The sequence below is a fragment of the Meles meles genome, chromosome X, assembly GCF_922984935.1.
Source record: "Meles meles chromosome X, mMelMel3.1 paternal haplotype, whole genome shotgun sequence".
In the NCBI taxonomy this organism is placed as follows: domain Eukaryota; kingdom Metazoa; phylum Chordata; class Mammalia; order Carnivora; family Mustelidae; genus Meles; species Meles meles.
The window spans coordinates 66,975,776-67,047,864 of record NC_060087.1 but is presented as its reverse complement, the minus strand read 5'-3'; the positions used below and the strand labels follow the sequence as shown (position 1 = coordinate 67,047,864).

Sequence of the window (72,089 nt, the reverse complement as noted above, 5' to 3'; positions counted from 1 at the left end):
TATCCAATCTGGCAAAGAAGAACTCAAACTCTCTCTCTTCACAGACGACATGATACTTTATATGGAAACCCAAAAGACTCCACCCCCAAACTACTAGAACTCATACAGCAATTCAGTAATGTGGCAGGATACAAAGTCAATGTACAGGAATCAGTTGCTTTCTTATACACTAACAATGAAAACACAGAAAGGGAAATTATGAATAGATTCCATTTACCCTGCGATTGCACTACTGGGTATTTACCCCAAAAACACAGATGTAGTGAAAAGAAGGGCCATCTGTACTCCAATGTTCATAGTAGCAATGGCCACGGTCGCCAAACTATGGAAAGAACCAAGATGCCCTTCAACGGATGAATGGATAAGGAAGATGTAGTCCATATACACGATGGAGTATTATGCCGCCATCAGAAAGGATGAATACCCAACATTTGTGTCAACATGGATGGAGCTGGAAGAGATTTTGCTGAGTGAAATAAGTCAAGCAGAGTGAGTTAATTATCATATGGTTTCACTTACTTGTGGAGCATAGCAAATAACAGGGAGGACATGGGGAGATGGAGAGGAGAAGGGAGTTTAGGGAAATTGGAGGGGGAGATTAACCATGAGAGACTATGGACTCTGAAAAACAATCTGAGGGTTCTGAAGGAGCAGGGGGTGGGATGGTGGGGGAGCCTGGTGGTGGGTATTATGGAGGGCATGTATTGCATGGAGCACTGGGTGTGGTGCATAAAAAATGAATTCTGTTACACTGAAAAGAAATAATTTTTTTTAAAAATCTCTCAACAAACAAAAGTCCAGGACCAGATGGTCTCCCGCAAGAATTTTACCAGACATTAATTTTTTTTAACTTTAATTAATTAATTAATTAATTGTCAGAGAGAGAGAATGAGCACAAACAGGGTAACAGAAGGGTGAAGCAGAAGCAGGCTCCCTGATGAGCAGGGAGTCCAATGTGTAGCTTGATCCTGGAATGCTGGGATCATGATCTGAGATGAAGACAAACTGAGCCAGCCAGGCGTCCCTCTACCAGACATTTAGAGAAAAGGTAATACCTATCCTCAAACTATTAAAAAAAAAAGAAAGAAATGGAAGGAAAACATATTAACATTCCACTAGGCCACCATTACCTTGATTCCAAAATCAGACAAAGATGCCACTAAAAAGGAAAATACAGGCCAATATTACTGATGAACATGGATGCAAAAATTCTCAAGAAGATACTAACAAATTGAACCCAACTGTTTATTAAGAGAATTATGCCCCACTATCAATTGTGATTTATTCCTGGGCTGCAAGCTTGCTTCAGTGTTTGCAAATCATTCAACATGATGCACCACATTAATAAAAGAAAGGGTAAGAGCCATATGTTCTTCAATTGATGCAGAAAAAGCATTTGGAAAAGTACAGCATCCATTCTTGATAAAAACCTTCAACACAGTAGATATAGATGGAACATACCTCAACATCATAAAGGCCATATATATGAAAGACCCACAGCTAATGTCTTCAATGGGGGAAAAACTGAGAAATTTTCCACTATGGTTAGGAACAAAACAGGGATGTCCACTCTCACCACTCCCATTTAACATAGTACTGGAATACCTAGCCTCAGCAATCAGGCAATGAAAACAAATGAAAGGGATCCTGGGGTGCCTCGGTGGCTCAGTGGGTTAAGCCTCTGCCTTTGGCTCAGGTCATGATCTCAATGTCCTGGGATCGAGCCCCGCATCAGGCTCTCTGCTCGGTGGGGAGCCTGCTTTCTCCTCTCTCTCTCTGCCTGCCTCTCTGCCTACTTGTGATCTCTGTCTGTCAAATAAATAAAATCTTAAAAAAAAAAAGGAAATGAAAGGGATCCAAATCAGGAAGGAAGAAGTCAAAACTCCACTATTTTCAGACAACAGGATGCTCCATGTAGACAACTCAAAAACCTCCATAAAACAAAAACAAAAAAAAGAGAGAAAAAAAAGAAAAAGAAAAAGAAAAAAGAAAGAAAAAAAGAAAGTCACTAGAACTAATGCATGAGTTCAGCAGAGTTGCATGATACAAAATCAAGATATGTAAATCTGCGGCATTTCTCCCTCAAAAATAATGAAAGAGCAGAAAATAAATCAAGGAATTGATCCCATTTGCAATTGCACAAAACCCACAAGAGAACTAGGAATGATCCTAACAAAAGAGGTAAAATATCTGTATTCTGAAACTATGAAACATTTGTGAAATAAACTGAAGAAGACACAAAGAAACAGAAATAAAAATACAACAACAACATTCCATGCTCATGAATTGGAAGAACAAACATTGCTAAAATGTCTATACTACCTGAAGCATTCTACACATTTAATACAACTCCTATGAAATAGCACCAGCATTTTTCACAGAGCTAGAACAAGCAATCTTAAAATTTTTATGGAACCACAAAAGACTCTGAATAACCAAAGTGATCTTTTTTTTCCTTTTCTATTGTGTTATGTTAGTCACCATAAAATACATTAGTTTTCGATGCAGTGTTACAAGATTCATTGTTTAAGTACAACACTCAGTACTCTGTGCAATATGTGCCCCCCTTAATACCTATCACCAAAGTGATCTTGAAAAAGAAAAGCAAAACAGGTGACATTACGATTCTAAACTTCAAGCTATATGACAAAGCTGTAGTCATCAGGACAGTATGGTACTGGAACAAAAACACACATAAATCAATGGAACAGAATAGAAAACCCAGAAATGGACCCACAACTGTATGGTCAATTATCTTTGACAAAAAGAATGGACACCCAGTGAAAAAAAGACAGTATGTTCACCAAATGGTGTTGGGAAAACTGGACAACAATGTGCAGAAGAATGAAACTAGACCACTTTCTAATACCACACACAAAAAGAAATTCAAAATGGATGAAAGACCTAATTATGAGACAAGAATCCATCAAAATCCTAAGAGAAGAACACAGGCAACAACCTCTTTGACTTAAGCTGTAGCAACTTCTTACTAGACATATCACCAGAAACAAGAGAAACAAAAGCAAAAATGAACTATTAGGACCTCATCAGGATAATCTTCCATCAAATTATCCTTCATCAGGATAAAATCTTCTGCATAGTGAAGGTAACAATCAAGAAAACTGAAAGGCAGCTTACAGAATGGGAAAAGATATTTGAAAATCACATATCTGATAAAGCATTAGTATGCAAAATCTATAATAAACTTACCAAATTCAACACACAAAACCCAAAAAATCCAGTTAAGAAATGATCAGAAGACATGAATAGGCATTTTTCCAAAGAAGGTAGTCAGATGGCTAACAGACACATGAAAAGATGCTCAACATCACTCATCATCAGGGAAATACAAATCAAAACCATGATGAAACCTCACACCTTTGAGAATGTCTAAAATAAACAACAGAGGAAACAACAGGTGTTGGATAGGATGCAGAGAAATGGCAGCCCTCTTACACTGTTGGTAGAAATGCAAATAGCTGCAGCCACTCTGGAAAGCAGCATAAAGTTTCCTCAAAAAGTTAAAAATAGAAATACCCTTCAACCCAGCAATTACACTACTATGTATTTACCTAGAGGATACAAAAATATTCCTTCAAAGGATTACTTGTACCCTGATGTTCATAGCTGCGTTAACAGCAATAGCTAAACTATGGGAAGAGCCCAAAGATCCACCGATTAATGAATGGATGAAGAAGAGGTGGTATATATAAATATATAATGAACTATTACTCTTCTTGTAAAAGAATCACATCTTGCGGGGCGCCTGGGTGGCTCAGTGGATTAAAGCCTCTGCCTTCAGTTCAGGTCATGATCTCAGGGTAGGGTCCTGGGATCGAGCCCCGCATCTGGCTCTCTGCTCAACAGGGAGCCTGCTTCCCTTCCTCTCTCTCTGCCTGCCTCTCTGTCTACTTGTGATCTCTGTCTGTCAAATAAATTAATTAAAAAAAAAAGAATCACATCTTGCCATTACAATGATGTGGGTGGACCTAGAGTGTATTATTCAATGCAAAAAAAGTGAGTCAGAGAAAGACAAATAATCATATGACTTCACTCATATGTGGAAATTAAGAAACAAAACAGATGAACATGAGGGAAAAAAAGAGAGACAAACCATAAACCAGATTCTTATCTATAGAGAACACAGAGTTGCTGGAGGGGAGGTGGGGGGTTACTGGGTTGAGTGATTATGGGTATTAAGTATGGAACATCTTGTGATGGGCACTGGGTGCTGTATGTAAGTGATGAATCACTAAATCCTACACTTGAAATTAATATTACACTGCATATTTATTAACTGGAATTTAAAGAACAACTTGAAGGAAGAAACAAAAAACAACATAAAAACAAAGACAAACAAAAACTACTATATGACAATACATTTCTGTATAGTATGCCTCTCATAATTGGAGAAACCGCATATCAACCCTTTATTACAGGTGTTTTTTTCAATGTAACAATATTTCCAATTGTGTATTAAGGATATGTTTGTAATTCTATATGCTATAAAAATGTTATAATGATTAATTCACTGGTGTCTAGGCTAGGCTATCATGTAGTGATCATATCAAGTAAGCTATCATAAAGCAATCATAATCTTTAATTGTATAAGTCATTATAAAGATGAAAAATATGAATTTCTTTTTCACACCATCTTACATTTTTATGTCTATTATTGGTATTACATAAAACATTTACATTTTCTCTATAAGTTGATATCAATGTAGGTATTGACAGATGATATATCTTGTAGACAATATACATTTCTAATATTTATAAATACTATCCAGTACTGTAAATTTATTTTCTTCCCATTATGATTTTCCAAATAACATTTTCTTATTTCTTCCTTATTTTATTATAAGATAAAGTTTATATTATATATAACATACAAAATACATGTTATTTCTAAGACTTCTGCTCACCAGTAGGTTATTTGCACTTATGGTTTGGGGAACTTAAAAGTTACAGAAGGATTTTGGGGTTCACCAAATGTTAGCATCCCTAACCCCCACATTTTTCAAGGGTCAAACGTATCTGATAGTATTGTACTGGTGACTTTATTTTAATAAACACTCTAGAGCCTAAACAATATAGTAAATTCCCCTACTGGAGGTATACTCTTTCATCCATTAAGCTTATTTTCTTCCATTCTGAAGCAGCTGGCTTGAAAGAACAGTGAAAAACTTTTTAGATTCAGATATAGCACCAGTTAGGTGGCAATACCTTGCAGGGCTGGGATGGGGTTCACTAGAAAACTATATATGCTCTGAATTAGTGTCTAATATATGGAGATGTTTCTCCCATAGCCAGGATTCATGAATCCAGAAATCAAGGAGTGGAAATAGAAGTGGCATTACTGATTATTACCTCCAGTAGCCCATTAGCAAAACTACTCCTCCTGTTTCTGTAACTTATGCTCTACTGTCCTACTACTGGTCTTAGTTTCAGAGGGGAGAATTCTTCTATAAGCAAGCAAAACAATGATTTTACTGAATTGCAGGTTAAGACTTTCACCTGATCATTTTGTGGTCCTCATGCCTCTGATGTAACAAGGAGAAAAAAAAGAAGAGGAGTTACTATGCTGACTTGGATCCTAAATGTCTAGGGGAAATTGGACTACTGGACTACTGTACCACCACAGAGGTAAAGAAGAGTAAGTCTGAAATGTGGAAGTTTTCTTAAGGCAGCACCTCTTAGTATTATCATACTCTGTGATAAAAGTTAATGAAAAGCTATAAACATCTTGGTCCTCTCCTTCTCTTTCTCTTTCTCTTTCTCTCCATGTATGTATACATGTAGATGTATATACTTATAAGCATGATTGCTAGATCAAAGTATACTTTTATTTTAATTTTTTTGAGCAACCTTCATACTGCTCGCCATAGCAGCTTCACCAGTTTGCATTCCCACCAACAGTTCAAGAGGCTCCTCTTCATCTATATCCTCACCAAAACTTGTTCTTTCTTGTGTTTTTGATTTTAGCAATTCTGACGGGTGTGAAATGATATGTCATTGTAGTTTTGATCTGCATTTCCTTGATGGTTGGTGATGAACATCTTTTCATGTGTCTATTTGCCATCAGTATGCCTTCTTTGGAGACATGTCTGTTCATGTTTTTGCCAATTTTTAATTGGATTATTTGTTTTGGGGGGTTGAATCATATATGTTCTTGATATATTTTGGATACTCTTTATCACATATGTCATTTGTAAGTATCTTCTCCCATTCTGTAGGTTGCCTGTTAGTTTTGCTTATCATTCTTTTCACTGCGCAAAAGCTTTTTATTTTGATGTAGATCCAATAGTTATTTATGCTTTCCCCCTACCCTTGCCTCAGGAGACATATCTAGGAGGGGTAAAAAAGTGCTACAGCCAATGTCAAGAAAGTTGTCCCTCATGTTTCTTTTCTAAGATTTTTAGGGTTTCAGGCCTAATATTTAGGTCTTTAATCCATTTTGAATTTATTTTTATGTATGGTGTAAGTAAGTGGTCCAGTTTTAATCTTTTGCATGTTGCTGTCCAGTTTTCCCAACACCATTTATTGAAGACACATTATTTTTTTTATTGGTATTCTTATATTCTTTCCTGCTTTGTTGAACATTAACTGACCATATAATTGTGGGCTCATTTCTGGATTTTCTAGTCTATTCCATTGATCTATGTGTCTGTTTTCCTGACAGTACTGCACTGGCTTGATGACTACATCTTAGTACTATAACTTCAAATCTGGGTTTGGGATACCTCCACTTTTGCTTCTCTTTTTCAAAATTGCTTTGGCTATTAGGGATCTTTCGTGGTTTAATACAAACTTTATGATTGTTTGTTGTAGTTCTGAAAAATGTTGGTATTCTGATAGGGATTGCATTAAATGTGCAGATTACTTTAATGGTATAGACATTTTAAAAATATTTGTTCTTCCTATCCATGAGCATGGAATATGTCTTTCCAGTTTTTGGTGTTCTATTCAATTTATTTTTTTCAGTTTTTAAAATAGTTTTCAGAGCACAGCTCTTTCACTCTTTGGTTAAGTTTATTCCTGTGAAACTTTTTTTTTCAAGGAACTGTGATTGTGATTGTTTCCTTAATTTCTCCTTCAGCTGCTTTATTATTGATGTATAGAGATGGAACAGTTTTATGTACATGGATTTTGCATCCTGTAGCTTAACTGTATTTGTTTATCAATTCCAGCACTTTTTTGTAGAGTCTTTCAGGTTTTCTATGTAGTACCATGGCATCTACAAAGAGTGAAAGTTTTATTTCTTCCTTACTAATTTGGATGGCTTTTGGTTTTTTGTTTGCTTTCTGTGACTAGGATGCCCTGTACTATGTAATAACATAACTGGGTATCTACAGTCAAAGTAATACAATTTAACCCTTAACTTGCATAATACTAAAAAACAATCTCATATTGGATTACAAAAATAATTCAACCCAGAGTGAATTAAACATTCAAATATAAGACCTGACACCATAAAACTCCTAGAAAAAAATATTGCAAAAAATGTCCTTGACAGTGACCTTAGCACAGCTTTTTGGATATGATATGAAAAATCATGCAAGCAAAAATAAATAATAGAAACATAAAATTAAACAAATAAATAAACAACTCTATAATAAAAGAAATAATATAAAATAAAAGGCAACCTATAGTAAAGAGATCATATTTTATGGTCAACTAATCATTGACAAAGCAGGAAAGAATATCAAATGGAAAAAAAAAGTCTCCTCAAATGGTTTTGGAAAAATTGGATAAAATAAAAAATGAACCATTGGGAATTCATCAGGGTAAAAAAGTTTTGCACGGCACAGGGAACAGTCAACAAAACTAAAAGGTTGCTTCCATATCATGGCTATTGTAAATGTTGCTGCACTATACATAGCAGTACATATCTCTCAGTTAGAGTTCTCATTTACTTTGGGTAAATACCCAATAGTGGAATTATTGGATAATATGGTATTTGTATTTTTTTAATTTTTTGAGAAATTTCCATACTGTTTTCCACGGTAGCTATACCAATTTATATTCCTACCAATAGTCTACAAGGGTTCCTATTTTTTTCACATCTTTGCCAACATCTGCTGTTTATTTATTTTTTATTTTAGTCATTCTGACACATGTAAGGTGATATCCCATTGTGGTTTTGAATATTACCCAGCCATATAAGAGGATGAAATTTTGTGATTTGTGACAACATGGATGTACCTAGATGTTATTATTTTACATGAAATAAATCATACTGAGAAAGACAAGTAACACTTGATTTCATTCAGGTGTGGAATCTAAAACAAAACAAAATGGAATAAATGAATAAACACACAAAAAAGTAGACTCAGACCTATAAATACAGAGGACAAACTGATGGATGCCAGAGGGAAGGATTGGGGGTTGGGCAAAATGAGTAAAAGGGAGTGGGAGATATAGGTTTCCAGTTATGGACTGAATAAGTCATGGGGAAAAAAGGCACAACATAGGGAATCTAATTAATGATATTGTAATAGCTATGTATGGTGGCAAATGTTAGCTACACTTGTGGTGAACATAGCATAACATTTAGAGAAGTTGAATCACTATGTCGTACACCTGAAACTAATGTAACTTTGTGTATGAACTATACTCAGACTTTGAAATCATATATAGAAAAATAAAATAAAAAATGAGTCAACTGCCAAAGTATAGAAAACAAACAAAATGACTATTCAATCATCCAATACATGCATGTTTACTTTGGTGATTTGAAATTAAAGAAAAAAATACTAAACATTACTTCCAACTTGAGCAGAGAACATCTCTGGATTCTGTGTGCCTTTGCCACCTTTTAATATCTGCATTAATGTCAGCAAATACTATCTTATTATGGTTATCATAGCTTAGAGCCAAGAGAGGGCAGTAAATAACAACTCAGGTGGGGTCCCTGTACAATTTCATTGGTGAAGAGGATACTGTATTGGCTGAAAACAGCACAGGACTAATTCAGTCAGGCTATTTATGAATTAGATGACTACAATTTTGTTATTCTCCATAAATCCTAGAGTAGTAATAATATGTGTTAGCTTTGAACATGTGAAAATGTAAGTTATGAGCAAGAAAGTAAAGGCTAAGAAATTTATGATCTAATTAATTCATGTATGTATATTTTAAAGGTATTACAATGTATTGGTTTTTATAAAGAAAAATAACATTCTTTTAGAAGTAACCTATAAAACAAGTCCTGGAATTTTAGAATATGCCAAACAAATAAACACATTTTCTTTTAAAATGTTGAAAGAAATCATTCAAAACAATAATTGAGATCTTGATTTTTTTTGTAAAAAAGTCTTGAATTAGTAAAGAATTTTAGTAGATGTTATAAAAAACAATAAGACTCCACTTCCACAGGAAATATCTTTAAAGCAAAGTGGAAAAAAGAAAGGATGTCCATAAAAGAAAAGAGACAACAAGGTTAAAAAAGCCTAAGTCTATATTCCAAAGACCTACATTAAGTAAATATTTACATAATAATTTAGTTTTTTTCATATTTAAGAATCTCCAAGTATCTGACTTCAGTATGGAAAACAAGACCCTCGATTCAGTTTGTTTATGAAAACAATGAAAAGTATATAATAAAAAGATGTCATGGTTGTTTGTTTCCGAGATAGTATAAAAAAGTAGTACAGAGAAATTTCTTTCTTTAAACTAAGAAGTGTGATAAAAGTGGATCATTTTTTTTCTTATTAAAAATGTAACACAGGATACAAAGTAGTAGCAGGATAAAATTGTAATTGTTAATATGCTAATAAGATGTTCTGTACACAGACTCTATCCAAAAAATCTCACATCAGAAGAAGGAGAAGGTCAAATAGAAAACAAAACAGAAAAACTATAAAAAGAACTGAGAACCAAAGCAGAAACTGAGAAAAGGAATAAGGAACAAAATAAAAATACTGGAAATATCAAATTCAGATGTTAGAAGAGCCGGAAGAATACTTCAACAAGGAAACAAACAAATTTGGAAGAATTAAGATGGCAGAGGAGTAGTTGGACCATAAACTTGCCTCATCTCTCAAACACAGCTAAATAATTATCAAATCATCCGAGAGAACAATCCCACAAGTCTACAAGTAGAAAAGTGACCACCTTCTGAAAGGTAGGAGGTATGGAGAGTTTATTTGGGGGGATAAGAACTGTAGGTGCTGTGAAGGGGAAGGACCCTTATTTATGGAGACTACTGAAAGGTATTATAAGCAGCAAAGTGCAAAACCTGAGGTTTTAGAAGTCTGCCACCACCAGGGTGGTACTTGGCTTAGAGTGGCTCAGGTGGCAAGGGGGTGGAGACCCAGGAGTGGGCAGTGTGATCTGAGGACCTCCCACATCACAAGAAGAATGGGTGGCACCAACGTGCTTCACTGTTCCCAGATATAGAAGTGGGGATTCTGGCTGTGGGCAGCAAGCCTGGGTGCTAGCTCTCTGCTCCACCTTGACATAAACTCAGAAGCACTGTGTGGTCATGCAACTGCTTTCCTGGAACAGGCCAGCAAATGGCAAAAGCATGGTGAGACCCTCCCCCAGAGGATCAGTATGGGTCTGCATCTTGGTGGTCCTTTAAATTTAGGGTTTTGAAACTAATCTCATAACTGAGATAAAACAGCTCAGACAGAGGCAGGGTGAAGGCAAGGATCGGACACAAACAGAAGACACAAGAGGGTGATTGTTTACTCTCCTGAGGGCTTCCTGAAGAGGGACAGGTGCAAACTCAGGGCTCTGAGGCTAAAGAGTGGGGTACAGCTGTTTTTACCCCAACCATCAGCGCTGAAAGTCTTCAGGGAGTAAAATAGTGCCACCTAGTGGAGGCCAGAGCCCCATACACCAAGCCTTGCCCTCTCTGTGCCCTGCAGGCACATCTCTACTAGGGCAAGTCCACCAGAAAATCAGTGAAACAGACCCCCTCCCCCAGAAAACCAGCACAAACACCTCCCATACACCAAATCCGCTGATCAGAAGGAGCTTGAAAGTTTCAGCTCTAGGAGAAATAGGATAGAGCTTTCTTTTATTTATTTTTATTTTTTATTAATCTTTATTTTTCTGAGTGAATTAAGTCAAGCAGAGAGAGTTAATTATCATATGGTTTCACTTATTTGTGGAGCATAACAAATAACATGGAGGACATAGGGAGATGGAGGGGAGAAGGGAGTTGAGGGAAATTTGAAGGGGAGATGAACCATGAGAGACTATGGACTCTGAAAAACAACCTGAGGGTTTTGAAGGGGCGGGGGTGGGAGGTTGGGGAAACCAGGTGGTGGGTAATAGGGAGGGCACGCATTGCATGGAGCACTGGGTGTGGTGCAAAAACAATGACTTCTGTTACACTGAAAAGAAATTAAAAAAAAAAAACTGAAGAAGAAAGAAAAAAGAAAATAAACTTAGAGACCATCAGGTTTATAGAATGTTGTACCTGATCTTACAATGATGTTTTGAGCCTTTTGACTAGGGGTCAAGAACCACATGCCCAGTCTTAAAACCTAGCCACACTGAGAAACATTTTGAGCCTGGATTGCTTCAGGTGTCTTCAAAGTCTTTTAACTTACCCAAATACCCCACAATTATACCTCTTATCTAACACTCCTCCCTCATCCAGGGAAATATGTTGAAAATCCTTACCATTGGGGTGCCTGGGTGGCTTAGTTAAGAAACTGTCTTCAGCTCAGGTCATGATCCTGGAGTCCTGGGATTGAATCCCACATCAGGGACTTGGCAAGGAGTCTGCTTCTCCCTCTGACCCTCCTTTTCATGCTCTCTCTCTTTCTTTCTCATTCTCTCTCTCTCTCAAATAAATAAAATGTTAAAAAGAAAAAAGAAAAAAAATCCTTGCCATAAAGGAAGGAAGCAGGCTCCTTTACTCAGAACTGCATAATTTGCTCTTAGTCCTGTAAATCCAGCTTGATACCCAGAGAGCAGGAGAAAAGGTCCCAGGTACCCACCTCCTCAAGCTTTGATATGTAAATAGTTTATACATCATTTAATAGAGATAATTCAGTCACCAGTTGATATTTGTTGCATGCTAAGTAATGAATGATATGGGAGGAATATACTTGTCTCAGTTCCAAATATTTTTTTCAGATATTATATGGTACAAGCTGGATAGCTAGTTTGTACAATCGTATCCTGAATGCCCCTGGTATTTTTTAAGTGTTTATTTTAATTTCCATTAGTTAACATACAGTGTTATATTAGTTTCAGGTATACAATATAGTGATGCAACAATCCCATACATCACCTAGTGCTAATCAGGGCAAGTGCACTCCTTAATACCCACCTTTTGTTTAACCCATCCTCCCATCTGCCTCCCCTATCAATTGGTTCTCTATTCTTGTTTCTCTCTCTATGTTAATCTGTTTAGTTTCTTAAACTCCACATATGAATGAAATCATATGGTATTTGTCTTTCTTTGACTCTCTTATTTTACTTAGTATAATACCCTCTAGCTCAATCCATATCTTTGCAAGTGACAAGATTTTATTCTCTTTTTGGCTGAGTAATATTCTTTTATTTATATATACCAAATCTTCTTTATCTATTCATCAGTTGTTGGATATTGGTTCCATAATTTGGCTATTGTAAATGCTGCTATAAACATAGGGGTTCAAGTGTCCTTTGAATCAGTGCTTCTGTATTCTTTGGGTAAATACCCAGTAGTGTAATAGCTGAATCATGGAGTAGTTCTTTTTTTAATTTTTTTGAGAAACATCCATACTGTTCTCCACACTTTGCATCCCACAAACAGTGCAGGAAGTTTCCTTTTTTCCCACATCCTGGCAAACACTAGTTACTTCATGTGTTGATTTTAGTCATTCTGACAGGTGTGAAGTGATATCTTCTTGTAGGTTTGATTTGAATTACCCTGGTGGTAAGTGAAGAACAACTATTCATGGGCCCATTGGCCATCTGTATGTCTTCTTTGGAAAAATGTCTGTTCATGTCTTCTGCCCAATTTTTAATTGGATGATTTGTTTTTTGGGGTGTTGAGTTTGATAAGTTCTTTATATATTTTAAATAATAACCCTTTATCAGATATGTCATTTTCAAATATGTTCTCCCATTCTGTATATTGCATGTTAGTTTTATTGATTTTTTTCCTTCCATGTGCAGAAGCTTTTTATTTTGAAGTCCCGATAGTTTATGTTTGCATTTGTTTCCCTTGCCCTATGGGACCTATTTAGAAAAAAAGTTGCTATGGCCCATGTTAAAGAAGTTACTGCCTGTGTTCTCTTCTAGGATTGTTATGGTTTCAGATCTCACATTTAGGTCTTTTTTAATTTTTTTTTTTTTTACGTTGTGTTAGTCACCTTGCAGTATATCATTAATTTTTGATGTAGTGTTCCATGCTTCATTGTTTGTGTAGAACACCCAGTGTTCCATGAAATATATTCCCCCCTTAATATAACCCATTCTGAATTTATTTCTGTGTATCCTGTAAGAAAATAGTCCAGTTTTATTGTTTTGAGTATTGTTGTCCACTCTAACACCATTTGTTGAAGAGACTGTCTTTTGCCATTGGATATTATTACCTGCATTGTTGAAGATTAATTGATAATGTAGTTGTTGGCTTCCTATCTATATATATAGATATATCTATATCTATATATATATAGATATAGATATATAGATATATATATAGATATATAGATATAGATATAGATATAGATATAGATATAGATATATCTATTTATATATATATAGCTTCCTATCTGTGTCTAGGATTTCCAGTACTATGTTGAATAAAAGCGGTGAGGATAGATATCCTTGTCTTGCTCCTGACCTTAAGGGAAAACTCTCAGTTTTTCCCCAATTAAGATAATGTGGGGTTTTTCAGATAATCATATCAAAAAATGGGCAGAAGATATGAACAGACACTTCTCCAATGAAGACATACAAATGGCTATCAGACACATGAAAAAATGTTCATTATCACTAGCCATCAGGGAGATTCAAATTAAAACTACATTGATATACCACCTTACACCAGTTAGAATGGCCAAAATTATTAAGACAGGAAACAACATGTGTTGGAGAGGATGTGGAGAAAGGGGAACCCTCTTACACTGTTGGTGGGAATGCAAGTTGGTGCAGCCACTTTGGAGAACAGTGTGGAGATTCCTTAAGAAATTAAAAATAGAGCTTCCCTATGACCCTGCAATTGCACTGCTGGTTATTTACCCCAAAGATACAGATGTAGTGAAAAGAAAGGCCATTTGTACCCCAATGTTCATAGCAGCAATGGCCACGGTCGCCAAACTGTGGAAAGAACCAAGATGCCCTTCAACGGATGAATGGATAAGGAAGATGTGGTACATATACATGATGGAGTATTATGCCTCCATCAGAAAAGATGAATACCCAACTTTTGTAGCAACATGGATGGGACTGGAAGAGATTATGCTGAGTGAAATAAGTCAAGCAGAGAGAGTCAATTATCATATGGTTTCACTTATTTGTGGAGCATAACAAAGAACATGGAGGACATGGGGAGATAGAGAGGAGAAGGGAGTTGAGGGAAATTGGAAGGGGAGATGAGCCATGAGAGACTATGGACTCTGAAAAACAACCTGAAGGTTTTGAAGGGGGGGGGGTTGGAGGTTGGGAGAGCCAGGTGGTGGGTATTATGGAGGGCACACATTGCATGGAGCACAGGGTGTGTTGAAAAAAAAAAACCACAACAAAACAATGAATTCTGTTACGCTGAAAAGAAATTTAAAAAAAAGATAATGTGGAGTTTTCATATATAGCCCTTATTATGTTTAAGTGTGTTCCCTCTAAATCTACCTTGTTTGAGATTTTTATCATGAATGGATGCTGTACTTTGTCATATATTTTTCTGCATCTATTGAAATGATTATCTTGTTCCTATCCTTTATTTCATTGATATGATATATCATGTTGATTGATTTGCAAATGTTGAGCCACACTTGCAAACCAAGGAATAAATCCCACTTGATTATAATGAAAGAATTTTTAAATGTATTGTTGGATTTGGTTTGCTAGTATGTTGTTGAGGTTTTTTTTGTTTGTTTGTTTGTTTTTTTGGTTTTTTTTTTTTTTTTTTTGCATTTCTGTTCATCACAGACATTGGCCTGTCAATCTCTCTCTCTCTCTCTCTCTCTTTAAACATTACAAATAAGATTTATTTTTTATTTGTTACCATTAAGTGTCTGAACTTTAGGTAGATCCTTGGATTATTGGTTCATTTTATCAGCTCCTTCAACTTTAGCACTTGTCTTATCCCCAGTAGCTTTTCCAGACTACAACCTTCCCCAAGAAGCTCCACTTTGTTTGTTGAGAGAGAGAGAGAAAGTGTGTGAGCAGGAGGAGGGGCAGAGAAAAAGGAAAAGAAAGACAGAAACAGACTCCCAGGTGGACATGGAGACCAAAGTGGGGCTCAATCTCATAACCTTGAGATCATAACCTAGGCCAAAATCAAGAGCCAGAGGCTTAACTGATGGAGCCACCCAGGCACCCTACATTTTATTTTTCTAACAAAGTCATCATGGAATGGATAAACAGGCTGACAACACTTTCTATGTCTTTTCTGATTCTGTTTGGAATCAATTTATTGACTACTTCTTTCAAGTCATTTGTCTGCACCTCTCAGGTCATGATTTCCATCATCTTTTTCCAAATTTGGTAGACATGTTTGTACTGAGCATAAGAGGTTTTCCAAGTCTAATTGTTATACTTTTTCAGTAAAACCTACAGAAACTAGACAAAACAAATAGCCACTGATAGTCTTGACATCAACATAACTTCAGTCATGGTCTGCCATTTTTGACCATGAAGTACATTTTGTCACAGGTAAGATCCATGCCATGAAAATTAGTCAGGCAGTTTTTTCCCTGGACATCCTCAGTAATTAGCTTCAATTTTCTAAATGTAATTTCATCATTCTGCAGATCAGTAAGTCTCACTTCAAAAAGGATTCCCTTGAGGCCATCAGGTGTGATTTTGGTTGCTTGAGTTCTTATGACTGTTTTTTTCCCCCCAATATGTCTTATAATGAATGTAGGTGGTGTTTTCACATCATACCAATTTTTCTCAGAAAATGGTTCAACCACTTTAATCTTGCCTCCCATTTTGCTGCCTTTCATAAAGTGTTTGTTTTTGTGGACTACCGTGGTACTGCTCAGGGAGCCAAAAGCCTGTAATTGTCTCTTTCTTTCTTTCTTTCCCCTTTCTTTATTTCTTTCATTCTTTCTTTCTTCTTTCGTGTCTTTATCTTTTTCTTTAAGATTTTTATTTATTTATTTGACAGAGAGAGATCACAAGTAGGCAGAGAGGCAAGCAGAGAGAGCGAGAGGGAAGCAGGCTCCCAGCCGAGCAGAGAGCCCGATGAGGGACTCGATCCCAGGACCCTGAGATCATGACCTGAGCCGAAGGCAGTGGCCTAAACCACTGAGCCACCCAGGCGCCCCTTTCGTGTCTTTATCTGTTCTTGGTATGAGGATAATGCTGACCTCATAGAATGAATTTTGAAGTTTTCCTTCCTCTTCTGTATTTTGGAATAGTTCAAGAAGAATGGTTATTGATTTTTTTTTTAATGTTTGGTAGAATTAATCTCTGAAGCCATCCAGTCCTAGTCTTTTGATTGTTGGGAGTTTTTTTGTTTTGTTTTTCGTTTTTTGTTTGTCTTTTTTTTTGTTTTGTTTCTTAATTAATTAATTTATTTTCAGCGTAACAGTACTCATTGTTTTTGCACCACACCCAGTGCTCCACGCAATACGTGCCCTCTCTATTACCCTCCACCTGGTTCCCCAACCTCCCACCCCCAACCCCTTCAAAACCCTCAGGTATTTTTTCAGAGTCCATAGTCTCTCATAGTTGATCTCCCCTTCCAATTTCACACAACTCCCTTCTCCTCTCCATCTCCCCATGTCCTCCATGTTCTTTGTTATGCTCCACAAATAAGTGAAACCATATGATACTTGACTCTCTCTGATTGACTTGTTTCGCTCAGCATAATCTCTTCCAGTCCCGTCCATGTTGATACAAAAGTTGGGTATTCATCCTTTCTGATGGAGGCATAATAATCCATCGTGTATATGGACTACATCTTCCTTATCCATTCGTCCTTTGAAGGGCATCTTGGTTCTTTCCACAGTTTGGCGACCATGGCCATTGCTGCAATAAACATTGGGGTACAGATGGCCCTTCTTTTCACTACATCTGTATCTTTGCAGTAAATACCCAGCAGTGCAATTGCAGGGTCCTAGGGAAGTTCTATTTTTAATTTCTTGAGGAATCTCCACACCATTCTCCAAAGTGGCTACACCAACTTGCACTCCCACCAACAGTGTAAGAGGGTTCCCCTTTCTCCACAACCTCTCCAACACACGTTGTTTCCTGTCTTGCTAATTTTGGCCATTCTATCTGGTGTAAGGTGATATCTCGATGAGGTTTTAATTTGAATCTCCCTGATGGCTAGTGATGATGAACATTTTTTCATGTGTCTGATAGCCATTTGTATGTCTTCGTTGGAGAAGTGTCTATTCATATCTTCTGCCTATTTTTTGATATTATTATCTGTTTTGTGTGTGTTGAGTTTGAGGAGTTCTTTATACATCCTGGATATCATCCTTTTGTCTGTACTGTCATTTGCAAATATTGTCTCCCATTCCGTGGGTTGCCTCTTTGTTTTGTTGACTGTTTCCTTTGCTGTGCAGAAGCTTTTGATCTTGATGAAGTCCCAAAAGTTCATTTTCCCCTTTGTTTCCTTGGCCTTTGGAGACATAACTTGAAAGAAGTTGCTGTGGCTGATATCGAAGAGGTTACTGCCTATGTTCTCCTCTAGGATTCTGATAGATTCCTGTCTCACGTTGAGGTCTTTTATCCATTTCGAGTTTATCTTTGTGTACAGTGTAAGAGAATGGTCGAGTTTCATTCTTCTACATATCGCTGTTCAGTTTTCCCAGCACCATTTATTGAAGAGACTGTCTTTTTTCCATTGTATATTTTTTTCTGTTTTGTCGAAGATTATTTCACCATAGAGTTGAGGGTCCATATCTGGGCTCTCCACTCTGTTCCACTGGTCCATGTGTCAGTTTTTATGCCAGTACCACGCTGTCTTGGTGATCACAGCTTTGTAGTAAAGATTGAAATCAGATAACGGGATGCCGCCAGTTTTGTTTTTGTTTTTCAACATTTCCTTAGCAATTCGGGGTCTCTTCTGATTTCATACAAATTTTAGGATTATTTGCTCCAGCTCTTTGAAAATACCAGTGGAATTTTGATTGGAATGGCATTAAAAGTATAGATTCCTCTAGGCAGTATAGACATTTTAACAATGTTTATTCTTCCAATCCAAGAGCATGGAAGAGTCTGCCATTTTTTGTGTCTTCTTCAATTTCTTTCATGAGTGTTCTGTAGTTCCTCGAGTACAGATCCTTTACCTCTTTGTTTAGGTTTATTTCCAGGTATCTTATGGTTCTTGGTGCTATAGTAAATGGAATCGATTCTCTAATTTCCCTTTCTGTATTTTCATTGTTAGTGTATAAGAAAGCCACTGATTTCTGTACATTGACTTTGTATCCTGCCACGTTACTGAATTGCTGTATGAGTTCTAGTAGTTTGGGGGTGGAGTCTTTGGGGTTTTCCATATAAAGCATCATGTCATCTGCGAAGAGAGAGAGTTTGACTTCTTCCTTGCCAATTTGGATAACTTTTATTCCTCTTTGTTGCCTGATTGCCGTTGCTAGAACTTCTAATACTATGTTGAACAAGAGTGGTAAGAGTGGGCATCGTTGTTGTGTTCCTGATCACAGCGGGAAGGCTGAAAGTTTTTTTCCATTGAAGATGATATTTGCTGTGGGTCTTTCATAGATAGATACTAGGAAGTTCATGAATGTTCCCTCTATCCCTATACTTTGAAGGGTTTTCATCAGGAACGGATGCTGGATTTTGTCAAATGCTTTTTCTGCATCCATTGAGAGGACCTTGTGGTTCTTCTCTCTTCTCTTATTGATTTGTTCTATCACATTGATTGATTTGCGAATGTTGAACCAACCTTGCAATCCAGGGATGAATCCCACCTGGTCATGGTGGATAATCTTTTTAATGTACTGCTGGATCCTGTTTGCTAGGATCTTGTTGAGAATCTTTGCATCCATATTCATCAGTGATATTGGTCTGAAATTCTCCTTTCTGGTAGGGTCTTTGCCTGGTTTGGGGGATCAGGGTAATGCTGGCTTCATGTAAAGAGTCTGGAAGTTTTCCTTCTGCTTCAATTTTTTGGAACAGCTTCAGGAGAATTGGTGTTATTTCTTCTTTGAAAGTTGGGTAGAATTCCCCAGGGAATCCGTCAGGTCCTGGGTTCTTGTTTTTTGGGAGGTTTTTGATCACTGCTTCAATCTCTTTACTAGATATCGGTCTATTCAGGTTCTCAATTTCTTCCTGGTTCAATTTTGGGAGTTTGTAGCTTTCCAGGAATGCATCCATTTCATCTAGGTTGCTTAGCTTATTGGCATATAACTGTTGGTAAAAATTTCTGATGATTGTTTCTATTTCCTTGGTGTTAGTTGTGATCTCTCCCTTTTCATTCATAATTGTATTAATTTGGGCTTTCTCTCTTTTCTTTTGGATTAGTGTGGCCAATGGTTTATCCATCTTATTGATTCTTTCAAAAAACCAGCTTCTAGTTTCATTGATACGTTCTATTGTATCTCTGGTGTCTACCTCATTGATCTCTGCTCTAATCTTGATTATTTCCCTTCTTGCATGTGTAGTTGGTTTGATTTGTTGTTGATTCTCCAGTTCTTTAAGGTGTAGAGAGAGCTGGTGTATTCTGGATTTTTCAATGTTTTTGAGGGAGGCTTGGATGGCTATGTATTTCCCCCTTAGAACCGCCTTTGCTGTATCCCATAGGTTTTGGACCGAAGTGCCTTCATTCTCATTGCTTTCCATGAATTGTTTAAGTTCGTCTTTGATCTCCTGATTGATCCAGGCATTCTTAAGCAAGGTGGTCTTTAGCTTCCAGGTGTTTGTGTTCCTTCTGAACTTTTCCTTGTGATTGAGTTCCAGTTTCAAAGCATTGTGGTCGGAGAATATGCAGGGAATAATGTCAAGCTTTTGGTATCAGTTGAGTCCTGCTTTGTGACCCAGTATGTGGTCTATTCTGAAGAAGGTTCCATGTGCACTTGAGAAGAATGATTATTCTGTTGTTTTAGGGTGGAATGTTCTGTATATGTCTATGAGGTCCATCTGGTTCAATGTTTCATTCAATGCTCTTATTTCTTTATTAATTTTCTGCTTCGATGATCTGTCTATTTCTGAGAGAGGCATATTAAGATCTCCTACTATTATTGTATTCATATCAATATGACTCTTTATCTTGATTAATAGTTTTCTTATGTAATTGGGTGCTCCCATATTGGGGGCATAGATATTCACAATTGTTAGATCATCTTGGCGGATAGTCCCTTTAAGAATGATGTAGTGTCCTTCTGTATCTCTGACTACAGTCTTTAGTTTAAAATCTAATTTATCTGATATGAGAATTGCTACCCCGGCCTTCTTTTGAGGCCCATTGGCATGAAAGATGTTTCTCCATCCCTTCACTTTCAGTCTGGGTGTATCCTTAGGTTCAAAATGGGTCTCTTGTAGACAACATATGGATGGGTCCTGTCGTTTTATCCAATCTGCAACCCTGTGTCGTTTTATGGGTGCATTTAGGCCATTCACATTGAGAGTGATTATTGAGAGATAGGTTTTTAATGACATCGTGTTGCCTTTGAAGTCTTTCTGTCTGTAGATTGTTTCTATATTTCTGTTCAATGATATTCTTAGGATATTTTCTCATTTATAGGACCCCCCCTTAATATTTCCTGCAGTGTCGGCTTCATGGTTGCATGGTCTTTTAAGCCTTGGTGGTCTTGGAAACTCTTTATCTCTCCATCCATTTTGAATGTCAGTCTTGCTGGATAGAGTATTCTTGGTTGCATGTTCTTCTCATTTAGTACTCTGAATATATTTTGCCAGCCCTTCCTGGCTTGCCAGGTCTCTGTGGAAAGGTCTAACGTTATTCTAATGGGCTTTCCTCTGTATGTAAGGAGCTTCTTTGTCCTAGCTGCTTTTAAGAGGGTCTCTCTTGAAACATAATTCCTCATTCTAACTATAAGGTGTCGTGAGGACTTTCGAGAATATAAAATCTTGGGAGGAGATCTCTCTGCCTCTAGTACATGAACGTTGTTTCCATTCGTGAGATTGGGAAAATTTTCATAGACAACTTCTTCCACTATATCTTCTAGACTTCTTTCTTTTTCCTCCCCTTCAGGGATTCCAATAATTCTGACGTTGGAACGTTTCATGGCATCGTTTATTTCCCTGATTCTGTTTTCGTGGCTTCTGAGCTGTTTGTTCCAGGCTTCCTCCTGATCCTTTCTCTCTATCTGTTTGTCCTCCAGATCACTAATTCTATCTTCTGTCTCAGTTACCCTAGCTTTTAGAGAATTTACATTAGATTGGAACTCATTGAGAGCATTTTGAACATCATCCCTGGTGGCTTTCAGTTCTGCCCTAACATTGTGAACATCATCCCTGGTGGCTTTCAGTTCTGCCCTAATCAATTCTGTTTGGTCATCCATGGCTTTCTCCAACCTAGCTATTGATTGGATAATTGTTAGTCTGAATTCCTTTTCTGACATTTTGTCTATGTCGATAGCCATTAGCTCTGTTGCAGAAGGCCCATCCTCTCTATTTTTCTTCTGTTGGGTATTCCTCCTCCTAGTCATTTTGGAAAGAGATGACTGAACAGATGCAGCTGGACTTATCGATTGTGGTGCAGTCAATGTGCACCCTGGAACGCTTCTGTGCAGTCAGGATTCCCCACCCAAATGAGAGAAAAAAGAAAAGAAAAAGAAATAGAGAAGAAGAAAGAAAAAAAGGGGGAAAGAAATAAGGAAAAAAAAGAGAGAGAGAGATAGGAAAAAAAGGGAAGATAAAAGAGAAGGCTCAGCCCAAATGGGCCACAAGGTAAGATTTATGAAGTATAGAAACAAAAACAGACAAACAAAAAGAGTGATAAAAGTATATGACAAGAGAAAAATAAATATGTATATATAAGCAAAAAAAAAGGGAAGAACCTCATCAGAAAGAACCCCAAGTATAAGATTTATATATTATCAGGACAGACGCAAATTCACAAAAACACTGACAGAAGGAGAAATTGGGAGAGTGGTTATAGATTCTCAGTGACGGTGAGGAAGGTTATTTTGATTCTTCTTGAAGTTATCTTGATGTTTTTGTTAAGGGACTCAACTTTCCTAAGTTACAGGGGGATTAGAAACTGGTTTGCCTATAGGGGTAGCATTGATTGGGGAAAGGGGATTACCTTGAAGTTTAACTCTACATGTATAGTAGAAAATAAAAATTAAAAAAGAATAAACTAGACTAAACTAAGTTAAAATTTAAAAAGAATTAAAAAAATAGAAAAGCAAAAGAAAAACACGGGTGTATGTATCAAAAAGTTCAGGTTAAAAGGTTATTAAAGAATTTGATGTACTGGACATCTCAGTGTGATGGTAAATAGGTTAAAAAATTATCTGTATGTATAAAAAAAAAAACCAGAATATTGGTAAAGAGTTAAAAATAAAAGTTGTATTCATGAAGTAGTGGTGGTTTTCTCTTGTAGTCTTTTTTTTTTTCTTCCTTCCTGGTTGGTTTTCTGGGGGAGGGGCCTGCCACGTGGGTTTTCAGACAATGATGTTCCCTGAGTTAGGTCCTCCCGCTCCCCTCGAGGGGGTGAGCTCTGAGGAAACTGTTTTTTTCAAACTTTTGTTCTCTGGGGGTTTTTATGTTCTTTCATCTGCTTTCTCTCGCCTTGACAGCTTTTGATGGTTTTTGGAGGTTTAGAGGAGAGAAAACTGCACCCCGACCTCCCTCTCAGAGAGAAGCCTCAGAATGTTTTGCAAAAGCTGCTGGCAGAGTCGGTTCTGAGTCACTGTCCCTGGGGATGCAGGAGCTCCTCGTTGTACCCAAAACCAGGGCAGCGGTGGCTGTCTGGGCAGCTCCAGACCGCCAGAGAGGTTCTGAGCAGAGATCGCACACTGAGATTTTCCCGCTGTCCCGGGCTGGGAATGTCTGGTTTTTCCAGATGCCAGAGCTCCAGGCTAGGGCCTATGAGCACCTATCTCAAGGGAGGGTGTGGGACGCGCACGTTTCAGGATTGCCTTCTGGCCAGGCTCCCAGCCCCTCACGGGAGCCAGACACCACTCGTTCTTGGGCGCGCTGGCGTTCAGGTGCACTGGCGGCTCAGGGACCGAGACCTGATTTCTCCGCCGCACTCTCTCTGGCTCAGCGCCAGCGGAGGCTGTCCTGGGTCGGGGGACTTAGGTCCCTGACCCTAACCGCCCAGGTTCCCACTATTACCCCCCCCCCCCCGCGATCCTTTGCTCTTTGTTTTTTGAGTGCTTTCAACCAGACTCCAAGTTAATGCTGGTCCCTAGACGCAGAGCACTCTCGGGTTGGGGTATTACTTTCCAATCGGTCACCTCTGGTGGCTCCCTCCCCCTTTTGTTTATCTTCCGATATCAGTCCGAAGCTCCCAGTCTGCTTTACCTGCCACTGGTGTCTTCTGCTCCTGTAGAGATCCCGACGTGTATAATTCCGATCTCAGACTGATTTCATGGGTGGTTGGTGTTCTTTGGTAGGTAATCAGCTCACTTTAGGGTACAGGTTGAAACGGTGCCTCCTCCTACTTCCCCGCCATCTTGACTTCCCATGATCCAAGCATTCTTAAGCAAGGTTGTCTTTAGCTTCCAGGTGTTTGTGTTCCTTCTGAACTTTTCCTTGTGATTGAGTTCCAGTTTCAAAGCATTGTGGTCGGAGAATATGCAGGGAATAATGTCAAGCTTTTGGTATCAGTTGAGTCCTGCTTTGTGACTGAGTATGTGGTCTGTTCTGGAGAAGGTTCCGTGTGCACTTGAGAAGAATGAGTATTCTGTTGTTTTAGGGTGGAATGTTCTGTATATGTCTATGAAGTCCATCTAGTCCAATGTTTCATTCAATGCTCTTATTTCTTTATTAATTTTCTGCTTTGATGATCTATTACTGAGAGAGGCATATTAAGATCTCCTACTATCAATGTATTCATATTAATGTGACTCTTTATCTTGATTAATAGTTTTCTTATGTAATTGGCTGCTCCCATATTGGGGGTGTAGATATTTACAATTGTTAGATCATCTTGGTGGATAGTCCCTTTACAAATTATGTAGTGTCCTTCTGTATCTCTGACTAAAGACTATAGTCAGATATTTATCTGTAAAAATATAAAATATAAAATTCTGTAATCAGAATTTATCTGATATGAGAATCGATACCCCAGCCTTCTTCTGAGGCCCATTGGCATGAAAGATGCTTCTCCATCCCTTCACTTTCAGTCTGTGTGTATCCTTAGGTTCCAAATGGGTCTCTTGTAGACAACATATGGATAGGTCCTGTCTTTTTATCCAATCTGCAACCCTGTGTTGTTTTATGGGCGCATTTAGGCCGTTCACATTGAGAGTGGTTATTGATAGATAGGTTGTGATTGACATCGTGTTACCTTTAAAGTCTTTCTGTCTGTAGATTGTCTCTATATTTCTGTTCAATGATATTCTTAGGATTTTTTCTCATTTATAGGACCCCCCTTAATATTTCCTGCAGTGTCGGCTTGGTGGTTGCATAGTCTTTTAAACCTTGTCGTTCTTGGAAACTCTTTATCTCTCCATCCATTTTGCATGTCAGTCTTGCAGGATAAAGTATTCTTGGCTGCATGCTCTTCTCGTTTAGTACTCTGAATATATTTTGCCAGCCCTTCCTGGCTTGCCAGGTCTCTGTGGACAGGTCTGACATTATTCTAATGGGCTTTTCTCTGTACGTAAGGAGCCTCTTTGTCCTAGTTGCTTTTTTAAAAAAATTTATTTATTTTTTCAGCGTAATAGTATTCATTGTTTTTGCACAACACCCAGTGCTCTATGCAAAACGTGCCCTCCCTATTACCCATCACCTGTTCCCCCAACCTCTCACCCCTGACCCTTCAAAACCCTCAGGTTGTTTTTCAGAGTCCATAGTCTCTTATGGTTCGCCTCCTCATCCATTTTTTTTTAATAAACATATAATGTATTTTTATCCCCAGGGGTACAGGTCTGTGAATCGCCAGGTTTACACACTTCACAGCACTCATGATAGCACATACCCTCCCCAATGTCCATAACCCCCTCCCCCTCTCCCAACCCCACCTCCCCCCAGCAACCCCCAGTTTGCTTTGTGAGATTAAGAGTCATTTATGGTTTTTCTCCCTCCCAATCCCATCTTGTTTCATTTATTCTTCTCCTATCCCCCTAACCCCCCATGTTGCTTTTCCATGTCCTCATACCCTCCTACACTGTTGGTGGGAATGCAAGCTGGTGCAACCACTCTGGAAAACAGCATGGAGGTTCCACAAAACGTTGAATATAGAACTACCCTATGACCCAGCAATTGCACTACTGGGTATTTACCATAAAGATACATAGTGATCCGAAGGGGCACGTGTATCCGAATGTTTATAGCAGCAATGTCTACAATAGCCAAACTATGGAAAGAACCTAGATGTCCATCAACAGATGAATGGATAAAGAAGAAGTGGTATATATACACAATGGAATACTATGCATCCATCAAAAGAAATGAAATCTTGCCTTTTGTGATGACGTGGATGGAACTAGAGGGTATCATGCTTAGTGAAATAAGTCAATGGGAGAAAGACAATTATCATATGTCCTAGCTGCTTTTAAGAGGGTCTGTCTAGAATCATAATTCTTCATTCTAACTATTAGGTGTCGTGAGGACTTTCGAGAATCTAAGATTTTGGGGGAAAACTGCTCTGCCTCTAGTACATGAACATTGTTTCCATTCGTGAGATTGGGAAAATTTTCATAGACAACTTGTTCCACTATATCTTCTAGACTTGTTTCTTTTTCCTCCCCTTCAGGGATTCCAATAATTCTGACACTGGAATGTTTCATGGCATCATTTATTTCCCTGATTCTGTTTTTGTGGCTTCTGAGCTGTTTGTTCCAGGCTTCCTCCTGATCCTTTCTCTCTATCTGTTTGTCCTCCAGATCACTAATTCTATCTTCTGTCTCAGTTACCCTAGCTTTTAGAGAATTTACATTAGATTGGAACTCATTGAGAGCATTTTGAACATCCTCCCTGGTGGCTTTCAGTTCTGCCCTAACATTATGAACATCGTCCCTGGTGGCTTTCAGTTCTGCCCTAATGAATTCTGTTTGGTCATCCATGGCTTTCTCCAACCTAGCTATTGCCTGGATAATTGTTAACCTGAATTCCTTTTCTGACATATTATCCTTGTCGATAGCCATTAGCTCTGTTGCAGCAGGCCCATCCTCTGTATTTTTCTTCTGTTGGGCATTCCTCCTCCTAGTCATTTTGGTAAGAGATGACTGAACAGATGCAGCTGGATATATCGATTGTGGTGCAGTCAAGGTGCACCCTGGAACACTTCTGTGCAGTCAGGATTCCCCACCCAAATGAGAGAAAAAAGAAAAGAAAAAGAAATAGAGAAAAAGAGACAAAAAAAAAAGAAAAGGAAAAAAAGAGAGAGATGGAGAGAGAGAGAGAGAGAGAGAGAGAGGAAAAAAAGGGAAGATCAAAGAGAAGGCTCAGCCCAAATGGGCCCCAAGGTAAGATTTATGAAGTATACAAACAAAAACAGACAAACAAAAAGACTGATAAAAGTATATGACAAGAGAAATATATATATATATATATAAAAGCAAAAAATAAAAGGAAGAACCTCAGTGTGGGCGAGGAAGGTTATTTTGTTTCTTCCTGGATGTATCTTGATGTTTTTGTTAAGGGACTCAACTTTCCTAAGATAAAGGGGGATTAAGAATTGGTTTACCTATAGGGGTAACATTGATTCGGGAAAGGGGATTACCTTGAAGTTTAACTCTATATGTATATTAGAAAATAAAAATTAAAATAGAATAAACTAGACTAAACTAAATTAAGATTTTAAAAAATTTAAAAAATAGAAAAACAAAAGAAAAACACGGGTGTATGTAACAAAAAGTTCAGGTTAGAAGGTTATTAAGGAATTTGATGTACTGGACATCTCACTGTGATGGTAAGTAGGTTAAAAAGTTATCTATATGTATAAAAAAAAAGAACCAGAATATTGGTAAAGAGTTAAAAATAAAAGTTGTATTCATGAAGTAGTGGTGGTGGTTCTCTTGTCATCTTTTTTTTTTTTTCTTCCTTCCTGGTTGGTTTACTGGGGGAGGGGCCTGCCACGTGGGTTTTCAGACAATGATGTTCCCTGAGTTAGGTCCTCCTGCCCCCCTCAAGGGGGTGGGCTCTGAGGAAATCATTTTTTTTTTTTCAGACTTTTGTTCTCTGGAGATTTTTATGTTCTTTCATCTGTTTTCTCTCGTTTGACAGCTTTTGATGGTTTTTGGAGGTTTAGAGGAGAGCAAACTGCACCCAGACCTCCCTCTCAGAGAGAAGCCTCAGAATGCTCTGCAGTGCTGCTGGCAGAGTAGGTTCTGAGTCATGGTCCCTGAGGATGCAGGATCTCCTCCTTGTACCCAATACCAGGGCAGCAGCGGCTGTCTGGGCAGCTCCAGACCACCAGAGAGGTTCCAAGCAGCAATCACACACTGAGATTTTCCCACTGGCCCATGCTGGGAATGCCTGGTTTTTCAGGATGACAGAGCTCCAGGCTAGTACCTGTGTGTACCTCTCCCAGGGGAGGGTGTGGGACTTGCAAGTTTTGGGAATGCGGTCTGGCCAGGCTCCCAGCCCCTCTCGGGAGCCAGAGCCCATGCGTTCTAAGCTGTGCTGGCGGCTCAGGCACAGTGGTGGCTCGGGGACCAAGACCTGCTTTCTCCATCGCACTCTCTCTGGCTCAGCGCCAGGGGAGGCTGTCCTGGTTCCGGGGACATAAGCCCCTGTCCCTAACCGCCCTGATTCCCACAATATCCCCCCGTGATCTTTTGCTCTTTTTTTTTTTTTTTTTTTGAGTGCTTTCAACCAGATTCCAAGCTGATGCTGGTCCCCAGACACAGGGCACTCTCGTATTGGGGTATTACTTTCCAATCAGTCGCCTCTGGTAGCTCCCTCCCCCTTTTGTTTATCTTCCGATATCAGTCCGATGTTCCCACTCTGCTTTACCTGCCACTGGCGTCTTCTGCTCCTGTAGAGATCCAGACATATATAATTCTGATCTCAGGCTGATTTCATGGGTGATTGGAGTTCTTTGGTAGGTAATCAGCTCACTTTAGGGTACAGGTTGAAACGGCACATCCTCCTACTTCCCTGACACCTTGACCCCCCCCCCCCCCAAAATTTTTGGTTTTGTTTTTTACTGATTCGATTTCTTTGCTTTGGTGTGCTTATATTTTCTAATTCTTCCTGTTTCCATTTTGCTCATTTCTGTGTTTCTAGGAATTTATCAATTTCTTCCAGGTTGTCCAGTGTGTTGGCAGATAACATTTTTATAATATTCTATTATAATTGTATTTATTTGCTGTTAGTTGTTATTCTCTCTTATTTGTGATTTTATTTGACTCATTTCTCTTTTTTGATAAATCTGATTAGAGGTTGATCAATTTTATTTATTTTTTCAAAGAATCAGCTCCTAGTTTCATTGATTTATTCTATTGTATGTTTTGTTCCAATATAATGTATGTCTGCTCTATTCTTTTTTTTTTTCCATTTTATTTATTTTTTTCAGCGTAACAGTATTCATTCTTTTTGCACAACACCCATTGCTCCATGCAAAACGTGCCCTCCCCATTACCCACCACCTGTTCCCCCAACCTCCCACCCCTGACCCTTCAAAACCCTCAGGCAGAGGACATGAACAGACATTTCTGCAAAGAAGACATCCAGATGGCCAACAGACACATGAAAAAGTGCTCCACGTCACTCGGCATCAGGGAAATACAAATCAAAACCACAATGAGATATCACCTCACACCAGTCAGAATGTCTGCTCTATTCTTTATTATTTTATTTTTTGTTGTTTCATGTAATTATTTATTTATTCTTTTATTTCAAGGTTGACCCATTCATTGTTTAATACTGTGTTATTTAACCTCCGTGTATTTTTGGTCTTTATAGATGTTTTTCTTGTTGTTGACTGCTAGTTTCATTATGTTGTGGTCAGAAAAGATGCATGGTATGACTATTCACTCACTCACTCATTCATTCATTCATTCATATTTGGTGAAGGCTGTTTTTGACCTAATATGTAATGTATTTTAGGGAATGTTCCATGTGCACTTGAGAAGAATGTGTACTCATCCTCTTGTAGGATGAAATGTTCTGAAAACATCTGCCAAATCCATCTGGTCCTGTGTATTATACAAAGCCACTCTTTTTTTGTTGATTTTCTGTTTAGATGATCTATCAATGAACGTGAGTGAGGTGTTAAAGTCCAATACTATTATGGTATTATTATTTACATTTGTTAGTAATTATTTTATGTATATTTGTTATTAATCCCTTATTAAATATATGGTTTGCAAATTTTTTCAATTCTGTGGGTTGTCTTTTCATTTTATTGTTACTTTTGCTATCCAGAAATATTTTAGTTTAATGTACTACCACCGTTTTTTATTGTGCTTTAAGTGTCATATCAAAAAAAAAAATTCAGTGTTATAACCCATGTCAAGAATAATTTCTTATGTTTTATTTTAGGAGATTTCTGGTTGTATTGATGGTTTACATTTAAGTCCTTAATCCATTTCAAGTCAATTGTTGTGGGTGGTGTAAGAAATGGATCTAGTTTCATTCTTCTGCACATGAATATCCCATTCTTCCCAGCACTGTTATTAAAGAGACTTTTTCCACTTAGTGTTTTGACTCTTTTGTCAAATATTAATTAACAATATTTAGAATTAGTCAACAAATTTGTGTGGTTTTCTTTTTGAAGTCCTAGTTTTGTTCTATTGATCTGTGTATCTGTTTTTATGTCAGTACCATACTGGTTTTTTTTTTTAATATTTATTTTTATTTGTTTATTTACAGCATAACAGTGTTCATTGTTTTGGCATCACACCCAGTGCTCCATGCAGTACGTGCCCTCCCTATTACCCACCACCTGGTTCCTCAACCTCCCACCCCACCCCCACCCCCCTGCCGCCCCTTCATAACCCTCTGGTTGTTTTTCAGAGTCCATAGTCTCTCGTGGTTCATCTCCCCTTCCAGTTTCCCTCAACTCCCTCTCCTCTCCATCTCCCCATGTCCTCCATGTTCTTTGTTATGCTCCACAAATAAGTGAGACCATATGATACTTGACTCTCTCTGCTTGACTTATTTCGCTCAGCATAATTTCTTCCAGTCCCGTCCATGTTGCTACAAAAGTTGGGTATTCGTCCTTTCTGATGGAGGCATAATACTCCATTGTGTATATGGACCACATCTTCCTTATCCATTCATCCGTTGAAGGGCATCTTGGTTTGTTCCGCAGTTTGGCGACCGTAGCCATTGCTGCAATAAACATTGGGGTACAAATGGCCCTTCTTTTCACTACATCTGTATCTTTGGGGTAAATACCCAGCAGTGCAATTGCAGGGTCATAGGGAAGCTCTATTCTTAATTTCTTCAGGAATCTCCACACTGTTCTCCAAAGTGGCTGCACTAACTTGCATTCCCACCAACAGTGTAAGAGGGTTCCCCTTTCTCCACATCCTCTCCAACACACGTTGTTTCCTGTCTTGCTAATTTTGGCCATTCTAACTGGTGTCAGGTGGTATCTCAATGTGGTTTTAATTTGAATCTCCCTGATGGCTAGTGATGATGAACATTTTTTCATGTGTCTGATAGTCATTTGTATGTCTTCATTGGAGAAGTGTCTGTTCATATCTTCTGCCCATTTTTTGATATGATTATCTGTTTTGTGTGTGTTGAGTTTGAGAAGTTCTTTATAGATCCTGGATATCAACCTTTTGTCTGTACTGTCATCTGCAAATATCTTCTCCCATTCCGTGGGTTGCCTCTTTGTTTTGTTGACTGTTTCCTTTGCTGTGCAGAAGCTTTTGATCTTGATGAAGTCCCAAAAGTTCATTTTTGCTTTTGTTTCCTTGGCCTTTGGAGACATATCTTGAAAGAAGTTGCTGTGGCTGATATCGAAGAGGTTACTGCCTATGTTCTCCTCTAGGATTCTGATAGATTCCTGTCTCACGTTGAGGTCTTTTATCCATTTCGAGTTTATCTTTGTGTACGGTGTAAGAGAATGGTCGAGTTTCATTCTTCTACATAACTCTGTCCAGTTTTCCCAGCACCATTTATTGAAGAGACTGTCTTTTTTTCCATTGAATATTTTTTCCTGTTTTGTCGAAGATTATTTGACCATAGAGTTGAGGGTCCATATCTGGGCTCTCCACTCTGTTCCACTGGTCTATGTGTCTGTTTTTATGCCAGTACCACGCTGTCTTGGTGATCACAGCTTTGTAGTAAAGCTTGAAATTGGGTAACGTGATGCCGCCAGTTTTGTTTTTGTTTTTCAACATTTCCTTAGCAATTCGGGGTCTCCTCTGGCTCCATACAAATTTTAGGATTATTTGCTCCAGCTCTTTGAAAAATATCGGTGGAATTTTGATCGGAATGGCATTAAAAGTATAGATATGCATACTGGTTTTTTTTTTAAGATTTTATTTACTTATTTGACAGAGAAAGATCACAAGTAGACAGAGAGGTAGGCAGAGAGAGGGGGAAATAGGCTCCCCACTGAGCAGAAAGCTCAATGTGGGGCTCAATCCCAGGACCCTGAAATCATGACCTGAGCCGAAGGCTTAACCCACTGAGCCACCCAGGCACCACAGTACCATAGCTTAAAATCCAGAATTGTGATACAATTTTTTTTCTTCTTTCCCCCTTTTACTTTGGTCACTTTGGGGTTTATGTGGTCCCATATAAATTTTAGGTTTGTTTTTTTTTTTTTTCATTAAAAACTCACATTGAGGGTGCCTGGGTAGTTCAGTGGGTTAAGTCACTGCTTTTGGCTCAAGTCATGATCTCAGGGTCCTGGGATCGAGTCCTGCATCAGGCTCTCTGCTCAGCAGGGAGCCTGCTTCCCTCTCTCTCTCTGCCTACCTCTCTGCCTACTTGTGATCTCTCTCTGTCAAATAAATAAATAAAAATCTTTTTAAAAATCTCACATTGAGATCTTGAGAAGTTTGTACTGAATCTACAGATGACTTTGGGTGGTACTGATATTTTAATGGCATTGGTTATTCAATCTATGAACACAGGATATCTCTCCATTTATTTGTGTCTTCTTTGATTTATTTGATCAATGACTTGTTTTCAGAGTAGAAATATTTCATCTCCTATGCTAAACTTATTCCTAAATATTTTATTATTTGTAAAGCTATTCTAAATAGGATTGTTTCCTTCATTTATTTTTTCAGATAATTTGCTGTTAGTATATAAAAAACACTATAGGTATACCTCAGGGATATTGCAGGTTTAGTTCCAGACCAACACAATAAAATAAATATCAAAATAAAGTGAATCAAATGAACTCAAAAGTAAAAATACATTTTGCTGGGCTTTTCTTCATTGGGAAATTTTGATTATTGATTCAATCCCCTTACTACAATTGGCTGTATTCATACTATTTTCCCAATTAGTCTTGCTTGTGTCTGAAATAAGTTTTATTACTTTCTTCCATCTACTAACTCTGGACTCAGTTTTTTCTTTATTCCCAGTTCCTTAATCCATAGAGTTAGGTTGTTCATTTAGGATCTTTCTTCTTAACATAGGTAATTAATGCTAAGAACTTAGCTCTTAGAACAGCCTTTTCTGCATCCCATAACTACTAGAATGCTGTGTTTCCATTTTAATTTGTCTCAGTATACTTTTAACTTTGACCTTTAATTCATTTTTGTTCCATTAGTTGTTCAGGAGAATATTGTTTAATTTCCATGTATATGTAAATTTTCTAGTTTTTGTCTTGTTATTGATTTCTAGTGTGATCAGAAAAGATGCTTGGTTTTATTTCCATCTTCTTGAATTTGCTAAGACGTGTTTTCTGACTGAATATATTGCCTATCCTAGAAAATGTGCACTCAAGAAGAATATTTATTCTGTTAATGTTGAATGGAATGTTCTGTATATGTCTGTTAGGTCCTTTTCATCTATTGTACTGTTTAAATCCACTGTTTTCTCTTAATTCTCTGTCTCAACAATCTCATCATTGTTGGGAGTGGGGAAGAGTTAAAGTCCCAACTATTATTTTATTGCTGTTTATTTCTCTTTTTAGTTCTCTGAGTTTTTTTTTCTTTTTAAAAATCTTTTATTATGTTTAGTTAGCCACCATATAGGACATCATTAGTTTTTGATGTAGTGTTTAATGATTCATCAGTTGCATATAACACACAGCACTCAACCCAACAGATGACCTCCCTAATACATCACCTGACTACACCATCCCACTATCCCCTCTGAAACCCTCAGTTTGTTTCCCGGAGTCCAGAGTCTCTAATTTTTCATCTGCTTCTCTGATTTCTTCCCCTTCACTCTTCCTTCCCTTCCCCTATGGTCCTCTGTGTTATTCCTTATGTCCCACATATGAATGAAACCATATGATATTTGGCTTTCTCTGCTTCACTAATTTCACTTAACAATCCCCTTCACTTCCATCCATGTCCATGCAAACCGTGGGTATACATCTTTCTGATGGCTAATATTCTATTGTATATATGTACCACATCTTTATTCATTAATGTGTTTAAGAGCATCTTGGCTCCTTCCATAGTTTGGCTACTGTGGACATTGTTGCTATGAACATTAGGGGGAATGTAATCCTTCTTTTCACTAAAATTTTATCCTTGGGATAAATACCTAACAGTGCAATTGCTGGGTCCTAGGGTAGCTCTATTTTAAAATTTTTAAGGAAGCTCCACACTGTTTTCCAAAGTGGCTGTACAAACATGCATTTCCACCAACAGTGTAAGAGGGTTCCCCTTTCTCCACAGCCTCTACAACATTTGTTGTTTCTTGCCTTGTTAATTTTAATCATTCTGAAATGGTGTAAGGTGGTATCTCTTTGTGGTTTAGATTTGTATTTCCCTGATGGCTAGTGATGTTGAATAGTTTTTCATGTGTCTGTTAGCCATTTTGTCTTCTTTGGAGAATTGTCTGTTCATGTCTTCTGCCCATTTTTTTAATTAATTTATTTTTTTTTTCAGCATAACAGTATTCATTGTTTTTGCACAACACCCAGTTCTCCATGCAATACGTGCCCTCTCTATTAACCACCACCTGGTTCCCCCAACCTCCCACCCCTGCCCCTTCAAAACCCTCAGGTTGTTTTTCAGAGTCCATAATCTCTTATGGTTCGCCTCCCCTTCCAATTTCCCTCAACTTCCTTCTCCTCTCCATCTCCCAATATCCTCCATGTCATTTGTTATGCTCCACAAATTAGTGAAACCATATGATACTTGACTCTCTCTGCTTGACTTATTTCACTCAGCATAATCACTTCCAGTCCCGTCCATGTTGCAACAAAAGTTGGGTATTCATTTCATCCTTTCTTTTCTTTCTTTCTTTTTTTTTATAAACATATAATGTATTTTTATCCCCAGGGGTACAGGTCTGTGAATCACTAGGTTTACACACTTCAGAGCACTCACGATAGCACATACCCTCGCCAATGTCCATAACCCTCTCCCCCTCTCCCTACCCCACCTCCTCCCAGCAACCCCCAGTTTGTTTTGTGAGATTAAGAGTCATTTATGATCTGTCTCCCTCCCAATGCCATCTTGTTTCATTTATTGAATAAACCTAACCAAAGAGGCTAAGAATCTATATGCAGAAAACTATAAAGTACTCATGAAAGAAATTGAGGAAGACACAAAGAAATGGAAAAATGTTCGATGCTCCTGGATTGGAAGAATAAATATTGTGAAAATGTCTATGCTACCTAAAGCAATCTACACATTTAATGCAATCCCTAGCAAAATACCATCCATTTTTTTCAAAGAAATGTAACAAATAATCCTCAAATTTATGTGGAACCAGAAAAGACCTCAAATAGCCAAAGGAATATTGAAAAACAAAGCCAAAGTTGGTGGCATCACAATTCCGGACTTCAAGCTCTATTCCAAAGCTGTCATCATCAAGACAGCATGGTACTGGCACAAAAACAGACACATAGATCAATGGAACAGAATAGAGAGCCCAGAAATAGACCCTCAACTCTATGGTCAACTAATCTTTGACAAAGCAGGAAAGAATGTCCAATGGAAAAAAGACAGCCTCTTCAATAAATGGTGCTGGGAAAATTGGACAGACACATGCAAAAAAATGAAATTGGACCTCTTCTGCTCATTTTTTAACTGGATTATTTGCTTTTTGAGTGTTGTTTGAGAAGTTCTTTATAGATCTTGGATACCAGACCTTTTTCTGTAATGTCATTTGCAAATATATTTTCCTATTCTGTGGGTTGCCTCTTTTTTTTTTTTTGACTGTTTCCTTTGCTGTGCAGAAGATTTTTATCTTGATGAAGTCCCAAATGTTCATATTTGCTTTTGTTTCCCCTGCCTTTGGAGATGTGTCTTGAAAGAAGGTACTGTAGCAGATGTTGAAGAGGTTATTGTCTGTGTTCTCCTCTAGGATTTTGATGGATTCTTGTCTCATACTGAGGTCTTTCATCTATTTTGAGTTTATCTTTGTGTGTAGTGGAAGAGAATGGTCGAGTTATACCATTCTACATGTGACTGTCCAATTTTACCAGCACCAGGAAATGTTCTTTAATTGTTGAAAAATAAAAACAAAGCTGGGACATCACATTGCCCGATTTCCAGCTTTATTACAAAGCTGTGATCATTAAGATATCATGATACTGGCAAAAACAAACGAACAAAAAACCAAAAAAACAAAGCAATCAAACAAATAAAAAACCCAGACACATAGGCCAATGGAACAGAGTAGAGAGCCCAGATATGGACCCTGAACTATATAGTCAAATAATCTTCAATAAAGCAGGAAAAAATATCCAATGGAAAAAAGACAGTTTCTTTAATAAACGGTGCTGGGAAAATTGGACAGTTATGTATAGAAGAATGAAACGCAATCATTTTCTTACACCATACACAAAAATAATCTCAAAGTGGATGAAAGATCTCAATGTGAGACAGGAACTCATCAAAATCCTAGAGGAGAACATAGGCAATAATCTCTTTGACCTCGGCCACAGAAACTTCTTTCAAAACACATCTCCAAAGGCAAGAGAAACAGAAGTGAAAGTGAACTGTGGTGAATTCATCAAGATAAAAATCTTCTGCACAGCCAAAGAAACAATCAAGAAAACAATGGAATGGGAGAAGATATTCGCAAATGACACTACAGACTGAGGGCTGATATCCAAGATCTATAAAGAACTTATCAAAATCAGCACCAAACAGAACAGACACTTCTCCAATGAAGACAAACAAATGGCTAGCAGACACACAAAAATTCTGTTCATAATCTTAGCCATCAGGGAAATTCAAGTCAAAACCACATTGAGATTCCACCTTACACCAGTTAAAATGGCAAAAATTAGCAAGGCAAGAAACAACAAATGTTGGAGAAGATGTGCAGAATGGGGAACCCTCTTACACTGCTAGTGGGAATGCAAGTTGGTGCAACCACTTTGGAAAACAGTGTGGATGTTCCTCAAAAGATTAAAAATAGAGATACCCTATGACCTGGCAATTGCACTATTGGGTATTTACCCCAAAGATACAAATGTAGTGAAAAGTAGGGCCGTATGTATCCCAATGTTCATAGCAGCAATATCCACAATAACCAATCTGAGGATAGGGCTGAGATGCCTTTCAAAAGACAAATGGACAAAGAAGATGTGGTCCATATATACAATGGAATATTACTCAGCCATCAGAAAGGATGAATACCCAACTTTTGTGTCAACATGGATGGGATTGGAGGAGATTATGCTGAGTGGAACAAGTCAAGCAGAGAAAGTTAATTATCGTATGGTTTCACTTACTCGTGGAACATAAGGAATAACATGAAGGACATTAGGAAAAGGTAAGGGAAAGTGAAGGGGGGCAAGTTGGAGGGGGAGCAGGATCATGAGAGACTGTGGACTCCAAGAAACAAACTGAGGGTTTTAGAGGAGAGGGGGTCGGGGATGGGTGAGCCTGGTGATGGAAATTAGGAGGACACATACTGCATGGAGCACTACATATTATACATAAACAATGAATCTTGGAACACTACATCAAAAACTAATGATGTATTATATGGTGACTAACATAACACAATAAAAAATAATAATAATTTAAAAATAAATAAAATAAAATCTAATTTTTCTGATGTAAGAATTGCTACCCCAGCTTTCTTTTGAGGTCTGCTGGCATGATAATGGTTCGCTATTGCCTCACTTTCAATCTGGAGGTATCTTTATGTACAAAATCAGTCTCTGATAGACAGCATAAGGATGGGTCCTGTCTTTTATCCTATCTGCAACCCTATGCCATTTTATGGGAACATTTAGGCCTTTTGCATTCAGAGTAACTACTGAAAGATATTAATTTAATTCCATCATATTGTCTGTAATGTCCCTGTTTCTATAGACTATCTCTGTAAATTTTTGGTGTATATTACTCTTGTGGTGTTTCTTCTTTTATAGAATCCCCCTCAATATTTCTTAGAGGTCTGGCTTGGTGGTCACATATTCTTTCAGTTTCTGCTGATCCTGGAAGCCTGTGTCTCTCTGCCCATTCTGAATGACAGTGTTCCTGGAAAAAAATATTCTTGGCTGCATATTCTTCTCATTTAGTATCCTGAATATATCTTGCAAGCCCTTTCTGCTTTACCAGGTCTCTGTGGGCAGGGCTCACGTTATTCTGATGATCCTCCCTCCATGGGTAAGAAATCTCTTCCCCTAGTTGCTCTCAGGATAGCTTCCTTGGCTCTAAGATTAACAAGTTTTGTTATTATATGCAAGGGTTTTGGTCTATTTTTATTGATCTTGGGAGAGGTCCTCTCTGCCTCTGGGACATGAATGCTTGTCTCCTCCCCCAGATTAAGGAAATTCTCAGCTATTATTTGCTCAAATATATCTTCTAGCCCTTTCTCTCTTGCTTCACCCCCTCAGGTATCCCAATAATAATGAAACTGGAACATTTATTGGTGTCATTTATCTCTCTAAGACTGATGTCATGGGCTTCTAATTGCTTATCCCTATCCTCCTCAACTTCCTTCCTTTCTATCAGTTTGTCTTCTAGATCACTAATTCTTTCTTTCTGTGTCATTTACCCTGGCTGTCAGAGTATCCAGTTTAGATAACATGTCATTCATAGCATTTTAATATGCTTTCTTTTTTTAAGATTTTATTTGTGTATGTGACAGAGAGATACACTGATGGAACAGAAGCAGGGGGAGTGGGATAAGGAGAAGCAGGCTCCCTGTTGTTCAGGAAGCCTGATGTGGGGCTCAATCCCAGGACTCTAGGATCATGACCTGAGCCAAAGGCAGATGCTTAATGACTGATCCACCCAGGTACCCCCTAATATGGCTTCTATTCTTTGTGTTCCATAATTCCTATAGTCTTTATTCACTCTTTTGCATTCTCTTTTTAAGTTTCTATTTGAATTCCAGTTCATTAACAGTGTAATATTAGTGGCAAGTGTACAATTTAGTGATTCAACAGTTCCACATAACACCTTGTGTTCATCACTAATGCACTCATTAATTTCCAATAACCTATTTAACTCACCCCCACCCCCTCCCTTCTGATATTCCACACTTTGTTCTCTATAGTTAAGAGTCTGTTTCTTAGTTTGCCCCCCCCTCTTTTTTCCATTTGCATATTTGTTTTGTTTCTTAAATTCCACATGAGTGAAATCATATGGTATTTGTCTTTCTCTGGATGACTTAGGGCACTTAACATAATACTCTCTAGCTCTGTCCATATCATTGCAAATGGTAAGATTTAATTTTTTATGGCTGGATAATATTTCTTTACATATTATCTTCTTTATCCATTCACTAGTCAGTGAACACTTGGGTTCTTTCCATAGTTTGGCTATTGTAGATAATGCTGCTATAAATATCTGGATTCCTGTATCCCTTTGAATCTGTATTTTTGCATTCTTTGTGTAAATACTTAGTAGTGCGATTGCTGGATCATATGATAGTTCTATTTTTAAGGTTTTGAAGAAACTCGATACTGTTTTTCAGAGTGCTGTACCAGTTTGCATTCCCACCAACAGTGCAGGAGGGTTCCCCTTTCTCCACATTCTCACCAACACCTGTTCTTTCTTGTGTTGTTGATTTGAACCATTCTGACAGGTGTGAGATAATATTTCATTGTAGCTTTTTAAAGATTTACTTATTTATTTGAGAGAGAGAGAGAAAGAGAGAGAGGGAGCATCGGCAAGGGAAGGGGAAGAGGAACGAGAGAGAGAATCCTCAAGCAAACTCCCTGCTGAGCACAAACCCTAACACAGGGCTTGATCCCAGGACCCTGATATCATGACCTGAGCTGAAATCAAGAGTCAGCCTCTTAACAGACTGAGCCATCCAGGCATCTCTCTCATTGGTGTTTTGATTTGTATTTTCTTGATGATGAGTGTTGTAGTATATTTTCATGTGTCTGTTGGCCATCTGTATGTCTTTTTTGGAAAAATATCTATCCATATCTTCAGCATATTCTTAAATTGGATTATTTGGGTCTTGGGTGCTGACATTTTTATTCCCTCTCTGGATAATTTCAAATACTCCTTCTTCTAGATCACTGATGAAGTCTGCTTTTGAAGCTATTGAATTCTTCAGTTCAATTACTGTATTGTCAGCTCCAGAATTTTGAGGGGGGATAGTTTCTATGTCTTTGTTGAACTTCTCACTTTGTTGCTGCATTGTTTCCTTAATTTCAATTAGTTGTCCCTGTCTTTGTGTTCTTCTAGTTCACTAAACTTCTTTAAGAGAATTATTTGTCTGATAGCTGACAAATTTTCCTTTCTTCATGGTTAGTTATTGGAGCTTTTTTAGTTTCATTTGGTGCTGTCATGTTTACTGGATTTTTCCTGATTTTTTAAAAGATTTTATTTACTTATTTGACAGAGAGAGAGTGATCACAAGTAGGCAGAGCAGCAGGCAGAGAGAGAGGGGGAAGCAGGCTCCCTGCTTAGCAGAGATTATGATGTAGAGCTCAATCCCAGGACAGAGATCATGACCTGAGCTGAAGGCAGAGGCTTAAACCATTGAGCCATCCAGGTGCCCCTTTTCCTGATTTTTTGATTCCCTATGTTGGTATCTTTGCATCTGAATGAACTATATCCTCTTTCAGACTATATAGACTCACCTTGGCAGAGACAGATTTTCACCTGTCAGCTCAATTTAGGCTTCTGGGTATGTCTGCTGCTAACATCCTTCAGCAGGTGTGGCTTGCTATAAGAGTTTAATTTGGGCCAAGACCACTGACTGAGCTCTGAGGTAGGAGAGGGTGCTACTGGCTGAAAAGAGTTTGATACAACTATTGACCTGGTTTCCTGCCTAAGTGAGGCTGTAGGATGGGCTCCACAGTTTCCTGCGTTCTCTGGTAAGACTTAACAAATGGATGCAACTGGATACTACACTCAGTAGCAAATGGAGCTATGAATTAATTTTTCTCTACTGACAGGGCACAGGACAGACCCCAGGATCTCCAAAGATCATTGTTTGGAACCCCAATTTGGTGAGAATGTATATTAAATCACCTACAAGATGGGGTCACCAGCTTTGTTCCACAGATGGGCAAAAGCCATAGGCTGTGCTCTCTGTTAAAGTGTCATTGTAAGCAAGGCTGTTGCATGGGCTGCACAACTTCCCATGTGCTCTCATTATGTTGCCTACTTGGGAGGGCTAATGTATGGGGCTGTGGATTAGTTTCCTTACCTGGGCACAGTAGGATAACATCGCTATGGCTAAAAAGGTTCTTTGTGGTTTTACCTCAAGCCAACCCATGGTCCAAGTTTCCTGGCCAAACAATGCCACTCTGCTCCACAGATTATCAACTGTTCCTGCTAAACTCCCGGCTTGAGTTTCACTGGGCTGTTCAGCTTTCCGTATGTTCTGATAAACATTGTAGTTTTAGCAGGGATAATTTCACTCAAAAGTAGGTGTGCCTAAGAGTCAGTTCCCTCACCTGGGTGGGATGAGAGGCTCAGAACTAAGCAGCATCCCAGGCTTTCCCAATCAGGCAAAGCATGGATTTTTTTTTTAATTTATTTTTTTTTTCAGCGTAACAGTATTCATTGTTTTTGCACAACACCCAGTGCTCCATGAAAAACGTGCCCTCCCTATTACCCACCACCTATTCCCCCAACCTCCCATCCCTGACCCTTCAAAACCCTCAGGTTGTTTTTCAGAGTCCATAGTCTCTTATGGTTCGCCTCCTCTTCCAATTTTTTTTTATAAACATATAATGTATTTTTATCCCCAGGGGTACAGGTCTGTGAATCACCAGGTTTACACACTTCACAGCACTCACGATAGCACATACCCTCCCCAATGTCCATAACCCCCTCCCCCTCTCCCAACCCCACCTTCCCCCAGCAACCCCCAGTTTGTTTTGTGAGGTTAAGAGTCATTTATGGTTTGTCTCCCTCCCAATCCCATCTTGTTTCATTTATTCTTCTCCTATCCCCCTAACCCCCCATGTTGCTTCTCCATGTCCTCATATCAGGGAGATCATATGACAGTTGTCTTTCTTCAATTGACTTATTTCACTAAGCATGATACCCTCTAGTTCCATCCACGTCATCGCAAATGGCAAGATTTCATTTCTTTTGATGGCTGCATAGTATTCCATTGTGTATATATACCACTTCTTCTTTATCCATTCATCTGTTGATGGACATCTAGGTTCTTTCCATAGTTTGGCTATTGTAGACATTGCTGCTATAAACATTCGGGTACACGTGCCCCTTCGGATCACTATGTTTGTATCTTTAGGGTAAATACCCAGTAGTGCAATTGCTGGGTCATAGGGAGTTCTATTTTCAACTTTTTGAGGAACCTCCATGCTGTTTTCCAGAGTGGTTGCACCAGCTTGCATTCCCACCAACAGTGTAGGAGGGTTCCCCTTTCTCTGCATCCTCGCCAGCATCTGTCATTTCCTGACTTGTTAATTTTAGCCATTCTGACTGGTGTGAGGTGATATCTCATTGTGGTTTTGATTTGTATTTCCCTGATGCCGAGTGATGTGGAGCACTTTTTCATGTGTCTGTTGGCCATCTAGATGTCTTTGCAGAAATGTCTGTTCATGTCCTCTGCCTATTTCTTGATTGGATTGTTTGTTCTTTGGGTGTTGAGTTTGCTAAGTTCCTTATAGATTTTGGATACTAGCCCTTTATCTGATATGTCATTTACAAATATCTTCTCCCATTCTGTCAGTTGTCTTTTGGTTTTGTTAACTGTTTCCTTTGCTGTGCAAAAGCTTTTGATCTTGATGAAATCCCAATACTTCATTTTTGCCCTTGCTTCCCTTGCCTTTGCCGATGTTCCTAGGAAGATGTTGCTGCAGCTGAGGTCGAAGAGGTTCCTGCCTGCGTTCTCCTCAAGGATTTTGATGGATTCCTTTCTCACATTGAGGTCCTTCAAGAACAAGAACCATATGATACTCTCAATAGATGCTGAAAAAGCATTTGACAAAGTACAGCATCCCTTCCTGATCAAAACTCTTCAAAGTGTAGGGATAGAGGGCACATACCTCAATATTATCAAAGCCATCTATGAAAAACCCACCGCAAATATCATTCTCAATGGAGAAAAACTGAAAGCTTTTCCGCTAAGGTCAGGAACACGGCAGGGATGTCCATTATCACCACTGCTATTCAACATAGTACTAGAAGTCCTAGCCTCAGCAATCAGACAACAAAAAGAAATTAAAGGCATCCAAATCAGCAAAGAAAAAGTCAAACTATCACTCTTCGCAGATGATATGATACTATATGTGGAAAACCCAAAAGACTCCACTCCAAAACTGCTAGAACTTGTACAGGAATTCAGTAAAGTGTCAGGATATAAAATCAATGCACAGAAATCAGTTGCATTTCTGTACACCAACAACAAGACAGAAGAAAGAGAAATTAAGGAGTCAACCCCATTTACAATTGCACCGAAGACTATAAGATACCTAGGAGTAAACCTAACCAAAGAGGCTAAGAATCTATATGCAGAAAACTATAAAGTACTCATGAAAGAAATTGAGGAAGACACAAAGAAATGGAAAAATGTTCGATGCTCCTGGATTGGAAGAATAAATATTGTGAAAATGTCTATGCTACCTAAAGCAATCTACACATTTAATGCAATCCCTAGCAAAATACCATCCATTTTTTTCAAAGACATGGAACAAATAATCCTCAAATTTTTATGGAACCAGAAAAGACCTCGAATAGCCAAAGGAATATTGAAAAACAAAGCCAAAGTTGGTGGCATCACAATTCCGGACTTCAAGCTCTATTCCAAAGCTGTCATCATCAAGACAGCATGGTACTGGCACAAAAACAGACACATAGATCATTGGAACAGAATAGAGAGCCCAGAAATAGACCCTCAACTCTATGGTCAACTAATCTTTGACAAAGCAGGAAAGAATGTCCAATGGAAAAAAGACAGCCTCTTCAATAAATGGTGCTGGGAAAATTGGACAGCCACATGCAGAAAAATGAAATTGGACCACTTCCTTACACCACACACGAAAAAAGCATGGATTTTAATAAAAAATAACTTACTGGAAATGTCATGGAGTTTGGAATCAGAACTGATATTCGTTTTGAAACAGGTGTATTATTTTTTACTAGCTGCCTAAACGGGGACAATTTTCTTTCTTTTATTTTTGTAACTCATATCACACTTTATTTTTGGCTAACATTTGTATGTCTCATCAATTTGGGTAATTTATATGCACTATGGTATGTAAACTTTTCAGTTATTATGACAAGTGTTTTTTTAAATGTCTATAATTTTTTTTTCTTGCTTAAGCTTTCATTTAAATTCCAGTTAGTTAACATTCAGTGTAATATTAGTTTCAGGTGTGGAATTCAGTGATTCATTACTTATATACAACACTCAGTTCTTATCAAAGTTTCACAATTATTACAAGTATCCATATTTTTAAATTATAAGTAACATTGAAAAATATTTTTTTTCGTTGGTTAAATATCAAAGATAATTCCCAAGACTGAGATTCTTTAGGCTAAATATATGGACATTTTCATAGTTCTTTGCATACTTTAACTTGTTTATCTTTTAATTTTCCATAAATTAGGGTTCCACAAGGTTTGTCCAAGGATAAAGAGGGATAACACATGGAAAGCACCTTGCATAACAGTAAACAACAAATGTTTGTTCCTTTCTTTTCTGAGTATGTACCATGATTTGAACATCTAATAAGCTCTTGCATAGGACAATTAATGGAGATGTTTATAGCACTGTGTAAATACCTTCTTGTTAACTATTGATTTAATCATAGTTATGTGAGTAACTGTAGCCCATATAAATCTAACTCGTTTCCCAGAGACCCTTCTACTTGTTGCTATCTTCAGTTATATATTCACATGTCTTGGCTTACATTAAGACAAAGCTGCCAGGTGACAGTAGTATCATAAGGAAAATGAATAACTGTTAATTTCCATTTCTATTCTCAGACTTTAATGTTCTGAGTATCACAAGAGTATGGAAACCTGAAAACTTTTAAACATATACTTCCTCACAGCTGATTTCTATTTAGTTTGCCAGTTGGCAGCATTTACAGGGAAGTTTCAGGCAAGAAACAACAACAAAAGTTTATATTTTCCTTTCTTTTGGTAGTACCTCCAGCAATGGCAGCATTAGAAGTTATTGACTAAGAGCCCTAGAAATTACATAATTTAAAATTATATAAGGTCACTGAGCTTCTAGAAGTAGCAATGGTAGTTTCTAGAAGTAGCATCACCTGCACAGTGCAATCTCATCAGCAGTGCAATTCCATTAGAAGCAATGGCACATGAGTACTTCTAATACATCAATGGCAAGTTTGGGCTCATGAGTTTCAGCTGATGCATTGTAATTGATTATTAATTTCTTGGTATAATCTTCTGTTTCTGACTTCTCCAACACATTTATTTTGCTCATCTATACTTTTAAATTATTTTGTAATCAATTACCTGCATAGAAGTACTCCCTATTTGAAATATCTAGCACATTTTTTTTCCTCACTTCTTTTTTTTTATTTTAAAGATTTTATTTTATTTTTTTTCCATTTTATTTATTTTTTCAGCGTAACAGTATTCATTCTTTTTGCACAACACCCAGTGCTCCATGCAAAACGTGCCCTCCCCATTACCCACCACCTGTTCCCCCAACCTCCCACCCCTGACCCTTTAAAACCCTCAGGTTGCCCCAACCTCCCACCCCTGACCCTTCAAAACCCTCAGGTTGTTTTTCAGAGTCCATAGTCTCTTATGGTTCGCCTCCCCTCCCCAATGTCCATAGCCCGCTCCCCCTCTCCCAATCCCACCTCCCCCCAGCAACCCCCAGTTTGTTTTGTGAGATTAAGAGTCATTTATGGTTTGTCTCCCTCCCAATCCCATCTTGTTTCATTTATTCTTCTCCTATCCCCCTAACCCCCCATGTTGCTTCTCCATGTCCTCATATCAGGGAGATCATATGATAGTTGTCTTTCTCCGATTGACTTATTTCACTAAGCATGATACACTCTAGTTCCATCCATGTCGTCGCAAATGGCAAGATTTCATTTCTTTTGATGGCTGCATAGTATTCCATTGTGTATATATACCACCTCTTCTTTATCCATTCATCTGTTGATGGACATCTAGGTTCTTTCCATAGTCTGGCTATTGTAGACATTGCTGCTATAAACATTCGGGTACACGTGCCCCTTCGGATCACTATGTTTGTATCTTTAGGGTAAATACCCAGTAGTGCAATTGCTGGGTCATAGGGTAGTTCTATTTTCAACATTTTGAGGAACCTCCATGCTGTTTTCCAGAGTGGTTGCACCAGCTTGCATTCCCACCAACAATGGAGGAGGGTTCCCCTTTCTCCACATCCTCTCCAGCATCTGTCATTTCTGTCCTTCCCAAAGAGCTGCAAAGAGTCCCGCCTGTTTCTGAAGATTCCACCTTAAAATCAACACCAGAAAGCCAGGGAAGACACTGTGTGTCTGGAAGAAGACAGGCCCATTTATTCTAGTTCCCCCTGCTCAGAGGTGGGTCTTCATTTGTTTCAGTAGAAGCTATTAGGTTTCTCTCTGAAAAGCTTTTAGGAAAATGTACGACCATTGCGGATAATCTAGTTTTGCTAACTGAATGCTAATACACTATATGTAACAATAAAAACATGTTTATGAGAAAAAAAGATACAATTTTGCTTACATTATATATTTATAAGTGTTCTATAGTTTTCAAAACACAGATCTTTTACCTCTTTGGTTAGGTTTACTCCTAGGTTATGGATTTTGGTGTAATTGTAACTGAGATCCATTCCTTGATTTCTTTTTCTGCTACTTCATTACTAGTGTATAGAAATACAACAGATTTATTTACCTTGATTTTGTATCCTGCAAATTTACTGAATTTGTGTATCAGTTCTAACAATTTTTTGGCGGAGTCTTGGGTTTTCTACATAGAGTATTGTGTCATCTGCAAATAGTTAAAGTTTGACTTCTTCTTTGTCAGTTTGGATTTTTTTTCATTATGTTTTTTCATTTCTGAAGCTAGGACTTCCAATACTTTGTTAAATAATGATGGTGAAAGAGGATATCCCTGTCTTGTTCCTGACCATAGAGGAAAAACTCAGTTTTTTCCCATTAAGGATTATATTAGGTATGGGTCTTTCATAAATCATCTTTATGATGTTGAGATATGATCATTCTATCCTTATGTCATTGAAGGTTTTTATAAAAAATGGATGCTATACTTTGTCATATGCTTTCTCTGCATCTATCGGAACACATGGTTCTTATTCTTTCTTTTATTGATGTGGTGCATCATGTTGAATGATTTGCAAATATTGAATCAACCTTGCAGCACAGGCATAATTCCCACTTGTCCATGGTAGACAATTCTTTAAATATGCTGTTGGATTCATCATGCTAATATCTAGTTGAGAATTTTTACATCCATGTTCATCAGAGTTATTGGCCTGTACTTCTCTTTTTTAGTAGGACCTTTTTATGGTTTTAGAATCAAGGTAACACTGGCCTCATAGAACGAGTTTGGAAGCTCTCCTTCCATTCCTGTCAATGCTGCCAACTGGCAAACTAACTAGAAATCAGCTGTGAGGAAGTGTATGTTTAAAAGTTTTCAGGCTTCCATACTCTTGTGATACTCAGAACATTAAAGTCTGAGAATAGAAATGGAAATTAACATAGGTATTCATTTTCCTTATGATACTACTAAACTAAACTGAACTTATTACATAAAACTAAACTAAACTGGGTGTTAATGGCCCCTACTATTATTGCATTATATGAGTTTCTTTATGTTTGTTATTAATTGTTTTATATATTTGGGCACTCCCAAATCAGAGGCATGAGTATTTAGAATTGTTAGATCTTCTTGTTGATAGATAACTCATTATGATAGAGTGCCCTTCTTCATCTCGTGTTACAGTTTTTGGTTTAAAATCTAGTTTGATATAAGTATGGCTGTTACAGCTTTCTGTTGACATCCATTAGCATTAGCATGAGAAATAGTTTCCCATCCCCTCATTTTCAATCTGCTAGTGTCCTTAGGTCTAAAATTAGTGTCTCATGGGCAACATATAATTTTTTATCCATCTTGATGCCCTGTATCTTTTGATTAGATCATTTACTTAATTAACATTCAGAGTGATTATTGATAGTTATGAATTTAGTGCTTTTGTAATACCTGTTAAGTCATTGTTTCTGGAGATTTTCTCTGTTCCTTTCTAGCATTTGTCACTTTTGGTATTTCTCTCTTGCAGGGCTGGTTTAGTGGTCACAAATTCCTTTACTTGTTGCTGTTTTGGTCTGGGAAACTCTGTATCTCTTCCTTATTCTGTGTGACAACTTTATTGGATAGAGTATTTTTGGCTATGTGTTTTTCCCATTCAGCATGTTGAATGTATCATGACACTCTGTTCTGACCTGCCAGAACAGAGATTAGCTGCTAATCTTATTTATCTTCCCTTGTAAATTATGCATTTCTTTTTTCTTCTTGCTCTTAGGATTTTTTCCCCTTATGTCTATATTTTCCAAATTTAATTATACATCTTGGTCCTGGCCTGATTTTATTGATTTTGATGGGAGTTCTCTCTGCCTTCTGGATTTGGTGTCTATTTCCTTCCCCCGATTAGGGAAGTTTTCAACTATAATTTGGTCACATAAACCTTCTGGATTTATTCCCCCTCTCTTCTTCTAGGACTCCTATGATATAAATTTTATTATGCTTTATAGAATCACTGAGTTCCTTCAGGCCATGTTCATGATCCAATATTCTCCTTTCCCTCTCTTTTCAGCTTCATTTTTTTTTCTCCACAATTTTATCTTCTATGTAACTGATTTGCTCCTCTGCTTCTTCTATCCCTGTGGTCATTACATCCAGTCAGTTTTACATCTTAGTTATAACATTTTTTATTTCCACCTGACTAGGTCTTATGTCTTTTATCTCTGTAGTAAGGGACTCCCTGGTGTCTTCAGTATTTTTCTCAATCCCAGGTAGTATCCTTATTATTGTTTAAATTTTGGATCAAGCATATTACTTATATCTGTTTTAATCAGATCCTTGGCTCTGACCTTTTCTTCTTTTGGGGGGGATGAATTCCTCTGTCTTGGCATTTTGTCTAGGTCTCTGTCTCCTTCTTTGTGTTAGGAAATTCTATTATGTTTCCTGCTTCTGAGAATTCTGGCTTTATAAAGAAGAGGGCATATACTGTCCAATGCCTGGCACTTTAGGAAGTGTCTCTCGTGTGTACTGTGTACACTCTGCTACTGTGTTTTGGTTGCACTTGTCCTTAGGTCAGTCCTCTGCCCAGTTTTTCCTTGCCTACAGTGGGGAGGGTTTGGACCTTGGCCAGAGTGTGGCAAGTCTCAACTAGGTGTATTCTGGTCTGCTTGTTAAAAGAGATCTGATCCTATTTCTACTAGAGCTGAAGGTTTGCAGAACTCTATGGTCCATAGATGTGGTGCATTTGGGGAATTTGTGATGGTATCCCGGGGAAGGGATTTTGTGCTGATTTTCAGACATAGTTGCCTGAGAAAAGCAGCACCTGCAGAGCACAGGGGGGTGGGTCTTATTTTGAGTCACCACTGTGAGAGCTGTGCTGCTTTCTGAAGTTACTTTATGCTAAAGTGTTGGAGCAATAAATGGTGCCCACTGGCTTGTTTGTCCCCAGAGAGACAATGAGACTTCTCTCAGATGAATTCTGAGGATTTGAAATCATGTCTCCCAGTGCATTACAGGAGATGATTAGATTACACTGTCTGCCCCATGGGCTATCTGCCCTCCTTCTCCACAGGTGCACTGCAGCACCTGCTGGGCTCCACATTTACCATGCCAGAGACTTCTAAAGTCCTCCTCCATGGCAAGCCTAGGGTCCTCCTACATATCGGTCATCTTAGTTCTTCCTCTTAAGTTACATATTTACTGATTTTTTTCAAGGTTCAGTGTATGATACTAGGCTAGGAGAATGAGATTGAGTTATAATATATCTCAATAGGTGACTCAATGAAATTTACAAATAATTATAATAAATATAGAATATGATAAATCCATAAGAAAGAAAGAAATCAAAGTGTTTTGAATTTCAGGAGGTCACATATATGCCTTTGGAACTAGAGAAGTCTCCATATATGTATGTTTATAATGCAGATAAAATATTAGAGCTAATAACCAGGTCAGTGGGTTAGGGAAATAGCCATTAACTTGGGTATTATACAACCAGACCCTTTGTAATGGGAAACGAGTAATTTTTAATACTTTCTCCACCATTTCCCTTTCAACACACACCTTTTACCAGTTGTTAACACCAGGATGTTTGCGTGTGATGGGGAGAGGGGTGGTGTCACATCTTTTGCAGTGGGTAACATGTACAATTTGAAAACACTTCCTAGGGGCTTATAATCTTCTTTTATTCTCCATTTCCTTTTTTAATAGTTCTTTTGTAAAAGGTTTTATTTATTTGCTTGTGTGTGTGTGAGAGAGAGAGAGAACAGCAGGCAGAGGGAGAAGCAGGTTCCCTGCTGAGCAAGGACACCAGTGTGGGACTCTATCCCAGGACCTGGGATCATAACCTGAGCCAAAGGTAGATGTTTAATTGACTGAGCCACCTAGGCATCCCTTCATTTTCCATTTCCTTACTACAATTTAAGAGTTAATAAATCCAGTCTCTGAAGTAATTACAGGCTTGACATTTTACAACTATAGGAAAAATACTAACAATAATGAGAAAAAAATGTGTGACATACATATCTTTGGTATAGAATCATTCTGTAACATAAAATAAAAAAATATTCTTATTATAAAATACTGCCAATGAAAACATGGAGATTGATAAAATTACCTATAATATCCTTACTCTTGTTCTCAAAATGTGTTGAGAGGTATAATATGTGCTAAACATTCCTAAACTGTTTAAGAAATCTTTATATTGTATTTATATTAAATAAGATTTTACAGGTAGAAGGCAAACGATGCATGTATTCTACTTAGAGATTACTCTGTTTAGTTAATTTTATTTAGTTATGATTATTAGTTCTGAAGTTCACAGTATATTCAAGGTTTTATTTGTATATGCATTAATCTCATACTTAAACTAGATTGTAAAGTCTTTGAGGACAGGAACTGCAATGAATATTTGTTTATAAGCACTATGTGCTATTATAATATGCCAAATTATAGAAAAATACTGATATATTTTAGATATAGATATGTGGATATATTTATATCTGAATATATATTTATATTTGTGTGTATATGTATGCATTATAGATATAAATTATATAGATACAGATATATAGATATAGGTATATAGATACAGATTACATCTATTTATCTATCTACTCTATAGATATAATCTCCTGAGGATATTTCATTGCAGTATTTATAGAAAGTCAGATTCTCTTAAAACTAATGTTGAAGGATTCTAAAATAGTGAGGTAAGAAAAAAAATTCTATACAGCATCAGAGGCAAGAACCTTACTGTATGACCTAATTTAATCCTCATTATAGTCCTGTAAATTAGGTGAACTATGTGTTATGATCCCCAATTTACAACTAAGGAATCAAAGATTCAGAGAACTAATTTTCCTTGGTCACTCAGGCAATAAGAATAATTACTAATATCTCCAGATATTGTGGTCATTCATACCAAAATAGGGTATCACCGAGTTTTGGTTTGTTCCTTCAATATTCCTTGAATATATTATCTAGTGGATTTTTAAGAATTTAATTATTTTAAAATTATTAAATAGAAGACAAAACTCTCAACATACTTTTAAAGAAGTTTTATAATTTGGTGTGATACAAGTTCTAGAAATAATCTTTCCTCAGTAATTTTAAGGAGACACTCTATTGGCTTCTAAATTTGAAAGTTTCTATTAAAAATCTGATACCTTTAGGTTCGTCCTTTTAGGTTAATTATTTACAATTTTAATACCATAAATAACTTGTTTGTTTATTCCTTTTTTAAATTTGTTTATTTACAGCATAACAGTGTTCATTGTTTTGGCATCACACCCAGTGCTCCATGCAGTACGTGCCCTCCCTATTACCCACCACCTGGTTCCTCAACCTCCCACCCCCCCCTTCAAAACCCTCTGGTTATTTATTCCTTTTTAAAATCAGGTTTGTAAGAAGTTGATTTTAAAGAAGGAAACTTAGGGTTCAAGACCATTTTTTTAATTTATTTATTTATTTTAGAGAGAGAGAGAGGGAAGAGCAGTGGAAGAGGGAGACAGAGAATCTCAAGCAGACTCCCTCCTGAGCATGAAGACTGACACAGGGCTCAATCTCACAAACCTGAAATCGTGACCTGAGCCAAAATCAAGTGTCAGATGCCTAACTGACTGAACCACTCAGATACTCTCATTCAAGACCAATGTTAACTTTTTTTTAAAATGAATAATCCAGTTAAAAGTGGGAAGAAAACATGAATAGACATTGTTCCAAAGAAGAGATACAGATGGTTAACTAATACATGGAAAGATACTAAACAGCAATCATCATCAGAAAAATACAGTTGGATGTACCTCATACCTCACTTCAGAATGGATAAAATGAACAACACAGGAAACAACAGGTGTTGGTAAGGATGTGGAAAAAAGGGAACCCTCCTGTACTGTTGGTGGACATGAAAACTGGTGCAGCTGCTCTGGAAAACAATGTGGACATTCCTCAAAAAGTTAAAAGTAGAGTTTCCCTATGACTCTGCAATTGCGCTACTGGGTATTTACCCCAAAGATACAGATGTAGTGAAAAGAAGAGCCATCTGTACCCCAATGTTTATAGCAGCAATGGCCACGGTCGCCAAACTGCGGAACAAACCAAGATGCCCTTCAACGGATGAATGGATAAGGAAGATGTGGTACATATACACAATGGAGTATTATGCCTCCATCAGAAAGGATGAATACCCAACTTTTGTAGCAACATGGACGGGACTGGAAGAGATTATGCTGAGTGAAATAAGTCAAGCAGAGAGAGTCAATTATCATATGGTTTCACTTATTTGTGGAGCATAATAAATAACATGGAGGACATGGGGAGATGGAGAAGAGTAGGGAGTTGAGGGAAATTGGAAAGGGAGGTGAACCATGAGAAACTATGGACTCTGAAAAACAACCTGAGGGTCTTGAAGGGGCGGGGGTGGGAGGTTGGGGGAACCAGGTGGTGGGTATTAGGGAGGACACGTATTGCATGGAGCACTGGGTGTGGTACAAAAACAATGAATACTGTTATGCTGAAAAGAAATTTTAAAAAATAGATGATAAAGATTAAGGAGTGAAATTGTGATGAGTGCAGGGTTTTGTATGGAACGTGGAATCAATAAATTATACACCTGAAACTAATATTACACTGTAACCAAACTAACTGGAATTTAAATAAAAGCTTTAAAGAAAAGTGCTCTTGTGATGAGCACTGCATGTTGTATGGAAGTGTTAAATGCCTATACTGTACACCTGAAATCAATACTACACTATGTTACCTAACTGAAATTTAAATAAAAACTTTAAAAGAATGATCCAGAAATCTAATAAATGAATGAATAAGAAAATTATACCTGGAAAAGTCTTAAAAAGAGAGAGAAGTTACAAAGTAAAGGTATAACTATGTAAAATTTAGAATGAAAATTACAAAGAAGAAAAAGTAATTTCTTTATTTTGATGAAGAGAAAAACAAATCATTACAAAAACATAATATATGTGAATTTTATGCACCCAATAATATAACTTAAAAATTCAAAAGGATAAATATACAAAGGGATATAAAATAAGTTATAAATATTTAGAAGAATAATTATAATTAGAAGAAATTGAAAAATCTACAATTATCATAGAAAGTTTAACACATTTTCAAAAACAAAAGTTTTTCTTTTTTAAGATTTTATTTATTTGAAACAAAGAGAGACAGATCACAAGTAGGCATAGAGGCAGGCAGAGAGATTGGGAGAAGCAAGCTCCCCACTGAGCAGAGAGCCAGATGTGGGGCTCAATCCCAGGACCCTGAGATCATGACCTGAGCTGAAGGCAGAAGCTTAACCCACTGAGCCACCCAGTGTCCCTCAAAAACAAAAGTTTTAAATAGATTTTTGAAATACGGAGTTTAAGAAAATTTTGATCAACCCAGAAGTGTTTGAACCCAATAGAGGATACATATTTTATTCAATATTGTGTGATTTTAAAAATATGATTATTTACTAAGCCATAATAGAAATGTAATGAAATCAAAATAACTAAAACAAACAGAATATATTCACCAACTTCAATGTAATAAAATAATAAAAAAAATCTCCTAAAATAAATTCATCTAGAAATTAAAAACACATGCTCATATTTAAAAAAAAAACTGTAAGTTAATGTGGACATCATTAAACATATAAAAGTACCCAAATAAAAGCACTAAATGAAAAATCTTGTAGGAAAAGCCAAAGGGATATGAAGATGAACAATCAACTAAAATCAAATTCATTTGGATACATATTTAATTGAAAATAAATGAAACACACTTTCAAATAAAAATCTAGAACAACCACAGTCAAGGGACATTTATTCCTAAATTGAAAGAGTATTGCAATATATGCAAATCAATCAACGTGCTACACCACATTAACAAGGGAAAGGATAAGAACCACATAATCCTCTGAATAGATGCAAAAAAAAAATTGACAAAGTACCTTCAATAAAGTCGCAATAGAGGGAACATACCTCAACATCTTAAAGAACATATATGAAAAATTTGCACCTTATGTCATCCTCAATGGGGAAAAAAATGCAAACTTTTCCTCTGTCATCAGAAACAAGAGAAGAAAGTCCACTTTATCTACTATTATTTAACATAGTACTGGATATCCTAGTCTCAGCAATCAGACAAGAAAAATAAATTAAAGGCACCCAAATCATAAAGGAAGAATTAAAACTTTCATTATTTACAGATGATATGATACTCTACATGGAAAACCTAAAAGAGGGAGCCTTGGTGGCTCAGACAGTTAAGCATCTGATTTTGGCTCAGGTCCTGATCTCAGGATCCTGCAATCAAGCCCCATATTTGGCTCTGTGCTCATCAAGGGGTCTTGCTTCTGCCTCTCTCTCTCTCTCTCTCTGCCGCCCCCCCCCCATTCATGATCTCTCTCCCTCTTTCAAATATATAAATAAAATATTTAAAGTAACTAAACAGATTAATTAATTAATTAAAAGGAAACCTGAAAGATTTCACACAAAAATTCTAGAACTGATACAATAATCCCTTTATGGCACAGGAAACAAAATCAATTACAGAAATATATTCCATTTCTATACACTAATAACAAAGCAGCAGAAAGAGAAATTAAGGAATCAACTCCATTTATAACCGCACCCAAAACAATAAGATACATAGGAATAAACCTAGCCAAAGAGGTGAACGTTCTGTACTCTGAAAACAATAAAGTAACTAATAAAATTTTCAAGATGAAAAAAACAGGAAACAGAAAGACAATCCATGCTCATGGATTGGAAGAACAAATATTGTTAAAATACCTACATAACCTAAATAACCCATACATATAATGTAACCCCTATTAAAATACCAATAGCATTTTTTTCACAGAGCTAGAACAAACAATCCTATAGTTTGTATACAATCACAAAAGACCCCTAATAGCCAAAGTTATCTTGAAAATGAAAAGCAAAGCTGGAGGTATCACAATTCCGGACTTTAGATTATATTGCAAAGCTGGAGTGATCAAGATAGTACAGTATTGGCCCCAAAATAGAAACATGGATCAATGGAATAGAATAGAAAACCCAGAAATTAACCCACAGTTACATGTTTAGTTAACCTTCCACAATGCAGAAAAGAACAGCCAGACTCTTCCACATATGGTGTTGGGAAAACTGGACAGAAGCTTCTTTGAATTAGTCACAGAAACTTCTTTCTAGATATGTCTCCTGAGGTGAGGGAAAGAAAAGCAAAAAGGAATGACTGGGACTTCTTCAAAATAAAAAGCTTCTGAACAGTTAAGGAAGCAATTAACAAAATGAAAAGTCAGCCTAAGGAACTGGAGAATATATTTGCAAATAACATATCTAACAAAGGGTTAATATCCAAAATATAAAAGGAACTTATAAAACTCAATAACCAAAAATCAAATAATCCAGTTGAAAAGTGGGCAGAAAATATGAATAGATATATTTTCCAAGGAAGACACACAGATGGCCAACAGACACATGAACAGATGCTTACATCGCTCATCATCAGGGAAATACAAGTCAAAAATACAATGAGATATCACTTCACACCTCACCCCAGAATGGCTAAAATCAACAACACAAGAAACAAGTGTTGGCAAGGATGTAGAAAAAAGGGGGGAGTGTCCTGAACTGTTGGTGGGAATGGAAATTGGAAAACAGTATGGATGTTCCTCAAAAAGTTAAAAATGGAAGTGCCCTAGAGTCTAGTAATCACCCTACTACATATTTACCCAAAGCATACAAAACTACTAATTCAGAGGGGTAGGGATACATGCATCTGGATGTTCTAGTAGCATTATGTACTATAGCCAAATTATAGAAACTACCCAAGTGTTCATCAATGAATAAATGGATAGAGAATATGTGGCATATATACACAATGGAATATGACTCAGACATAAAAAAAGAATGAAATCTTGCCATTTGTCTCAATGTGGATGGAGGAGGTGGAGCGTATTATGCAAAGTGAATGAGTCAGTCAGAGGACAAATACCATATGATTTCACTCCTTTGTGGAGTTTAAGAAACAAAACATGAACATAGGGGGGGAAAAGGAAAAAAATAAGAAGAAAATTGAGAGGGAGGCAAACCATAAGAGACTCTGAACTCTAGAAAATAAACTGGGGGTTGCTGGAGGAGAGATGAGTGGAAGGAAGGGATAATTGGGTGAAGGACGATAAGGGGGCACTTGATGTAATGGGCACAGTGTGTTATATGCTATTGATGAATCACTAAATTCTACCTTACTAATAAAGAAAAGAAATAAAGGAGTTGACCTGTTGGCAGAAAATATGTTTTCTGCTCTGCAACTCCATGCCCTAGGTTTTAAAAGACTGCTCCCACAGGAAATGTCTGTGTTTTGTGAATAATACCTGTCCCTAAATTGGTAAGTCTATTTAAAGAGTGGCTCATAATTAAGAAACTTGTTTTAACTATGTGAACTCTATTTTTTCATCTCTCATCTACCTTCCCTATGGAAATCCAGTCCAAGTAATATCTATGTGAACTATTTTTCTCCAGTAGTCTTTTAGTCCTCTTAACTACTACAGGATTGATTTCTGTTCATACTTGCTTTGGTACTTAGTCATATGTTGTCTTGTATCATTTGTTCTGTTATTAAATATTGCATAAATCCTGCAAAGGTAAAACATAGAGATTTATAAGAAACAGACACTGCCCTGAAAATGCAGAAAATGTAAGGACGAAATATAATATAAAGTAGAAATGAACCAATAACGTAAAAGACTTTAATAATGGTAGAATTCAAGAGAGAAGTAGTTCAGTTGGTGGGGAATACACAGAAGGTTCACCAAAGGCAGAAAATTTTGAGCATATTATTTTAGGAAATATGGAACTTTCAGCTGAAAGTGGGAGGTAGGAATTATAAGTTTTGAGGACAGAGTAGCAAGAAAACTACACAAGGTGTTGCAGATGGTGCAAAAAATAAAATGAGGGTATACAATGCAGTATTGTTAACCATAATCACTGTGGTCTATATTAGGTCTCCAGAACTTATTAATTTATAACTAGAAGTTTGTACCCTTTGATCAACCTCTGCCCATTTCCTCTATTGCTCAGCTCCTTGCAACCACCATGCTACAGTCTGTATCTATGAGTTCAGCTTTTTTAGACTTACACATAAGTGATATCTTACAGTATTTGTCTTTCTCCTTCTGATGTATTTTATTTAGCACAACTCCCCCAACATCTCTACTCATGTTTTTACAAATTCAGGATTTCTTCTTTCTCTTCTTCAATGAATATATATTCATCATCTATTTATCCATAGATGTACACTTAGGTTATTTCCTTATTTTGGCTATTGTAAATAATGCTGCAATGAACATGGGTGTGTAGATACTCTTCTAGATCCTGGTTTTATTTCCCTTGAATATACCCCCAGAAGAAGAACTGCTGTATTATATGGTAGTTCTTTATATATATATGTGTATATATATATATATATATATTTTTTTTTTTTTTTTTTGAGGAATCTCCATACGGTTTTCTGTAGTGGCTGCACCAGATTACATTCCTGTCAACAGTGCAGAGTTTCCTTTTCTCCACATCCTCTCCTATTCTTTTTATCTTTTTAATAATAGCTATTCTTTTTTTTTCATTATGTTCCATTAGTCAACATATAGTATATCATAAGTTTTTATTATAGTGTTCAATGATTCATTAGTTGCATATAACACCAAGTGTACACCCCAAAATGTGCTCTCCTTAATATCCATCACCAGGTCACCCTATCACACCTTCCCCTTCTTTCTGTGACCCTCAGTTTTTGTTTTTGTTTTTGTTTTTTTCCTGGAGTCCAGAGTCTCTCATTGTTTGTTTGCCTCCCTGATTTCTTCCCACTCAGTTTTCCCTCCCTTCCCCTGTGGTCTTCTGCTCTATTCCTTATGTTCCACATATTAATGAACCATATGGTAATTGTCTTTCTCTGCTTGGCTTATTTCACTTAGCATAATCCTCTTCAGTTCCATCCATGTTCATGCAAATGGAGGGTATTCATACTTTCTAATGGCTGAGTAATACTATATTGTATATATGTACCAATATCTTCTTTTTTTTTTTTTTTTTTTTTTTTTTTTTTTTTTTTTTTCTTGGCTAACTGATTTTATTTTATTTTTTTTTTCCCCCTTTTATTAATTTTTTCAGCGTAACAGTATTCATTCTTTTTGCACAACACCCAGTGCTCCATGCAAAACGTGCCCTCCCCATCACCCACCACCTGTTCCCCCAACCTCCCACCCCTGACCCTTCAAAACCCTCAGGTTGTTTTTCAGAGTCCATAGTCTCTTATGGTTCGCCTCCCCTCCCCAATGTCCATAGCCCGCTCCCCCTCTCCCAATCCCACCTCCCCCCAGCAACCCCCAGTTTGTTTTGTGAGATTAAGAGTCATTTATGGTTTGTCTCCCTCCCAATCCCATCTTGTTTCATTTATTCTTCTCCTATCCCCCTCCCCCCCCATGTTGCTTCTCCATGTCCTCATATCAGGGAGATCATATGATAGTTGTCTTTCTCCGATTGACTTATTTCACTAAGCATGATACGCTCTAGTTCCATCCACGTCGTCGCAAATGGCAAGATTTCATTTCTTTTGATGGCTGCATAGTATTCCATTGTGTATATATACCACATCTTCTTGATCCATTCATCTGTTGATGGACATCTAGGTTCTTTCCATAGTCTGGCTATTGTAGCTACTGGGTATTTACCCTAAAGATACAAACATAGTGATCCGAAGGGGCACGTGTACCCGAATGTTTATAGCAGCAATATCTTCTTTTTAAAAAATATTTTATTTATGTATTTGACAGAGAGAGAGGTCACAAGTAGGCAGAGAGGCAGGCAGAGAGAGAGGGAGAAACAGGCTCCCCACTGAGCAAAGAGCCCGATGCGGGGCTCAATCCCAGGACCCTGAGATCATGACCTGAGCCGAAGGCAGAGACTTAAACCACTGAGCCACCCAGGCACCCCTGTACCAATATCTTCTTTATCCATTCATCTCTTGAAGGGCATATGGATTCCTTCCACAGTTTGGCTATTATGGACATTGCTGCTATGAAAATTGGGGTGCAAGTTCTCCTTCTCTTTACTACATATGTGTCTTCAGGGTAAATACCTAGTAGTAACACCTAGTAGTAAATACCTAGTAGTAAATACCTAGTAGGCCATAGGGTAGCTCTAATTTTAACTTTTTGAGGAACCTCCATAATGTTTTCCAGAGTGGCTATATCAGCTTGCATTCTCACTAACAGTACAAGAGAGTTCTTCCTTCTCCACACCCTAACCAACACTTGTTGTTTATAGCCTTCTTAATTTCGGCCATTCTAGCTGGTGTAGGGTGGTATTTCATTGTGGTTTGGATTTGTATTTTGCTGATGGCTAGTGATGCAGAACATTTTTTCATACATCTGTTATCCATTTCTTTGTCTTCTTTGGAGAAGTGTCTATTTATGTCTTCTGCCCAGTTCTTGACTGGATTTTTTTTTTGTGTGTGTGTGTGTGGGGAGGGAGTGGTGTTGAGTTTGATAAGTTCTTTATACATCTTCTATAAGCCCTTTAGCAGAAATGTCATTTACAAATATCTTCTCCCATCCGTGGTTTGTCTCTTAGGTTTGTTGACTGTTTCCTTTGCTGTGCAGAAGATTATTATCTTGATGAAGTTCCATTTAATTTTTTTATTTATTTCTTATTTTTTCTATAAACATATAATGTATTTTTATCCCCAGGGGTACTGGTCTGTGAATCACCAGGTTTACACACTTCACAGCACTCAACATACCCTCCCCAATGTCCATAACCTCCCTCCCCCTCTCCCAACCCCACCTCCCCCCAGCATCCCCCAGTTTTTTTTGTGAGATTAAGAGTCACTTATGGTTTGTCTCCCTCCCAATCCCATCTTGTTTCATTTATTCTTCTCCTATCCCCCTAACCCCCCATGTTGATTCTCCATGTCCTCATATCAGGGAGATCATATGATAGTTGTCTTTCTCCGATTGACTTATTTCACTAAGCATGATACCCTCTAGTTCCATCCACATCGTCGCAAATGGCAAGATTTCATTTCTTCTGATGGCTGCATAGTATTCCATTGTGTATATATACCACTTCTTCTTTATCCATTCATCTGTTGATGGACATCTAGGTGCTTTCCATAGATTGGCTATTGTAGACATTGCTGCTATAAACATTTATTCTTCTCCTATCCCCCTAACCCCCCATGTTGCATCTCCATGTCCTCATATCAGGGAGATCTTATGATAGTTGTCTTTCTCTGATTGACTTATTTCACTAAGCATTGATACCCTCTAGTTCCATCCACGTCTTCGCAAATGGCAAGATTTCATTTCTTTTGATGGCTGCATAGTATTCCATTGTGTATATATACCACTTCTTCTTTATCCATTCATCTGTTGATGGACATCTAGGTTCTTTCCATAGTTTAGCTATTGTAGACATTGCTGCTATAAACATTCGGGTGCACTTGCCCCTTCGGATCACTACGCTTGTATCTTTAGGGTAAATACCCAGTAGTGCAATTACTGCGTCATAGGGTAGTTCTATTTTCAACTTTTTGAGGAACATCCATGTTGTTTTCCAGAGTGGTTGCACCAGCTTGCATTCCCACCAACAGTGTAGGAGGGTTCCCCTTTCTCCGCATCCTCGCCAGCATCTGTCATTTCCTGACTTGTTAATTTTAGCCATTCTGACTGGTGTGAGGTGATATCTCATTGTGGTTTTGATTTGTATTTCCCTGATGCCGAGTGATGTGGAGCACTTTTTCATGTGTCTGTTGGCCATCTGGATGTCTTCTTCGCAGAAATGTCTGTTCATGTCCTCTGCCCATTTCTTGATTGGATTGTTTGTTCTTTGGGTGTTGAGTTTGCTAAGTTCCTTATAGATTTTGGATACTAGCCCTTTATCTGATATGTCGTTTGCAAATATCTTCTCCCATTCTGTCAGTTGTCTATCTTGATGAAGTTCCAAATGTTAATTTTTGCTTTTGTTTCCCTTGCCTTTACAGATGTGTCTTGAATGAAATTGCTGTGGCCAGTGTCAAAGAGGTCACTGCCTATATTCTCCTCTAGGATTTTGGTGGATTCCTGTCCCACATTAAGTTCTTTCATCCATTTTGAGTTTATCTTTTTTTTTTATTGTCTTATTTTAGTCACCATAAAATACAATCAGCTTATCTTTGTGTATGGTATAAGAGAATGGCCCAGCTTCATTATTTTGGTTGTGGCTGTCCAGTTTTCCCAGCTCCATTTATTGAAGAAACTGTCTTTTTTCCATTAGATGTTATTTCCTGCTTTGTCAAAGACTAGTTGATCATAGAGTTGAGGGTTGATTTCTGGGGTCTCTATTCTCTACTGGTCTATGTGTTTGTTTTTGTACAATACTGTCTTGATGACTATGGCTTTGTAATATAGCTTGAAATAAGGCATTCTGATGTCCCCAGCTTTGGTTTTCTTTTTCAGCATTCCCCTTGCAATTTGGGGTCCTTTCTGGTTCAATAAAAATTTTAGGATTGTATGTTCAAGCTCTGTGGAAAATGTCAATGGTATTTTGATAGAGTTTTAATTGAATGTTTAAATTGCTCTGGGCAAGACAGACATTTTAATGATATTTATTCTTCCAAACCATGAGCATAGATTGTGTCTTGAGCATGAGCATCTCTTTGTGTCTTCGTCCATGTCTTTCATAAGTGTTCTGTAGCTTCTGGAGTGTAGATCATTTACCTCTTTGGTTAGGTTTATTCCTAGGTATCTTACAGTTTTTGGAGCTGTTTTAAATTGAATTGATCCTTAATTTCTCTTTCTTCAGTTACATTGTTAGTGTATAGAAATGCAGCTGATTTCTGTGCATTAATTTTGTATCCTGCCTCATTACTGAGTTGCTGTATGAGTTCTAATAGCTTGGGGTGGAGTCTTTTGTGTTTTCCACATAAAGTATCATGTCATCTGTGAAGAAAGAGAGTTTGACTTTTTCTTTGCCAATTTGAATGCCTTTTTTAAATTTTTGTTGTCTGATTGCTGAGGCTATAACTTCTACCACTATGTTGAACAATAATGGTGAAAGTAGGCAGCCTTGCCATGTTTCTGACCTTAAGGGAGAAGCTCTCAGTTTCTCCCCATTGATAATGATATTTACTGTAAGCTTTTTGTAGGTGGATTTTATGATACTGAAGAATATTCCTTCTATCCCTGTACTTTGAAGAGTTTTAATCAGGAAAGGATGCTGTATTTTGCCAAATGCTTTCTTTGTATCAATTGAGAGGATCATATGTTTATAATAGCTATTCTAATAGGTGTGAGGTGGTATCTCATTGTGGTTTGATTTGCATTTCCTAGATGGTTAATGATGTTGGGCATCTTGTCATTTACCTGTTGGCCATTTGTATGTCTTGGATTCATTTTTTAATTGCACTTTTGCTGTTTGGTTGTATGATTTCCTTATATATTTTGTATATTAACCCCTTAGCAGATATATGTTTTGCAAATATTTTCACCCATTTTGTAGGTTGCTGTTTAATTTGGCTGTTTGTGGCTGTGAAAAGCTTTTTCAATTGATGTAGTGCCACTTAGTTTTTTGCTTTCATTGTTTCTGCTTTTGATGTATCCAAAACAAATTCTTACCAAGATCAACATCAAGGAGCTTTTTTTCGTTTTCTTCTAGGAATTTTAGGAGTTTGTTGTTGTTGTTGTTGCTGTTGTTCTTACATTCACTTAACACAATAACTGTGTAATGAAAGCAAGGTGATTGTTTTTAATCTCAGAATAATTTACTTGTATAGACTCAGACTAAGTATTGGACTCTGAAGAGTCACAAACTGATTATTGACACTTTTTTCAATGCTTAAGCATACCTAAGGTCTGAGGGATCTGTAATATTATCTCAGAAGAACATGTTTTTGTTTGCAGTTCTATAACATATTGTGATTTTTAAAAGTAAGTATTTTTGTAGGTTAGCAAAGTTTAAGCTTCTGAATGCTTATATTTAAACTAAGAACAGATAGTGTTCATTGATGATTAAAAGGCACTGGAAAACATAGATGGAGATATCAAAATCTTAGGTCATTTAAAACTTTGAAGAGATCACTGGGGATTGTTTAAAGAAAAATATTGCTTTAGACTTTTGATTCTATATTAGTTTGACTGAACTCTGGAAGTATGCTAAGTAAGGACAGTATTGTTTGATGAGGAAATGTTGACCCAAACTGTGTCTTAAATTTAGAAATAAGAGAGTAAATGACCTTCAATATTGCACCTGGTCTTATATGTCTATGAAATACTGATATAGTTGGACAGAAAAAAATCAAATAAAACCATAAGGAATTAACTCATTCAGCATGGTAAACTTTTTATACATTGAAACCTTCTCAAGATTTATAAGTGGATAAATATTTGGAAGTTAACCAGAGTCTCAGAGTGAGGGATCATGTAGTAATGCAATGAGGAGAGCCATATTGTATTATAGTGCATGGAGCACTGGGTGTGGTGCATAAACAATGAATCTTGGAACACTGAAAAATAAAATAGTATTTTAAAAATTATGAAATAAATCACTTACCTCATTAAATACCTTTTTACTTAATGATGACAAGTGACTGACACCACTTGTCAATGGAACAATCTCCAAACTGTAAAAGTAACTGTAAACTATAACAGTAGTAGTACTTGCAACCTGTCCTGTCCACAATCTATTCATGGAACATTGGGCACTTCTGGGCTGAGTCCCCTACATAAACATTTGAGTAATTTTTGTTCTAATTCCACTGCTACCCTTGTTATTTTTAAATATTTGATTTTTTTTATTTGTAGAATTTTTGTTAAACATATAATAAGAAACACACCCTTCTTGGGAAAAAAATCCCTTTGATCAACCACATATGGTTATTTTTCTAAGAGGTAACCACAGTAATCAGCCTGATGCAAGGCTTTCTGTGATAGTCAACTTTATGTATCAACAAGGCTAGACTATTCTGTCAGGGGTTTGTTCAAATATCAGTCTAGATATTTTTGTGAAGGTATTTTGTTTGCCTGATTAACATTTACAATCAGTTGGCTTTAGGTAAAGGAGATTACCCTCAATGATGTGGTGAGACTCATCTGATCACCTGAAAGCCTTATAGGCAAAAATTAAAGCTTCCTGGAGAAGCTTCTCCCTCAAGACTGTAACACAGAAATCTTACTTGGGTTTCCAGGCTGTCATCTTGCCCTATGAATTTTGGGCTTGCCACCTTCATCTGTAATTTTGTGAGCAGATTCCTAAAAACCAATCTCCTTTTCCCTTTCTCCTTCTTTCTCTATCTTTCCATATCTATCATCTATCTATCTATCTATCATCTATCTATCATCTAATCTATCTGTCTATCATCTACCTATCTATCATCTATCCACACTGGTTCTGTTCCTTTGGAGAACTCTGACTGATACATCTTACAAACAATTTTTATCTATTTCAAAATACACACATACTCATACACACACACATTCTTAAAAAGAGAAGTAAAAGCTGTAAATATAAATGATAGATATAATAATAATTTTAAGACAAGTACTTTATATATATTGTATATACATAAATGGTATATTATCATATGTATCATTCTGGAACTTGCTTTTGTCATTTAACAATATTACATGAAGATATATCCATACGTGAAGTATAGATCCCTTTCATTTATTTTTAATTGATTTAATTTATTTAATCAATTTAATTGATTTAATTGATTCAGGGATTCCATATTGTATGTTTACTATAGGTTAGCCATCCTCCACTCATGGGCATTTAAATTGTTCCCAGATTTTCATCATTACAAATATAACAGCACATAATCCCCCTTGTACTATGAGTTTCTGCCTGGAGAAGATATTGCCTGGAGGAGATATTGAAAACCAGAATTAGAATGTTGTTAGCATCTGTAATTTTTATTTTTAATAAATAATGCCTAATTGCCCTTTCAAGTGATTTTTACCAAATTTTTTCACTATCACTAAGAAGTGCATGAGATTACTTACAGACCTGCACCATGACCAATGCCTGATATTAATGTGTCAATTATTACCAATCAGATGGGTAGAAATTACATAATTTAAGTAAACATTTTCCTAATAACTAGTGAGTTTGAACATGTTTTTCTGTTTATCTAATACTATTCATACTTCTTATTCTTTGAAAGACATTTTTATTACCCTTGTTAATTTAGCAGAGGGAGTTTTTTTTGTTTCTTAGTTTTTTACTGTTCTGTGGATATTTTTGCATATTCTGGACAAGAATATGTATCACTCTGTGTTTTTCTTACCAAACATAATAACCCAATTCTGATATACTTAAAATTGTAATTTACTGGAAGGGTATGAGGGACAACTATCTACTGGAAGACAAGATTGAAATTAGGCTAAAACCAAAGGAACACTGGAGGACCTATCAACAGTAATCAAAACAAAGATCAAGCAGAAGCACAGACTGATCTTTGCTTCTACTGTTGTACTTAAAATAATTATAGGGGTGCCTGGGTGGCTCAGTGGGTTAAAGCCTCTGCCTTCGGCTCAGGTCATGATCCCAGGGTCCTGGGATCAAGCCCCATGTCAGGCTTTCTGCTCTGCGGGGAGCCTGCTTCCCCCTCTCTCTCCGCCTGCCTCTCTGCCTGCTTGTGATCTCTTTCAAATAAATAAATAAAATCTTAAAAAAATAATAATTATAAACTCCAATTATATCCATATCCTTTCATCATTCACAACAGATTAAAATTCCTTAAAAAGCACATAAAAATGGTTACACAAAAGTTACATGCCCACCCTCTGGCTGTGCTAGGCCATGAAGGTGGAGGATCTTGAATTTCAGCTTCTATTGTAAGGGCCTGGTTGGCCAGAGGGAGTCATTCTGTTTATGTAGTGAACTTAGATTGACCCCACCCCTCCTAGAGGAACTTACTTGCAAAGCCTAGATACAAGGGCGGGTCAGGCCAAGTGAAGACATCCAATCAGTGGGGAGCACATATATCTACTAGGGTAAATTGAAATTCAATTGGCCACCTCTGTGTTACCTAGCAGTTTTTTTCTGTGTGTGGCAGACCTAGCATGACTGTGCAGTTTTCTCTGTGTATTGCAATCCCATTGGCCACCTGTGTGTGGGCGGGACTCAACCACCTCTATAAAAGCTGGTCTGTGAGGCTGCAGAGATAGATAGCAGGAGGAGTCAGACTAGCTGGTAGGGGAGCCATTGGGAGCAGCCCCACGCAGCACCAGCAGCAGCAGCAGCAGCAGCGCCGCAGCAGCAGCGCCACCGCGAGCAGCCCCACCGCCAGCAGCAGCAGCAGCAGCAGCAGCAGCAGCAGCAGCAGCAGCAGCAGCAGCAGCACCAGCAGCAGCAGCAGCAGCACCAGCAGCAGCAGCAGCGCCGCAGCAGCAGCGCCACCGCGAGCAGCCCCACCGCCAGCAGCAGCAGCAGCAGCAGCAGCAGCAGCAGCAGCAGCGCCACCGCGAGCAGCCCCACCGCCAGCAGCAGCCCCACCGCCAGCAGCAGCAGCAGCAGCAGCAGCAGCAGCAGCGCCGCAGCAGCAGCAGCAGCAGCAGCAGCCCCACCAGCAGCAGCAGCAGCAGCAGCAGCAGCAGCAGCAGCCGCAGCAGCAGCAGCAGCCGCCGCAGCAGCAGCAGCCGCAGCAGCAGCCGCAGCAGCAGCCGCAGCCGCCGCAGCCGCAGCAGCCGCAGCAGCAGCAGCCGCAGCAGCCGCAGCAGCCGCAGCCACAGCAGCCGCAGCAGCAGCAGCCGCAGCAGCAGCAGCAGCAGCCGCAGCCCCACCGCCAGCAGCAGCAGCAGCAGCAGCAGCAGCAGCAGCAGCAGCAGCAGCAGCAGCAGCAGCAGCGCCAACCCGAGCAGCAGCGCCGCCGTGAGCGGCCTCACCACCTCGAGCAGTGCCACCACCGGGACCAGCCTGTCAGGAGCCGGCGGTGCAACCTGGTCATCGGGAGTGGCCTCACTGGGAGCAGCGCTGCCAGGCAGCGGTCTTGCCAGGGAGCAGCGCTGCCAGAGTGTCATCATCGGGAAGCAGGAGTCATCGGGTAGTGGGAGTCGTGGGGTAGCGAGAGTCATTGGGTAAGGGAAGTAATTGGGGTCGGTGTCCTGGTCGTCATCGCCTCTTTGTAAGAGATGGCCCTGACTGGTTGATTTGATTTTCGATGCTTGGCATTGCTGGGAGCCTTGTTGGCTGTGGCCTCATCCAGGGAACGGCCTCACTGGGAGCAGCCTGTGGTACAGTGGGGGTGGGGCAGGGAGCCTCCAGGAAGGACCCCAGACCAGGGAGGCAGTGGCCCCCAGCAAGGCTTGGGCACCTATCGGTTAGTTTGGTTTCTAATGCATGGGGCTCGGACACCTATCAGTCATTTTGGTTTCTAATGCATGGGGCTCGGGCACCTACCGGTCAGTTTAGTTTCTAATGCATGGGGCTCGGGCACCTACCGGTCAGTTTGGTTTCTAATGCATGGGGCTCGGGCACCTACCGGTCAGTTTGGTTTCTGATACATGGCACGAAATAAAGCTTTGTTTGATTTTCGCTTTGTGTCAGTCTCGTTCCTTTGATCATGGACCCTAACACTATAGGTTTTTTGTTTGTTTGTTTTTGGTTTTGTTTTTGTTTTTTTAAAGTATTTATTTATTTGGCAGACAGAGATCACAAGTAGACAGAGAGGCAGGTGGGAGGTGGGGGACACAGACTCCCCATGGAGCAGAGACCCCAATGCAGGGCTCATCCCAGAACCCTGAAATCATGACCTGAGCTGGAGGCAGAGGCCTAACCCTCTGAGCCACCCAGGCACCCCAGCTTCTATAGTTTTAATAAGAAATACTGCAGTTTCAGGCAGCCCATAAGACTATACATGTTGTTGAATGTCCCCAACTAAAGACAAGAGTCCCATCAAGAAAGTAATGTTGGAAGGAGACTAAACAATTCTGACCAAAAAAAAAAAAATGACACTTTACCAGTATGGGAGATAGAAATTTAAGTAAGTATTAATAGATTTACACACATATAAAGTTGCATGAAAGTGACTGCAAAATATGGACAATGTTTTGTACAAATTTATACAGTAATGTGAAAAGAGGAACGATGAAAACTTCTCTAACCTTGGAAAACAAGGAGATGCAACTTGTGACTTCTCTTTTGTATATCTCGTGAAAGAACTTGCATTAATTTCAGAAGTATGTGTTTATAGTTCCAATGGTCAGAAAGCCTGTGACCATGCATTATAAAACAAAATGTTTGGATCTCTTATAGGACCTATTATGTTTTTCAATGAGATTCCCTAAAAAGAGGGAGAAAAAAGGCAAATGGTATCTTGGCCCTTTTAAATAAAGAAAGTCATTTTAATTTGTTCCTATAGATGACAATTAACAATGTAACAATTATTTACTATATAAATCTTTGTTTCCCCCCTTAGTCTCCTAATATGGAAACTTTTATAATACATAAACTTTTAATGCTGACATTCTCAAATTAATAAATTTTTGTCACTTTTGTCTTATTCTTTGTTTTCTTTTGTATCTAGTTTATGTGGCCTTCCCTATTTCAAAATCATATACATATCTTTGAAATATTTAGAATACTTATAATATTTTATCATTTAAATTAAATTGTTATATACTATATACCTAATATGTACTAATGTTAATTTAAATTATTTTTGTGGCTAGAATCATACAGAAGTTATATCAAAAGTATTTAAAAATTTCTTCTTCATCTTCATCTCCCCTTTCCTTTCTCTTCCTAAACAATTTAGTCCTAAAGCCATAAGGTGGGCCTGAGCATCCAGAAGGCACTGGCAGCCATGGAAGATTGATTACATACAGAGAGACTGATCAAATAAGGAGATGTTTTAAGCATAATGAAAATAAGTTTCTTATTATTAAAGAAAGAAATTACAAATACAGAAAGAGATAAAACTATAATATCCCATGTTGTTGTATTGGAATTAGAGGCAGTCAATGTAAGCTCATACTTTTCAAGATGATAGATGTATATATGTATATATATACATATATTACAAAATCTGTCTCCTAAGAGGGCCTAAAAGCTGTAACAACCAAAGAAATAGCATACCTTGTACTCAAATATCAGTTTCTAAATATTATTATGCCATATGATAATTGACTTTCTCTATTTGACTTATTTCTCTTAGCATACTCTCCTCCAGTCCCACCCAAGCTGATGCAAAAGTTCAGTATTCATCCTTTCTGATGGCTGAGTAATATTTCTTTATGTATATGGACCACATCTTCTTTATCCATTAAGTCAATTATCATATGGTTTCCCTTATTTGTGGAACATAAGGAATAGCATGGGGGATTTTAGGAGAAAGTTAAAATGAAGGAGAAGAAATTGGAGTAGGAGAGAAACCATGAGAGTCTATGGACTCCAGAAAACAGAGAGTTTATAAGGGAGGGGGGTGGGGGGGAGAGTGAGCCTGGTGATGGGTATTAAGGAGGGCATGGATAGCATGGAGCACTGGGTGTTATATGCAAACAATGAATCATAGAATACTACATCAAAAACTAATGATGAACTATATGGTGACTAACATAGCAATAAATATTTTTATATTATATTATTTTATTTTAATACAACTATATGATTGTTGATATGATATTAATAATATATCATTATATAAAATATATTATTATTTATTATATTTACTCTAAATATAATACAGTGCCCTAAAAGACACCTAGGCTTCTTGGGAAAGTGGTTAACTCCAGGGTTGGTGCAGCCAAACTGCAAGATGAGCCTGGAACATTTTTTAGTGTCATAAAGTGAAAAAGTGCTCAAAGGAGATTGGAGAAATATCAAAAAGAATAATGAAGCCAACCTTAATATGGGGAATGGGAAAATTGGTGAACGGGAGTAAGAGTACCCTTATCTTGATGAGCACTGAAAAATATATGGAACTCTTGAATCACTCTATTGTATAATTGAAACTAATATAACACAGTATATTAATTATACCGCATTTAAAACTTTTAAGAAGTCCCTTTTAGGGAGTTGAGGAAAATTGGAAGGGGAGATGAACCATGAGAGACTATGGACTCTGAAAAACAACCTGAGGGTTTTGATGGGGTGGGGGTGGGAGGTTGGGGGAACCAGGTGGTGGATAATAGGGAGGGCACGTATTGCATGGAGCACTGGGTGTGGTGCAAAACCAATGAATACTGTTACACTGAAAAGAAATTTTAAAAAAATTTCTAGTTCAGACACCTTACTTATACCTGTGTTAATTAAATCCCTGGTTGTGAAAAAAAAAGAAGTCCTTTTAATTAAAAGAAGAAGAGTGAAAATTATATATATATATATATATGGTAGCCATATGGAAAATAACTTGAGCATAAAAGAAATATTAGTAGTAATGGATTATAGTCCATTAAATAAAATAAGTATGAGTACATACTAATATAAATAAATAAATGCATGGATAAATTGAAGGTTTTATGAGGAATAAAGTATTTACATAGTCTCAAAACCATCTCCTCACAAAATAACTTTATGGTTGATAGGCATGGCACCCACCAATTTAAGTGATTAAGTGAACATTATCAGTCACAGGAAAATTGAATCAGGCACCCCTGATAGGATGAGGTGAGAATACAACATATTTTGTGATAGTACTACAAAAGATGCATAAGCTCAATCTTATCATGCATACATGTCGGACAAAAACAAATTGAGGGATACTCTACAAAACAACTTGACCTTAACTTTTTTTTCATATCAAAATGAAATTGTATTTACTTCCTTTCATTTGTTTTCAATTATGTCATCATATAAGGACTAAATAGTCCCTCAATATTTTTTTCCTGATTGTGATAATTTTTTAAAAGGCAAAAAATGTATTTCATTGGCATTAGTCAAGTAAAAACTAATAAACCCATTCGAATAAATAAACATACAAAATCAAAAGCATAGCCTTTGAACTTTTTATCTATTTTTTTTCAGGACATAGGACACAGGTATCATAAGTCATTGATAAGTTCTCAATATACCATCATATTTCTCTCTGTCTGGAGATTGGCATTGGTTTGAAATATAAAAAAAGCACTGGGTGTAATGCAACTAATGGATCATTGAACACTACATAAAACACTAACAATATACTATATGTTGGCTAATAGAAATTAAAAATAAATACAAGCAGTCTTGCATTTTCTCATTGAGGATGAGTAAATATAGATATATAAATAGATATAGATTTATATTATATATATATTTTTTCACTATATATCCATCTTCACATATATATATATTCATATATAGATGTATATGTGTATATATACACATATATATATCCTCAATGAGTAAATTCAAGACTGCTAGTACTTATATATATATATATATATATATCTTCACTATATATTGATCTTCATCTTTATATATGATATCTATATCTATCTACTATATATATTTATATATAATTTTCACTCTTCTTTTTTTTTTTTAAGATTTTATTTATTTATTTAACAGAGAGAGATCACAAGTAGGCAGAGAGGCAGGCAGAGAGAGAGGAGGAAGCAGGCTCCCCACGGAGCAGAGAGCCTGATGCGGGGCTCAATCCCAGGACCCTGAGATCATGACCTGAGCCGAAGGCAGCGGCTTAATCCACTGA

General features: G+C 37.6%; 1 pseudogene; it reads right to left on the bottom strand.

Annotated features, from left to right (window-relative positions):
• Positions 1-15,209: 15,209 nt before the first annotated feature.
• LOC123934676 lies at positions 15,210-67,479 on the bottom strand (annotated as a pseudogene).
• Between the last annotated feature and the right edge of the window lie 4,610 nt (positions 67,480-72,089).